Source organism: Lynx rufus, unplaced genomic scaffold, assembly GCF_022079265.1.
Source record: "Lynx rufus isolate CCGP_SWC_20201006 ecotype Redwood Valley unplaced genomic scaffold, mLynRuf1.p SCAF_52, whole genome shotgun sequence".
NCBI classification, from domain to species: domain Eukaryota; kingdom Metazoa; phylum Chordata; class Mammalia; order Carnivora; family Felidae; genus Lynx; species Lynx rufus.
Window position 1 is genome coordinate 1,201,040 of NW_025814870.1, and position 71,252 is coordinate 1,272,291.

At 53.6% G+C, this 71,252-nt stretch overlaps 2 protein-coding genes across 2 annotated transcripts; one reads left to right on the plus strand and one right to left on the minus strand.

The window, feature by feature from the left end:
* Positions 1–19,136: 19,136 nt before the first annotated feature.
* Positions 19,137–32,716, plus strand: LOC124527615 (putative GTP-binding protein 6). Its single transcript, XM_047100712.1, is given in 12 exon segments — positions 19,137–19,634; positions 19,697–20,039; positions 24,544–24,681; positions 25,254–25,324; positions 25,486–25,616; positions 25,959–26,026; positions 26,947–27,000; positions 27,003–27,104; positions 29,357–29,565; positions 31,190–31,338; positions 31,822–31,974; positions 32,345–32,716. Coding segments are annotated over 12 exon segments (2,052 nt in total). The 3' UTR covers positions 32,481–32,716.
* Positions 32,717–36,918: 4,202 nt separating this feature from the next.
* PLCXD1 (phosphatidylinositol specific phospholipase C X domain containing 1) lies at positions 36,919–56,043 on the minus strand. Its single transcript, XM_047100736.1, is given in 8 exon segments — positions 36,919–38,252; positions 44,865–45,048; positions 46,488–46,600; positions 46,603–46,642; positions 47,455–47,583; positions 51,748–51,822; positions 51,824–51,885; positions 55,926–56,043. Coding segments are annotated over 8 exon segments (960 nt in total). The 3' UTR covers positions 36,919–38,013.
* Between the last annotated feature and the right edge of the window lie 15,209 nt (positions 56,044–71,252).

The following is a 71,252-nucleotide window of genomic DNA, read 5'->3' on the forward strand; positions in this document are numbered from 1 at the left end:
GGAGGCATCACAGTTTTGGACTTCAAGTTATATTACAAAGCTGTATTGATCAAGACAGTATGGTACTGGAGCAAAAACGGACACAAAGATCAGTGGAACAGAAAAGCAAACCCAAAAGTGGACCCACAACCATATAATCAATGAATCTTCAACAAAACAGGAAAAAGTATCCAATGGAAAAAAGACAGTCTCTTTAACAAATGGCGTTGTGAAAGGACAGCAGCATGCGGAAGAATGAACCTGGACCACTTTCTTACACCATACACAACAATAAACTCAAAATGACTGAAAGACCTAAATTTGAGACAGGAAACCACCAAACATCAAAATACTCGAGGAGAGCCTCTTTTACATCAGCCATGACAACTTCTTACTAGACACATCTCCAGAGGCCAGGGAAACAAAAGCAATGAACTTTTTGAGCCTCGTCAAAATAAAAAGCTTCTGCACATTGAAGGAAATAATCAACAAAACGAAATGGCAACCTATGAAATTGGAGAAGATATTTGCAAATGACATATCTGATGAAGAGTTAGTATCCAAAATCAATAACTTATCAAACTCAACACCCAAAAAAAAAATAATCCAGTTAAGAATTGGGCAGAAGACATGAATAGACATTTTTTCCAAAGAAGACATCCAGATGGCTAACAGATACATGAAAGGATGTTCAACATCACTCATCATCAGAGAAATACAAATCAAAACCATGATGAGTTACTACTTCACACCTGGCAGATGGCTAAAATTAACAACACAGGAAACAACCGATTTGACAAGGATGCAGAGAAAGGGGAACTCTCTTGCACTGTTGGTGGGAATGCAAACTGGTGCAGCCAGTCTGAAAACAGTATGTAGGTTCCTCAAAAGTTAGAACTACCGTAAAACCCAGAAATTGCACTAGGTATTTGCCCAAAGGATAAAAAATACAGATGTGAAGGCACATGCCCCCCAATGTTTATAGCAGCATTATGTACAATAGGCAAACTATGAGAGAGCCCAAATGTCCATCAACTGATGAATGGATAAAGAAGATGTGGTGTGTGTGTGTGTGTGTGTGTGTGTATAACAGAATGTTACTCAGCCATCAAAAACTGAAATCTTGGGGCGCCTGGGTGGCTCAGTCGGTTGGGCGTCCGACTTCGGCTCAGGTCACGATCTCACGGTCCGTGAGTTCGAGCCCCGCATCGGGCTCTGGGTTGATGGCTCAGAGCCTGGAGCCTGCTTCCGATTCTGTGTCTCCCTCTCTCTCTGCCCCTCCCGCATTCGTGCTCTGTCTCTCTCAGTCTCAAAAATAAATAAACATTAAAAAAAAAATTAAAAAAAAAAAAAACAAAAAACTGAAATCTTGCCATTTGCAATGACACAGATGGAGCTAGAGTGTAGTATGCTAAGGGAAAGAAATAAGTTAGAGGAAGACAAATACCATATGATTTCACTCATATATGGAATTTAATAAACAAAGCAGATGAACATAGGGGAAGGGGGAGGGAAAAAAGAGGGAAAAATACCATAAGAAACTCTTAATTATAGAGAAGAAACTGAGGGTTAATCGAGGGAAGGTGGCAGGGAATGGGCTAAAGGGTTATGGGTATTAAGGAAGACAGTTGTGATGAGTATTGGGTGTCTGCTGTATGTAAGTGATGAATCACTAAATTCTACTTTTTTTTTTAATTTTTTTTAATGTTTATTTATTTTTGAGACAGAGAGAGACAGAGAATGAACAGGGGAGGGTCAGAGAGAGAGGAAGACACAGAATCCGAAGCAGGCTCCAGGCTCTGAGCTGTCAGCACAGAGCCCGACGCGGGGCTCGAACTCACGGACCGTGAGATCATGACCTGAGCCAAAGTCGGACGCTTAACCAACCGAGCCACCCAGGCGCCCCACTAAGTTCTACTTCTGAAACCAATATTACACTATATGTTAACTAACTAGAATTTAAATAAAAACTTGAAACAAAGAAGAAGAAGTGTGACCTGGAAACTTTCAATAAAGGGCATTGTCTCAGCTATGTTTTGTTTCTTCAAAATGAAAAGACACAGAAAAAGTTTTAAAAAATGTATATGTATACCATACTGAAACCAGTGAAAGATACTGAAATGACCACACAACCTCTGCAAATATCATCTTTAAACCATGGTTGAGACATAATCGAAAACAAAAACAAAAACAAAAACAGGGATTTTAATCTAATTCAACATAATTCTGAAAAAATCTTTCTATCTAAAGTTGCATGATTGGCTCTGAATGAGATGGCTCAAAGAAAGGCAAAAGGTGGTGGGAGACAATCATTCGTTATGACAGACAGGGATAGCTAAACAGAAAAAAAGAAGGGCCAAGATCAAATGTACAAGAAGTTTGGCCACAACAAAACAATAATCAGCTATTTGAACCTAGGTAACAAGTCAGGAATGGTAGAATGTTGTTTGTTTTTTTAGACTAAGGCAACTCTAAACAACCCATTTAACTTTTCCCCAGGCCTCCTCTAGGTTTCAACTGAAGTATTCCATCCCTAATCAGACATTTACAGAAAAAAATCAAAATAACTCTTTCTTTGTACTTCAAACCCTTGACTGTAAGGCCAAATGTTGCCACAATCCATATGTTTCCTTCTGAATTAGTGGATATGGCTTACATCAGATAATGGTTCCTCCTTGCTTAACTCTGCTAGTACCTATCTTTCCTAGCCTTGAGATAGATAAAGAAAATGGATTGCTTCTTAGAGTATCTTGAAGGTTGTAACAAAAATAATAGCAGCATTAGACTTTACTACAGTATTCTACATTAGAAGCAGGTCTGTTACTGACTGCTCCATCTTTTTTTTTTTAATTTTTTTTTCAACGTTTATTTATTTTTGGGACAGAGAGAGACAGAGCATGAATGGGGGAGGGGCAGAGAGAGAGGGAGACACAGAATCGGAAACAGGCTCCAGGCTCTGAGCCATCAGCCCAGAGCCCGACGCGGGGCTCGAACTCACGGACCGCGAGATCGTGACCTGGCTGAAGTCGGACGCTTAACCGAATGCGCCACCCAGGCGCCCCGCCATCTTTTTAAGAATAATAAATGAGGTGGGGTGGTGGTGGTGGTGGTGGTGGTGGTGGTGGTGATGGTTGATCTATGAGTCAATTTGAATTCAGTGAGAAAAACTGAATCAAGACAATTAAAGAAGCAGGGGGTTTAATACAGGATTTAAGCTTATACAAGTGTCTAAAAAACTGGGAAGGGAAGATCTGGAAGGGAGGCGCAAGGGAACCAGAGGAATAGTACTAAGCATTTCTACTTGAAGCATTAGCACTAGTGGGCAGGTTGAAGCTTGCTGGAAAACCTGAGAATCCCTACATATCTTTTTGACAAAGCAACTGTGTGAAGAGGATGGTGTGGAAAGATTTATGGAAGCTACAGCCTCAGGAAGCTTGATGTGAAGTACTTGGCTTGGGGTCCCATTTGGTCAGCAGGATCAGCAGACAGGAGGATGAAGTGGATATGGACTGGAAGAGAATGAGAAAAAGCTGGGGCACACCAGGCACTTTATCATCTTTGTGTCTGACTGCCCTGACCTTCAGAAAGTATTGGCCTCTACTTCCTTTCTGCTTTCCAAGTCTCACATGAGTTCATTTCACTGGCAAAATATAATCCTAAAAGTATATAGGTAAAGAAGTTTCTATAAAGTTCCCAGCTTCTGGGAAGATCAGTGGTTCCAGTTAGGACAGCCAATTTCCTCCTAGATTCATTTGTAATATCAATTCAACTGCTTTACCTTATGGAGAAAGACCTTTTGGGCAAGTTAAAACATTCTTTTGGTTAGGGTACATTGTGCAAAATTATGCTGGATTCATGCTGCTTATTAAACCAAAACATTACCTAAATCTGAGCTATGTTGTGATTTTTTACATCTCTTTTCCAAAAAGAAGGAAAACAATGGCAATACTCTATATGAGAAAATTCATATGCACAGGCTGACACCCTGATATAACTTTTTTATTCCCATTCCAATTTTGTAACAGCATAAAGAAAAAATTTAAAGGTCTCATGCACACAGAGAGAACATTAAATTCAGTACTGCCCCTTACAGATTTCACTTCTAGGCAAGATGGAGTAACAGGAGGACTGTAATTATCCTGTTTTGAAATAACCCCACAGAGGAAAATAATATATATATGAAACAACAGTTTTTAAGACACTGGACTCTAGGCAAGGTAAGGCAGTGATACTTCAAAGAGGTGAACACAGCAACTGCCCCAGCTTATGTTGAGAGGGTACCCAGACAATTATACAGTGAGGAGGAACCCAGGAAGAGCCTGGAAGATTCCCTAAGTAGAGACGTGACTGAGATTTTCATGGAGATCAAGACACATAGTCTTTGTAGACTTGGGTATTGGAGAGGAGAGCCCTGGAGAGAGGACTCTAGAGATCTTAGGAAACTACTCAAATGCCTGAGAAAGAATCCACAAAAGATTACAGTGAACAGTATCCTACACTCACACAGGGCAAGGGATTTTTCCTGTACCTACCAGACAGACTGGAAAATCTCATGATTCACAGGCGATTTGTAAGAATACTCAGAAGGGTCTTGCCTAGACCAGGATTTCTCACCCTTGGCACTGTTGGCATTTGAGGCTAAATATTCAGGATTAAGGTTTAGGTTTGGGCTGGGTGGGGTAGTGGGTTAGGGGTTAGGTTCTGGGTTTCCTTTCTATTTCCCCATTCTTTTACTGAGTTCCCCATAATAAATGTCACACAAATGTCACAATAGAGTATGCATTTCAAAGCCTTAGCAAAGAAATCAAATATTTCAAGAAACTTTGATATGAAAAGAGATATTTCTTCATTTTACTGTCAGAACCCCTCAGTGATTTCTTTTTTCCAGATCTCTCCCAGTTTATTTCCTATCACAGTTAAAGATCATAGCTACCTCCTGCTTCACTGCAATTTTAGTGCCAAAAAGTAGAATTTGTCTTTTCTTCACTTTCCCTTCCCTTCCCACTAACCTCCCCCAAATGCTTTGGGGACTCAAGATTTACTTATGTTAGGGATTAGGGTTAGAGGATCAGGATTGGTGGCCAGAAGTCTGGGTTAGAGGTATAGGTCAGGGGTTAGGGAGTTACATTTAGAGGTTAGAGGATTAGGGTCAGTGGGTTAGGGTTAGGATTATAGTTAGTCATAACTAGCCTTCTTCCCCCTTCTCTCTCTCCAACTCTCTGGGCCTCCGGGAGGGACAGAACTCACCCAGGGTCACACATGAGGCAGGGATTAGGCTGGGCCATTGGCTGTATTCTCCCCAGTACTGGGCTCTTTTAGAAGAAAAATGAAATGCCTGTCTGGACACTGCCTATTTCAAATATAACACAACCTCAAGTGTTGTAGAAGGGTCAAGGATTGTGGAAGGCCTCAAAAGTCATGCAGGGTTTCCTCCTACCCTCCCTCCAAGAAAGGGTGCTGCTGCCACACTCTGGGCATCTCCAGGTTCCAGTACAGCCTTAACACATGAGGGCACTCAGTAGACATGTTGATTTATACAGGACAGAGTGCAGCAAACTTCCAGCCCCCACATGCAGACTTCTTGAGGGCTGGTGGGGCCATCCTGGGACTGGCTGGGTCCTTCATCCCATATGAGTAGGCAGCAGTAGTCAGGTTTCAGACAGGACAGTATTTGGTCTCTGGCCATCCAGGCAGGCATCTGTGGTCCTCCAGCTTGGGCCAGCCAGGGTCTTGACAACCGCCATGGCCAATTACTGAGCGGCTGTGCTCCCGGCAATTTAACAGGCCCATGGGCAGTGTAGACAGCCCTTCAAGATATTTCCATTCCTAACATCTGTGTGGTTGAGAAAAACACCTCCTCTATCACAGCCTTCTAGCCTGCCAAGAGAGATAATAATCCTTCAAATGCTGAATGTGGCCCTGACCACAACAGCCATAAAGCAGAATGGCCCTGCAGTCCTTTGGCCTCCTGATTGTAATGTAAACCTTTAACATGCATACTCATTAAGAATCAAGGATATGGGAGCAATTGTGTCTCCCAGTGAGCAGTTTCTCACTGAAGCTGCATGGTCTCAGAGAACCACTTGCATGACCCAGGGCCTGTGGCCTGCCAAGTGTGGATTTGTGTTGTGGAATAGTCCTTGGGTTTCCCACTGCTTCACTGAGCAATAATTTCCTTACCATCCTCACATTTGGTCTCTGGTCTTAGTAAAGGAGAGAGAAGAGACTGTAAAATGGGCCACTTTGTTTTTTGAGGATGGGTGATTAATGTGGCTGGGGAGCAGTTGTGACTCCTGGGCTCCCTCCTCCCAGGGACACAACTGAGGTCTGTGTGCCTTCCAGTATCTGAGATGTGAGGACCCAATGCCCAAGGCAGGAGCCTTGAGTTTATCACCAACAGTAAAGTTGCTTTTTCAGCAAGTGGAAGAGTGTCTTGCCATTGTGGGAGGACAAGAGCACTGGATGGGCAGCTGCAGCCCCTGACTCTAAGTGAAACCCTTTCTTCCTTGGTCTTCAGATTCTACAACCGTGCAGTGGGCCCTTAAGGGTGTGGAATCTGTTGCTTTCCTTGCCCCAACATCTGTTCTCATGCCTAAGTCCAGCACTATGGCTTTCCTTTAGGAACTGTATCTCCCCCTGCCTCCCATCCAAGCAGCTCCAGAGGGCAGCCCCCAGATTCCACCCACCTTGAAGATGGGCATATTATCCAAATCTAGCCAAACCCATGCTCCAGCCTTTGGGTGCTCTGATAGCTTCAAGGATGAGAATGTGGCCAAAGACATTTAAAGCCATGACTTTTCATGGAACCCAAGGGAAAAAGAATCCCTTTCCAGTAGAATGGACAGTGAGTGAGTGTCAGCGTGGAGTTGCTGGAGGCCCCAGATGCAGTGAGAGAGACTGTGCCTGTGAATGGGGCCTCCCCAAAGGCACTTAGCAGGATGGAGAGTTTTGAGCCCCTGGGTCTGCCAGATCCAAATGAGATTGTGAGCCCCTGGATCTGCCAAATCCAAATCCACTCTTGCCACTTGCAAGCATTAATTTTTTCCACCATTTAAAAATATTAACTTATTTTACTGCAGTTAAGTGTGTCCAGTCCCTTGCAATCCAAAATCTTGACACATGGGGATCAACAGTCCCTGAGACTCCCTGTGCACAGTGGCCATAGCTGGGGAGAGGACAGTAGGTGGCATTAGGTCTCAAGGGGACCTCCAGAACATCTCTGTTCCTGTTCCTTCTCTGTCCCTGGAGAGGAAAACTCCAGAAAAGTGGAAGGAGACCAGCAGGAGGAAGAAAGAGGTCCTTGGATGGTTAATTGGTCTGCTTGTTTCTTCCTTATGTTAGGGTCCATTTTGTTAACATGTATATTTACTATGAATCCACCCATTTCCTCTAGGTGTCCAGTGTGATGCAATATATTTCTTTTATTTGACCTTTAATATCTACTCTCTTTATAGTTTTCTACAGAATTGTCACAATTAACGAATAAATGTTGATATGTTATTATTTACTAAAGTCCATACTTGATTCAGGTTCCCTCTGCTCTACATTTTCCTGCTCCAGGATCCCATGCAGGGAACCACATGACATGTGGTCATCATGTCTCTTTAGGCTCTTCTTGGCTGTGACAGTCCCTTAGACTTGTCTTGTTTCAGTGACCTTGGAAGTTTCTAGGAGATCTGCTCAGGTATTTGGTAGAAAGTCCCGCAGTGGGATTTAGATGGTGTTTTCCTCATGATTAGACTGGGGTTATGGGTTTTGAGGAAGCAGATCACAGAGGTAAAGTGCTCTGTCATCACTTTATATCAAGGGAATACACTCTAGAGGCCACTTACCACTGTGTTCACTATGGTCACCTGGCTGAGGCAGTGTTTTTCAGACTTCTTCACCATGAATTACTCTTTCCCATGTGTGTATGATGAGTCTTCTTGAGCAGGAATACACTATGTGGAGCCTATACTGTAGGAGAGGGGAGTTAGCTTTGCCTCCTTGATGGGTGGCTGAATGTCTACACCTATTACATGGAATTTTATAGGAGAGGTCTATTCAACCCATTTGTAAAACAAACCTGTGTAATCTGTTGATAAAAATGCAACTGAGTAATTTAAAAGATCCCATTGGCTTCATTGAACAATTAATGAAGCAGGCAGCATCCCATCTAGCAAACAAAAAGGAACTCCTTTGAGCTACAGGGAAGGAAAGGTTTTTAAAAGCAGTGGGAGAATTGAAAAAAGGAAATTATTAGCACAGGATGCATTGTTTTAGGCAAGGCCGCCATCCTAAGGGAACCAGAAGAGGCCATTCAGTACATTTTCCAGGTTACCTGGGGCATGTGTGTGAAACTGCAGTCAGTTTAGATAGTACATCTTGGTTTGCTGACCTGGGTCTCTGAACATAAGTGAGTCCACTTTGAGGCCTGTGGTTTGTTTTTTAACTAATCATTTATTTTTACCAGTGTGGACACCTGGATAGTCACTTTAAGCTGTTGTATACTCCAGCAGTATAGTGTTTGCTCCTTGGTTCATTCCTGCTTAGCCACTGAGATCACTTTCCATTGGCTCATGTTTTCATTTGACATATTTCCATCTTTGTGGGGTTTTCCTTGGTACTTCCTTACTTTCTAATATTCAAGATTATCATGGCTCCTATATTGTCTCAGTCTTGGTGTCAGCAATTTCTTCAAGGAGCCCTTGTTCCTTTCATTAGGGAATGGTATGAAAAAAACTTAAATGTGGGAACTAAATGTGCTCAGTGGACAATGCAAAGAAATGTATGCATGTATTCTAACCTATATATACACACCTAATTATAAAGGTTTCTATGTGGAACTGTCTGTACCTATATTAAATTAAAGATGAGTTTATACTGATGTCCCCAAACTCTCCATCATCACATGGACATTGTGATTTTCTGCCTTTGCTAGTCTGTAACTCCCCACTCCTGTGGTGAGATACCTGGCTCCCACCGCCTGCCATTTCTATAATTCATTGCTCCTTTCCAGATTACAGATGTGGGATTTTCAGACCCACCGAGATGGGAAAAAATCTTATAGAGTCCACTGTTTATGTTAAGTACATTTTTCCTTTAGTTTAGAGATTCCATTAATTTCTAAAGTTACTTAGGTCAGAACATTTTGCCACACAACCTATGTTACAGCAAATACTCAGCGCCCAGGAAGAGACAAGCAACAAGCACTCGGGCAATCAGAAAAGACTGTTCATTTCACACTGGTGCCAGCCCTGCAGAGTCACCTCGAAAGACTGAGCATCTGGCTCAGGTTTTACTGATCTTTTATACATATGTGCTTCTGGGTTGGATAGGACTAGTATAGTCAAACTTCTGGTTCCTGGATGCTGGCTGATGCAAAAGGCAAGTAAGACTGCAGAAGCTGAAAGCATGTAAGGGGAGTATCCGGCCTTGGACATCTGGCTGGCCCTTTTTATTTTGCGTTTATCAGCTTTCCTCCTCATTCCCCACTCTTGATTCTCAAGTTGTTGTAGTAGTCTTAGAGAAAATCAGTTTGTGAGGGCCAGGGAAACCTTTGCTGCCACGGGAGGTGGGGCGAAGACCGTTCTGTCTTCTTCCTGCTAGACAGGGATGTCGAAGGGAGGAATGTGACAACTAGGGTTTTTCACCATTTAAAGGACAATAGCTACAGCTAGAATGGTCCAACTGGAGCATCAGCTGGAGTATTATAGCTTCCAGGCTAGAGGAAACAAATCTGGTTAGCATATTAAGAATATAAGGACCAAACAGGAGGGCTATGAAAAGTATTAGGAGAGGACCAGCTAAAGGGAGGAGCCAGGATGCCCAGTTTTATATATTGCTCCAAGAGTTCCATAAGTCTGCTAATTTCTGCTTCCGTTTGTTGATTTGTTTTCTAACCCAGTGGTGTAAGGTGGTTAAGGTAGAGCCAAGGGCCCACAACTGTTGCCTTAGGGTTAGATTGTCTACTTTTATTTATATCCCACCCTTATGCCCTTGATAATGGGGGGAGCGTACCCATAAAGGATTTTATAAGGGGAGAACCCCATCTGCTGCTTTAGCTTCCCATTTGCAGCTGAAGCCTGCATTTCTGAAGGTCCCTTGTCTTTTCCTGCCTAATGTTAACTATTTCTCTATCCATATTTCCCCCTGGAAGAGGGCCCGTAATTGCTGTTAGGGAACAGGGATGATAACCGTTCTGGCTTCTTTAGGCTGATAAGGGATGGTGTTGGGGGGTACAGCAGTTAGAGTCTACCCAAGGGTCAGTCGAGAGGCCCACGGTATGGTTCTACAGGAAGGCTGGCAGGCATGAGGTGGCATAAACATTAGCAGACACAAAGAGAAAAATATAAAAATTATACTGACCAACAAGATGGCAACTTAAGATAATGTTCTTAGGGGCTCCTGGGTGGCTAAGTTGGTTGGGTGTCTGACTTTGGCTCAGGTCATGATATCATGGTTCATGAGTTTGAGCCCCACGTCAGACTCTGTGCTGACAGCCTAGAGCCTGGAGTCTGCTTCGGATTCTGTGTGTGTCTCTCTCTCTCTGCCCCTTCCCTGTTCATGTTTCTCTCTCTCTCTCTCTCTCTCTCTCTCTCTCTCAAATATAAATAAACATTTAAAAAAATTAAAAAAGATAATGTTCCTAGTTCCCAAACCAGTCAAACAATCTAGGAGGGACCCTAACTTTGTCCAATTATGCCCAAATGTCATCTATCAGTTCTAAGACTCTGTGAGAATTACTAGTTATATTAAAACAACATATGTCAGGGAATCTCTCATATCCCAGGTGATGGACAAGCAGTAAGTAATCAATGATGGCCCTATTCTCCAAGAGTTTGGCCCTAACTTTATTTAATTTTTTTAAAGCATCTAATGCTTGTGAGGTGTTATTTATAGCTTTGCTGAGTATAAGCAGACAGTTTGTTTTCTTTTGAGGTGTAAAACTTTTCCAGGAGCTGGGAGTCCTAATTAGAGAAAGAGTCAAGGCAGTCATTTATCATATCTTAGAGGTTGATACTATGTGGTGAACTGTCCTTGACAACTTTTTTAGTAAACATCCTTTGCGCTATTGGATAAGTTTTATCCCTCCCTAAATGAAGGGCCTGAGGCAGTGTTTTAATGATTTTTTTAGCTCTGTTAGCTCAGCAACAGTAATTACCCCTGCTCTGTTCATAAACATCCCAAGGGCTGGAGTCAGTATCCATTAGTTAGACCCCAGTTTATTTCCTTGGGAGAGTAGGTGGGATTGAGTCTCCTTTAATAGTTGATATAGTGGCACAAAAACAGACACATAGACCAATGGAATAGAATAGAAACCCCAGAACTAGACCCACAAACGTATGGTCAACTAATCTTTGACAAAGCAGGAAAGAACATCCAATGGAAAAAGACAGTCTCTTTAACAAATGGTGCTGGGAGAACTGGACAGCAACATGCAGAAGATTGAAACTAGACCACTTTCTCACACCATTCACAAAAATAAACTCAAAATGGATAAAGGACCTGAATGTGAGACAGGAAACCATCAAAACCCTAGAGGAGAAAGCAGAAAAAGACCTCTCTGACCTCAGCTGTAGCAATTTCTTACTTGACACATCCCCAAAGGCAAGGGAATTAAAAGCAAAAATGAACTACTGGGACCTTATGAAGATAAAAAGCTTCTGCACTGCAAAGAAAACAACCAATAAAACTAAAAGGCAACCAACGGGGGGCGCCTGGGTGGCTCAGTCAGTTAAGCGTCCGACTTCTGCTCAGGTCATGATCTCATGGTCTGTGAGTTCGGGTCCCGCGTCGGGCTCTGTGCTGACAGCTCAGAGCCTGGAGCCTGCTTTGGATTCTGTGTCTTCCTCTCTCTCTGACCCTCCCCTGTTCATTCTCTGTCTCTCTCTGTCTCAAAAATAAACGTTTAAAAAAAATAAAAATAAAAGGCAACCAACGGAATGGGAAAAGATATTTGCAAATGACATATCAGACAAAGGGCTAGTATCCAAAATCTATAAAGAGCTCACCAAACTCCACACCCGAAAAACAAATAACCCAGTGAAGAAATGGGCAGAAAACATGAATAGACACTTCTCTAAAGAAGACATCCAGAGGCCAACAGGCACATGAAAAGATGCTCAACATCACTCCTCATCAGGAAAATACAAATCAAAACCACACTCAGATATCACCTCATGCCAGTCAGGGTGGCCAAAATGAACAAATCAGGAGACTATAGATGCTGGCGAGGATGTGGAGAAACAGGAACCCTCTTGCACTGTTGGTGGGAATGCAAATTGGTGCAGCCACTCTGGAAAACAGTGTGGAGGTTCCTCAAAAAATTAAAAATAGACCTACCCTATGACCCAGCAATAGCACTGCTAGGAATTTACCCAAGGGATACAGGAGTACTGATGCATAGGGGCACTTGTACCCCAATGTTTACAGCAGCACTCTCAACAATAGCCAAATTATGGAAAGAGCCTAAATGTCCATCAACTGATGAATGGATAAAGAAATTGTGGCTTATATATACAATGGAGTACTATGTGGCAATGAGAAAGAATGAAATATGGCCCTTTGTAGCAACATGGATGGAACTGGAGAGTGTTATGCTAAGGGAAATAAGCCATACAAGGAAAGACAGATACCATATGTTTTCACTCTTATGTGGATCCTGAGAAACTTAACAGAAACCCATGGGGGAGGGGAAGGGAAAAAAAAAAAGAGGTTAGAGTGGGAGAGAGCCAAAGCATAAGAGACTCTTAAAAACTGAGAACAAACTGAGGGTTGATGGGGGTGGGAGGGAGGGGAGGGTGGGTGATGGGTATTGAGGAGGGCACCTTTTGGGATGAGCACTGGGTGTTGTATGGAAACCAATTTGACAATAAATTTCATATATTGAAAATAAATAAATAAATAAATAAATAATAAATGAAAAAAATAATAATAAAAAAATAAACGTCTGGTAGAACTCCCCTGGGGGGGGGCGGGTTGGAAATAGTTGATATAGCAGGAGAGCTATTTTCTGAACCCTGGTATCCACAGCCTACAATATCCAGTAATTTCCCAACTCACATAATTGTTTATCTGTCCTGGAGTTTGTAGCACTATAGTCTCTAATTTAGTTATAATGTCCTTTTTTGCAAGGGAGTAAGGCTCTCTGTCATTATGAGGAATGAATGAGAAAAAATTAGGTTTTCCCTCATACATCCCAGGGGCTGAGAAAAATACTTAGAAGTTTTCCAGAGATGCCTCTAATTGTAATGCTGGCATTTGGATAGTTGGCCTGGAGTGGAAAGGGGGTCAGAAAAGGTGGCTCCAGTATCAAGAAGAAACTGAACCGGCTTCCTAGTTACCTGAATTTTCCAGAGTTACCCGAGGCTCTGGGCTTCCAATAGACAATTGGTTCTGGGAGCCATCCCGAAGAGCCCAGACCCCATCAATCCCTTCCAGGGACTCTGGTTTTCTGAGCCCTTGCAGATAGAGGTCCCTAGGGGCATTCAGGCTTCCGGTGATTGTCTCCACACAAGGAGCATGGCTTACAGGGCTTTGACTTCGTTGTCTCTTCTGAGGGCAGTCTTATTTCCAGGGCCCTCTATGGCCACATACGTGGCATTTGGTGCCAGGACCTCTGGAAGTCTAGTATTACATAGTACTGACATGGTACATAAGGCCATGACCAAGGCCTCAAGATTTTTTTTTTTTTTAAATCTTGGTTGTAATATACCCAATTGGTAGCTCGTAAGAGCTCCTTCAGTGTCCCTTCCAGACCAACAGCCAATTTTTGCATTTCCTCTGAATATCTTGGGCTGACTGACAACTTTGTCCTTTAAAATCATCTCAGCCTTAGAGGTGTCAGGGGAGATACCCATATATTTAATGAGAGATTCCCTCAACGTCTCCAGGAAGGCCATCAGGCTCTCATTTTGTGTTTGTAAAATAGTGGCTAATTTAGCATAATTTAAGGGCTTAATCTTAGATTTCTTTAATTTTTCCAAAACATAAGCTTGGAGGTGGAGCAATATCATTCCCCATTGGGATGGTCATGGTCCCAATTAGGATATTGGGGTGGAACTGCCTGAGCTCCAGTAGTAGGGAGCTGAAAGTTCCCTATAGGACCTCCAGTCCCATGGTAATTAATGAGTTGCTCATCTCCATATCTCTTAGCTGCTACCTGAACCCCACATTTTTCTGTCTTAAGAGTCTGATTTAACAAAAGCATTATATTTTTCCAGGTCAACTTAAAAACATACTCAATATTCTGAAAAGCCTGTACATTTTTATCCGATCAGAAAATTTACCTAGATCTCTTTTTATCTGTCTTAAATCTTATAATGTAATGGTTTCCCCTTCTGGCATTCTAGCTTCTTGTAAGGGAAACATGCCTGGATAAGGTGGGTAGCAGGGAGCAGAGTTGAATTTTTTTATATAGATTGAGGACCCGAGGAGGAGGAGGTTGAGGTGGAAGACTTTCCGTCCTCCTTCTCTAGGTCTGCTTTGGATACAGGTAAGGGGCCCTTAATTGTTTCCCCTCTTGATTGCTGGGCTTTAGAAAGGTTTGCCATTAAATCAGGATCCACCTTACATTGCTTACATATATTTTGATTTAAGGCCCCAAAACAATGAACATAGGGAGATTCTCCCCATTTTTCTTTACATTTGCAAAACAAGTTCAATTGTAGGATAGTATTATCATTGATATTTTCCTTCTGAAGCCATGTTTTCTCCTCCAATTTGTATTGGGGCCAAGGCTTTGTGCAATAGGAAATGAATCATAATGCATTCCAAAGGAATAATGGCCTTGGTTGGGGAATTATCCATCTATAAGAAAAAGGAAGAAAGGCATCCCTTATCTCAATTTCCTATAGCTGGCCAGGAGAAACCTGATCTTCTGACCCCGTGTTTTGGCTGGCTATGTGACTGGCAGCCAAAAGCCCTGTCAGTCTTGTGAGGTGCTGGGAGTAGCCACTCTTACCCAGGCTTGACCTTACCCCTGAGAGCTGACCTTTTCTTCCCCAATTTCTCCTACCCCTCCGTTTCCTGCCTGCAGGACCTTGGGGGTATGGACTGTGACCACTCGAGACTTCCCTGGTTGTCATAGAATGCACTAATTTTATTTTTGCCCAACAGGAACTTACATATTGATCACCCACCATTGAGGGAGGGGATTAAAGGGCCAAAGTCAAGGTCTATTTCCCTGCCTTTTTTAGCAATGCCCACACACATATGTTCCAGCCATGTGGATATCAATTTCGGCATACAATGGGCTAAGTTTAGTAAGATGGCTCCCATATATCTCAGTAAAAGCCCTTTATATTTCATCCATTCCTCATATGGCAGAGGCATCCATTCTCTGCTAAACAGAAACAACACAAATGTGGAGAATTTGGAGGCCGACACCAAGGGTATTGCTATTATTTTCCAAGCCTTTGGATCAAAGGAGGAGGAATTGAATCTTAACACAGTGCAATTTACAATCCATTTATTTTTTAAAAATTTTTAATGTTTATTTATTTTTGAGAAGGGGAGGAGGGGAGGACATAGAGGGAGACACAGAATCCAAAGCAGGTTCCAGGCTCTGAGCTGTCAGCACAGAGCCCGATGCAGGGCTCGAACTCACGAACCGTGAGATCATGACTTGATCTGAAGTCGGATGCTCAACTGACTGAGCCACCCAGGTGCCCCTAAAATCCAATTATTTTAACCTTAGCCCATCCTGACCACACATAAAATTTCTTTCCAAAGATTTCCCCACATAGACCTTCTATGACTTTCCTTTCCATTTAGATTTTCTCCCAAGCCATTTCTTTTAAAATAACCAGTCTCATTTAGGACAAGATTACTTTCTTTTACCTTCAACAAAAATATATTTCAATTTTTTATATCTTTATTTCATATCTCCTACTTCTCTACAGAGTTCCTTTTCTTATTTCCATCAGTGTTAACTACATTTAGCAGAATTTTAACTCTTAGAAATCTTAGTCTCCACTGAAAACTAAGTAGTAACCAAATGTGAACTCTACGTTACAGCAGAATTTCTTTAGATGACAAACTTATGAATCTATTAAGCATGTTTCCTCACATATCCAAATATCCTTTGTTTCTCTGCAACAAGTCAGAAGCACAAACTTACATTTAGTAATTAGTAATTAGCCTCTTATCTCGCCTGATGTCCAATTAATTCAATCTCAATTCTCAATTTATCATGCAAGCAAAACTTTAACGTTTTAGGTTACCAAAAACTTTGAAAGCTATCGTAAAAATTACCCATGAAAACTTTGAGACAGACAAAATTAACCATCATTATAAGTCACCTTTTTTGCTGACAAATTGTAACAGAGATAACAAGACCTTATTTGACCTTCAGAAAACATTAGGTAGAAAAAAATTTTATGGGGGCGCCTGGGTGGCTCAGTCAGTTAAGCATCTGACTTCGGCTCAGGTTATGATCTCACAGCTTGTGGTTTTGAGCCCCATGTTGAGCTCTGTGCTGACAGCTCAGAGCCTGGAGCCTGCTTCAGATTTTGTGCCTCCCTCTTTCTCTCTGCCCCTCGCCCGCTCACACTCTGTCTCACTCTCAAAAAATAAACATTAAAAATTTTTTTAAATAAAAAAAGTTTTATTTACTTAATGATAACTTTAAAGACATGTCTATCTTAAACCAACAAACTTAATACGTTTAAATATCAAATCCCTTTCAATATCAAATATGTTCCATCTGTGTTCATTTAACACAGATGTTCATTTATTTTTTTTTTTTTATTTTTTTTTTATTTTTTTTATTTTTTTTAAAATTTTTTTTTTTCAACGTTTATTTTATTTTTGGGACAGAGAGAGACAGAGCATGAACGGGGGAGGGGCAGAGAGAGAGGGAGACACAGAATCGGAAACAGGCTCCAGGCTCCGAGCCATCAGCCCAGAGCCTGACGCGGGGCTCGAACTCACGGACCGTGAGATCGTGACCTGGCTGAAGTCGGACGCTTAACCAACTGCGCCACCCAGGCGCCCCCAGATGTTCATTTAAAACACAGATGTTCGGGGTGCCTGGGTGGCTCAGTCGGTTAAGGGTCTGACTTTAGCTCGGGTCATGATCTCACAGTCCATGAGTGCGAGCCCCATGTCGGGTTTTGTGCTGACAGCTCAGAGCCTGGAGCCTGCTTTGGATTCTGTGTCTCCCTCTCTCTCTGCCCCTCCTCTGCTCATGCTCTGTCTCTCTCTGTCTCAAAAATAAATAAAAACATTTAAAAACATTAAAAATAAATAAATAAAAATAAAACACAGATGTTCAATCTGTGTTCATTCATTAATTTGTTCCCAATTGTCTATTTCTACCTGGGGCACCAGTGCGGAAACTTGAAATGGGTTAGGGTTAAAGTTAGGGATAGGGGTAGGGGTTAGGGTAGGTGTAGGGTTAGGGTTAGGGTTAGGTATAGGTTAAGGCTGCCGGTCAGGCTTAGATTTTGGCTTCCAGAGCCAGCCTCTTGTGTGGGCCACTCTTCAGCAGGGCGTCAGGAGCCCCGTCGTGCAAATCCAATTGAGCTTTGGAAATGACATGGTGATTTTCCACATTCCCTCAGATTGATCATGCACCGCTACGGGGACCCATGTGCATGGTGTTTTCAGAGTTAGGAATGGGTCCTCATCAGGAGACAGCCTTAGCTTCAGTGAGGGTTCGGTCCAGAGACGTCACCAGGGATGAAGTGACTCCAGTCTGGTGATTTCCCTCGAGGGCTGAAGTGAGGGCCCATGAAGGGTGCAGGTCAAGTGTAGGTAAAGGATAGAGTTAGGGTTAGGGTGAGGGTTATGGTTAGGGTTACAGTTAGGGTTAGGTTTAGGTTCAAGGAGGTTCCAGGCTCTGAACCCAGAGCAGTGCAGTTGTCTCCCTGAAGGGCTGAGTGGACTGCACAAGGGACGGTTCCTGTCAGGATTAGTCCTTGTGTTCCAAAGCCAGACAAATGTATGTGCCACTCTTTGGGTAGGCTCAGGAATCCTCTCCTGCAGCTGCAGTCATGCTTGGGAAATGACATGATGTTCCACATTCCATGCCGAGTATTTCTACACTGATTCTGGAACCCGTGTGTTTGCTGTTGTCAGACTTTGGAATTGGGTCCCCATGGGGAGAGAGCCTTAGCTAGGGTTAGGGTTTGGTCCAGGGACATCGCCAGGGCCGAAGCGACACCAGTTTCATGATCTCTCTCGAGGGCTGAAGTGAGGGCATATGGGAGGGTACGGATCAAGTGTAGGGTTAGGGTTTGAGACAGGGTTAGGCTTAGGGTGAGGGTTATGGTTAGGGTTACAGTTAGGGTTAGGGTTAGGTCCCAGGAGGCTCCAGCTGCTGAACCCAGAGCAGTGCAGTTGTCTCCCCGATGGGCTGAGTGGAGTACACATGGGAAGGTGCCGGTCAGGATTAGTCTTTGGGTTCCAAGGCCACACAAATATATGGGCCACTGGTCGGGTTGGCAGCAGGAATCCTCCTGGGCAGCTTCTGCCGGGCCTTGGAAATGACATGTTGATGTTCCAGGTTCTGTGCCAAGTGATCCTGCACCGCTCTTGGACCCCATGTGCATGGTATTGTCAGACTTTGGTAATGGGTCCCCATGGGGAGAGAGCCTTAGCTAGGTTAGGGTTTGGTCCAGGAATGCCGCCAGGGCCGAAGCTACTCCAGGCTGGTGATCTCCCTGGAGGGCTGAAGTGAGGGCCCATGGGATGGTGCAGGTCAAGCATAGGGTTAGGTTTGGAGATAGGGTTAGGTTTCGGTTGAGGGTTAAGGTTAGGGTTTCAGTTATATTTAGGGTTAGGTCCCAGGAGGCTCCAGGGACTGAACCCACAACAGTGCAGTTGTTGACCAAAAGGGCTGTGGAGTGCATAAGGGAGGGTGCCGGTCCGAATTAGTTTTTGGGTTCCATGGCCAGACAAATGTATGGGCCACCCTCCAAGGCAGGATGTGGGATCCCCCAGGGCAGTACTAGACCTGCTAGGTAGAATTCCGGACCCCCGAAAAGGTCTCAGACCCCCAAGGCAACATGTGGGAAACCTGGAGGAGCACTCGGATCCCCCAAGGCAGTTTGTAGGATCCCCCAAGGGGTGCCTTCACACCCCTAAGCAGGGTGTGGGAACCCTGGGGGAGCACTCTGAGCCTCAAGTCATGATGTGTGTCCCCCGCGGCCTCACTCGGACCCCAAGGCAGGATGTGGAGACCCCCCCTCCGGGGCAGCACCCGGACCCCCAATACAGGATGTGGGACCGCTGAGGAAGCACTCCTATCTCCCAGGCTGGATGTGGGACCCCCGAGGGAGCTCCTCCAACCCCAAGGCTGGATGTGGACCCCCGCGGCCTCACTCGGACTCCCGTGGCAGGATTTGGAGGCACCCCCACCCCCGGGGCAGCCTCGTACCTCCTGGCAGTATGTGGGACCTCTGGGGGAGCAGTCAGGCCTCCAGGACCAAACCACCGGTCCCGCTCAGAAGCCGGATAGGGACGGGTGTGGGGAAGCGCCCGCCCAGGGTCGGATGCCCGCGCCTGCCCCGCTGGTGGCACTACCGATGCGGGCATACACCCCGAGCAGGATCCGCGGAAGCGAAGCTAATCCCCGGCGGCGGCGTAGTCCCAAATTTTGCCTGCCCAGGACCACTCGCGTCAATCAAGCGGCGACGAGCACGTTAAGTCCGGCGGCCAATGGGGAGTTCGCATGGGAACACGCCCCACCCGAAGCCCCGCCCCATAGCGTTCCGTTGAGCGCGGGAAGTAGGCCCTGCGGGCCGCCATCCGCCCGGGGGCCTGGCTGTCTCGCGTGGTTCTTTGCCACCGGGCTCCGAGACCCGCGCCGCCGCTGCTGTTCTGCCCTGAGCGCGCGCTCGCCACCTTCGGGCCCGGGGGCCTCAAGGGGCGAGGGGGCGGAGGACGGGGCCCACCGGCTGATGGCCCGAGAAGCCGAACGGGAGAGGTGGAGGAACCAGAAGATGCCGAGGACGAGGAAGAAGAGGAGGAGGAGCTGCTGAGGAGGGACCCTTTGCTGCCGGTGGGGACCCAGTGTGTGTGCCTGGTTCACCCTGAGGTCAAGTGGGGACCCGGGAAGCCGCAGCGGACCCGAGGTGCGCAGGAACTGCGCCGCGGGCGGAGCCGGGGACTCAGAGGCGGGGCTTCCAGGGGGCGGAGACTCGGGAGAATCGGGCTGGAGCTCAGTGGGGGGTCGGGGCTTGGGGGGCGTGGTTGTAGGCGCTTGAACTCCGGAGTGGAGGCTGGGGGCGGGGCTTTCAGGTCTGGCGCTGGGGGCGGAGATTCGGATGGGCGGGGCTTCCAATGCCAGCGCTCAGGGCTGGCGCTCTGGGGGCGGAGATTGGGAGGGGCGGGGCATCGGGGGGCGGAGACTTGGAGGGCTTGGGCTGAGGGGGCGGGGCGCCAAGCGCAGCACTGAAATGCCAGCACCCATCCCCCTTAAACCTGCTGGCGGCAGCACCAGCTCTCTGCTGCCTGGCCCTATCCCCTCTCTGCCTGCTTCCTGGTTAATCCCTCCTCTCCCCTGCATTGTGTGTTGTGTCCTACCCGTTCTTTTGTAAAGAATCTAACAAAAGTCTAGAGCCAGTGTGCCCCGTCTGTGTGTGTTTGTGAGTGTGTGTGTGTGAGACGGACCCTTAAGTACCTTACTGTGCAGCATTTTCATTTATGTAACCACTGAATACTAAAGATTGCGCAAGAAGACGGTTATAGTACATGCACTTTATACCCGGAACCGCAAACCCTTGTCTGCCTGCCCTCTCCAGGGCAGCTGCCTGGGACCACCACCGTTCCCCCCAGTAGCTAACAGCCAGTGCTGTGCCTGTGCTGATGGAGGCTCGGGGCACAGCATGCACTCACGGCAGAGAGCCACCTCCTGGGCCCACGTGCTTCGGGTGGGCGAAAACGTGGTTCGAGGGTCTCAGCAGGGCGATCCTGAATGGCTTGGGAAGACCAGACCCCACAGTGGAAAGGGGCAGGCACAGAGATGTGAGGACAGTCTCCAGAGAGGGGTCCTCCAGGGAGCACGGCCTGTGACCCCCGGCAGGCTGGCTGGGTGGCTTTGGGGAGGCGGGGGCACTTACAGTGGAGTCCCTGGGTGTCTAACACACACTGATGTGGGCTGTAAGTGCTGGGGTTGTCACGAGTACTCTGCATTGAGCAGGAGGGTGACCTGATACAGTGGGTTCTTTTAATTCCCCTCTTCCCCTTAGACCTTTATTAACATGTCATTCGTACAATTAGCCTTCTGCTGGGCACAGTTCAGTAGCATTTAGCACATTGCAGCCAGCCCCTCTGTGTGGTTCATATCACCACAGGAGGCCCTGTCCCCTTAATACCAGCCACTTTGCATCGCATCCCCATCCAGTCCCTCACAGCCACGAATCTGCGCTCTGTTCCTGTGAACTTTCCTGTTCAAGAACATTCCATCTCAGTGCTATGTTCCTTGTTTTCTCTTTTAAATCCTTTTAGAGTAGTGTTAGTTGCACAGGAAACTTGAGAAGACAGTACAGAGGGCTCCCTATACCTCCTGTCCCACCTGGTTAGCCTCGTGTGTTACCAGCATCCCCATCAGAGCAGGACACGTATTACGATCCAGGAACCTACGTGAACATGGAATCACCCAGAGTCCATGGTTTACAGTATGATTCACTCTCAGTGTTTCCCGCTCTGTGGGTCTAGACAATGTACAATGTTACGGATCCATCATTACAGGATTCTGCAGAGGGTTTCACTGCCCCTCCTGTTCATGCTTCACCCCACCCCCTTCCTGGCAACTGCAGATATTTTTACTATGTGCCTCGTTCTGCCTTTTCCAGAACATCATAGGGTTAGAACCATCCACTACGCAGCCTTTTCAGACCGGCTCCTGTCGCTCAATCGCATGCATCTAAGGCTCCTGTGTGAGTTTCTGTGGCCATACAGCTCATTTGTTTCTGGTGGTGCTAAGACCCTATTGTCTGGATGGCCCCCAGTGTATTTATTCATCCACCTGCTGAGGGACATCAAGGTTGCTTCCAAGCTGCTGTAAACATCCACGTGCAGCTTTGTGTGGACCTAAGTTTCTGTTCACTTGGGTAAATACCAGGGAGCATTCTGCTGGACCCTCTGGTAAGAGCACATTTGGTTTTATAAGAAAGCACCAAACTGCTTTGCCAGCGGCTGCACCACTTTGGGTTCCCATCAGTGACAAAGGAGGGTTCTTGCTGCACCCGTGTCACCAGTGTCAGGTGTTGTCCGCGTTCTGTGTCTGGGCCAGCCTCACAGGTGTGCGTGGCTCTCGAGGTAACGTGCATTCATTTCCCCGACCACATATGGTGTAGAGCGTCTCTCCCCAGCTTCTGTGGTCAAGTGTGTGTTAGGTCTTCAGCCCAGCTTTTGTTTTTTTATATTTTTATTATAAATTTTTTTAAAGTTTATTTCTCAGAGAGCGGGAGCGGGAGAGGTGAAGAGAGAGGGGGCAGAGGGTCCCAAGCCAACTCCCACTGACAGCCCCGCGCAGAGCTCGATCTCACAAACCATAAGATTGTGACCTGAGCCAAAGTCAGACCCTCAACCGACCGAGCCACTGAGGCGTCCTGTTTGACCCAGCTTTTGATCAAGTTTTTTTTTTTTTTAATTTTTTTTAAACGTTTATTCATCTTTGAGAGACAGAGACAAAGCATGAGCAGGGAAGGGGCAGAGAGAGAGAGACACAGAATCCAAAGCAGGCTCCAGGCTCTGAGCTCTCAGCACAGAGCCTGATGCGGGACTCGAACTCATGAGCTGTGAGATCATGCCATGAGCCGAAGTTGGACACTCGAGCCACTGAGCCACCCAGGGGCCCCTTAAAATACATTTTTTAATGTTTATTCACTTTTTGAGAGACAGAGACAGAGTGCCAGCAGGGCAAGGGCAGAAAGAGAGAGACACACAGAATCTGAAGCAGGCTCCGGGCTCTGAGCTGTCAGCACAGAGCCCGACGTGGGGCTCGAACTCACGAACCACGAGATCATGACCTGAGCCAAGGTCAGACGCTCGACCAACTGAGCCCTCAGGCGCCCCTCAAGTTCTTCTTTTATTGCTAAGTTTTAAGAGTTCTTCTGGATAATAGCCCTTTCTCAGATGTTTTTTACAAATGTTTTCTTCTTTTTGTGGCTTGACTTTTCAGTTTCTCTACGTCATTCACAGTCGGAATTTCTTCATCACGACTCTTGTCCTGTCTTCAAGCTTAGAGATTCATTCCTTGGCCTTGCCCAGCCCACTCATAAGCCTATTAGCGGATTCTTCCTTTCCGTTGGAGTGTTTGTGACAGCCAGCATTTCTGTTTGGCTCTTTCTTCAAATTTCCATCTGTCTGCTTACGTTGCCCATCTGTCCTTGCGTGCCGGCTCCTTTATCTGTCAGAGCCCTTAGCATATGAATCATAGTGGTCCGATAATTCCAGCATTCCTGCCATATTCCACTGGCTCTGACGCTGCTCTGTGTCTTTACATCACGTTTGTCACCTGTCAGTATACCCTGTAATTTTCTCCTAATGGCCCGATGTGATAGATGGGGTACAAGGAAGTGGTGTCAACTGGTCTTCAGTGGTGTGGTGCCAAGGTGTGAGGCAGGGGAGGGGAGGTGTGGGGCGGGGAGGGGAGGTGTGGGGCAGGGGTGGGGAGCTGTGGTGCAGGGGTGGGGAGGTGAGGGGTGGGGGAAGCCTCTGTAGTCCTGCGAGCAGGGCCCAGTTGTGAGTGAGCCCGTGCATGTGAACTGTGAATACACAAGTGTCCTGAGGTTTCATCCCCACCTGGTGGATCCCCGAGCATTAGCATTGGGGGTCCCACGTGGCACTTCGACCAGACCCCCAGGCCCGTGGCTGTGGGAGTGGCCACAGGAGCAGGACCGCCAGGGGGGTTGTGGGAAGCTGCAGGTGATCCACGGTTGAGTGGGGATGTGGCCCCCCACGGAGGTCAGGAAAGACCGCGTCTGTGGGGTTTGCTGATGCCCCATGTGTGACGGTTAAGGAGGGAAGTCAGGGGACCCCACCCAGAGGGGCGGAAGTGAGGAGGACCAGCGAGGTCCCTCAGGAGAACCTGAGGACACTGTGCTCCAAGGCGGCCGCCGGGAGAGGGCGGACCGCACTGGGGCACAGAGGGCGCTTAGTACAAGTTTCACAGGGGTGTTACCCAGAACGCTGGCCTCCGTGTCACAGAGCCCTGAGCCCCCCTCAGCCCTGTCGGCAGCAGTCAGGACTCAAAGCCCCAGGACCCACCGGCACCAGCGCCCCACTCCCTGCCTAAGCAGGGGCTCACAGCCCACCCTACGGGCAATGAATGTAGCCAGTTCTTGGGCTCCGTCACAAGACCCGCTGTGCACTGGGTCACGACAGACCGCGGGGGCCTCACCGAGCACACGTCCCGTTATCTGCCCAGCCCTCGGCGTCCAGCGTGAGCGGAGGCTGCAACGGTCTGGGCCTGGAGGCACACAGCTGTGTTTCGGACCAGGTGCCTACCTGGGTGCTGCGTCCGGACCTCTGTGCCGCCGTGCGGGCAGCCATCCGAGCTGGGGAGCACGGGGCCCCGGGGCCGACCTCGCAGGGGTGTGTCCCTCACCCTGGCCCTGTGTCTCCCCGAAGCTGACCGGCAGGTGGCGGAGGCGGAATCTCTGGTCCACACGCTGGACCGCTGGTCAGTGGTGGAAAGGATGGTGGTGCCCGCCAGAACACCCGACGGGAAGGTCGCGTTCGGCAGAGGGACCTTGCGGCACCTGACAGGTGGGCCCTGCTGCTTGGCTCTCTTCCTCCTGAAGCAGGAACGGTGGGGCTCGCCGTCTGGGCCGAGTAGAGGCGTCCTTACGGGAACTTGGATCAGACGTCAAAAACGCCTCCGTGCCCCGATCGCAACCTGAACTGTGCCCAGTGGGGCCGTGGGGCAATTCAGAGTCCGGTGGAAACCGGCCCCGGGACCCCAGCCCGGCCCTCCCCGCAGACAGGGTGCTGTGTGTGAACCCTGCCTTCCAGGGACCCCCGGGGGTGTCACACTTCAGAGCGGCGAGCCCTGCGGATACGCTGAGGGGGTGCTCACCGCCCGGCTCTGTCACCGCAGGTCATGGAGCCATTCAGACCCCGTGGGGTCGTGTCACCTGCGTGTGCAAGACCCACGACCCCCGAAGGACCCCGAAGGGACCCCGGTCCTCCCTTCCCCTGCCTCACACACCCGACTTCCCAAATATGCACTCAGGGAGTCGAGGGGTACCCGGTGACCACAGCCAGCCTGAGCCCAGGGTCGGCCCCACGACAGACCCCATGGAGCCCTGACGTCCGACCGAACCTTCTCTTTTCCTCAGAGAAAATCAGAGCGTTGCCAGAAATCACCGCGGTCTTTCTGAATGTGGAGAGGATGGCCCCGCTCACCAAGGTACGCGGGAGTCTCTGGACGCTTCCCATGCTTTCCCACGCTCCGGGGCGGAGGGAGTCGGGTCAGACGGAGGAGGCCCTGGGATCGCGGACGCCTTCCCGGCGGCCCCCTTCACCCGAGACACCGCTGCAGATGCCCTCACTCCCTCCCTCCGTTTGCAGAAAGAACTGGAGGCCGCCTGGGGCGTGCAGGTGTTTGACCGGTTCACCGTTGTTCTTTCCATTTTCCGCTGCAACGCCCGGACGAAGGAGGCCCGGCTGCAGGTGGCGCTGGCTGAGCTCCCCCTTCTCAGGTTCGGGGCACACCCCAGCTCTCGCGGCTCGCGTAGTCGCGTGTCCGACCCGTTGCCTGGGGTGCGGTGAAGACGGAAGGCAGGGCTGGCCGTGCCCTCCCGGACGAGGCCTGTCAGGCTCCTGTCCAAGCAGCGTGCCTACCCGGACAGGTCACCCCGCCGTGGGGCCCCCCCCTTCCGTGACGGTGAAGATCCAGGCAGGAGGAAAGACGCCCTGCCTCGCTCTCTCCACCCAGAGTTCTCATCTCACCCTCGCGTCTGTGTGCTGTCACCTGGTGTGCTCCCCCTAGATGGGCACGGACGTCTCACCCTCTCTACTGAGACGCCCCCTTTCCACGGCAGGTCCCACCTGAGCGGCACCACCCGCCTGGATGGACGGGGAGGAGGCTCACGCTACATCATGGGGTCAGGTAACGTGAGGTCTTGTCACCGCGTGCTCAGAAGGGGGTATGTCACGGCAGCCACCCTTAGGAAGGGGACAGCAGCGCTGAAAGATCCCAGTGGGGCTGCATGTGACCTCATACATGGTCCCATTCACACAAACTAGAATATCTACGTGGTCTGCTGGGGTGGCTGCAATGAAGGACCACAAGCCAGAGCCTTAAAACCTCAGGAATCTACTCTGTCAGCTCTGGAGACCAGAAGTCTGAGATCTGGGGGGTGGGGTGGGGGCAGGGCCACTGAGATCGGGTCGGGGGGGTGGGCAGGGCCACTGAGATCCAGGTGGGCAGGGCTGTGCTCCCTCCAGAGGCTCCAGGGGAGGGTCCTTCCTGCCTCTTGCAGCTTCTGGGGCCCCAGGCGTCCCTGGGCTCGTGGCTGCGTCCCTCCCACATGGGTCTTCACATCTTCACACGGCTTCTCCTCTGTCTTCTCTTATGTTATGCAGACATTTGTCTTTGGATTTAGGGCCACACTGATCCAGGATGACCCCTCAGATCTCTCACCAGTTATATGCGCCCAGACCATATTCCAAAATGAGTTTCCGTTCACAGGTCCCAGGGGTCAGGATGTAGATGTGTCTTTGGGGCACCGCTCAGGTGGCTCTGGATATCATGGGGGCTGTCCTTCTGAGGCTCTCCCTTACTCCCAAATAAAGGGGAGCCCAGGTGACCTCAGAGGGCAGAAGTCCGGAGGCAAGGCCACCCTCCACTGGGTGAAGCCATCTGTCAGACAGGAAGGTGCTGGGGCAGTATAGAAGAGCAGATCGGCGGGGCGGGGGGCGGGTCCCAGGGGCAGAATGCCTGTCCACAACGCACACAGGGACCCGCGTGGCTCACTCTGCTCTTACGTCTTTGTGAGTGTGCTGACTCGCCGTGTTGGGTGTTTGTAGGAGAATCGCTCATGCAGGTGCAACGGCACCTGCTGAAGGACAAGGAGCTGAAGATTCGAAGGCCCTGGACAGACTTCGGGACAAAAGGCATCTCCTGGGAAGGCAGCACAGACGGCAGGAGTTTCCTGTGGTCTCCATGGTGGGATACACAAACTGCGGTGAGAGAAGTTCTGGGGGCTTCTGGGGGGTCCACCGTCCCCCCACCACCCTGCTAGTGCATTTGGGGAGAAACCGCTCACAAATGCAACAAGGCCCTGGGATTCAGAGGGCCGATGGATGATGAGAACAGGTGGAAAGCATGGCTCATGTCCCCAGGGCATTTGCAGGGCCCACGGCGGGTGCCCCATCAGGTCACTAGCGTGGTCATCGAGTGCTGGACAGCGGACTGCACTCCCTTCTCTTACAGGTGTGTTGAGACTGAGAGAGAGACAGAAGGGTGACGGTGTTAAGACCATTCATGGTGGGCAGGCCCGTAGAAGGATAAAAGTGGTTCAGACTGTGCGCAGTAGGACCTCACCACAGGGCTCGTGGTTTAGCTTAATGTGTGCGCTCAGCGCGATCGTCTGCAGGACACGGAACCTCGGGTCTCCTTCATCCCGAAGCCCTGAGCTCACGGCTGTGCTCGGTAAAGGGAGACAACAGCAGGTGCGACTTCCTCACCGTCGGGGTCCGGTCCGCCAGCGGGTGCCGGGCTGCACGAGGTCCACTCCCCTGCCAGCGTGAGGTCCCCACCAGCCTCACGCCACCGGCTCCCTGTCCTCAAGGAGGGAGGGAACTTCCCACAAAACCTGGAACAGAAAGTGCGGGGGCACCGCAGCTGCAGAGAATCCCGCTTGGGTAGATACAGGCTCTCACCCTGTGGGAAACGGCGAGTGCGTCCGCACGGCGGCGTCAGCACCGAGCTTCTGGAGCTCCGCCGAGGCTACCGAACTCAGTACTACTAGGTTATGCCCACGGCCCGTGGCTCACCAGCACAGAGGAGTCTGTGCCCTGGGACCTGTGTGGTGAGGGCACCTGTGTGTCCAGGTGGGGCTGCCCTACCGGGTCATCTCCTCATTCACCTGTGGGGCGGGCTGAAGCCAGTGGCCACCAGTAATGTCCACGAGCTGGCGTGGTGCTGGCGTGGCCCCGGCGTGGCCCTGAACACGGGGGCCAGGCGCACACACGGGTGCATTCTTGCAGGAAGGCTGAGTGGAGGGGACGTCCTCTGGGGCCATTGCAGACACATACAGCTCCTGCCTGTCTACACCGCCACACTCCATTAACGCTGTCACCCCCATCTACCCCCCCCACACCGATTTCACCACCACCCCGTCTACACAGATGTCCAGTCCAACTTATACAACTCCAACTCCGCCAACACCCCCATCTACACAGATGCCCAGCCTACCTCACAGTGTACCTGCCCCACTCCATCATCACTCCATCTACACAGACGCCCAGTCCACGTTATACACATACCCCAACTCCAACAACACCCCTGTCTACGCAGACGCCCAGCCTACCTCATACACAGTGTACCTGACCCACTCCATCATCACTCCATCTACACCGACATCTGGTCCGCCTTATACACATACCCTAACTCCACCAACACCCCCATCTACACAGAGGCCCAGACACACTATGTGTGTCACTCCATCTACACCGACATCTGGTCCGCCTTATACACATACCCTAACTCCACCAACACCCCCATCTACACAGAGGCCCTGAGTCCCCGCGGCCACAGCTGTGCACACAGGTGACCTGAGGGCTGAGGGGCAGGCGCCTCACACATAGTGTACCTGCCCCACTCCATCATCACTCTGTCTACACAGACGCCCAGCCTACCTCACACACAGTGTACCCACCCCACTCCATCATCACTCCGTCTACACAGATGTCCGGTGCACCTTATACACATACCTCAATTCTACCACCAGCACTCTGTCTACACAGACACCCAGCCCACCTCACAGACAACACACATGCCCCATAGGCACCACGGCCCCTGTCTACACCATCACCTTTCTGCCATGCAGATACCTACTGCATCTCAGACATGCGGAGAACCTGCCTCGTCTATGTGGACGCCAATCACGTGTCACCCACACGTGTACAAATGTGACCGCTGTGTCTATACTATCCTCATGTGCACGGGTGCCCTCACCCCCTCAGCCATCACCACCTTGTCCGCACCACCGCTGTCCTGCATACAGGCACTCGTACCCTGGGCCCTGGCCCTCTGGGCCGCAAGCGTGACGGAGAACAGCAGGTTCTTTGACCACACAGGGCAGACACTAGGAGCTCAGAGACCTTACAATGCATGGCCGCCCCTCGGCCAGATGCACGTGGGTTCGACGGCTACCGAGGTGGGACACGTGTGAGGGGGCCTCACACAGTGCGTCCACTGTGACCCACCTTCCAGGAAAAACCACGCTGATCAAGGCCCTGACGGGTGATAACACCATCCGGCCCCAGGATCGGCTGTTTGCGACACTGGACGTCACAGCCCACGCGGGGTGGCTGCCCTCCCGCGTGGCTGTCATCTACATGGACATCATCAGCTTCCTCTCCCAGCTGCCCCACAGCCTGATCGAGTCCTTCTCTGCCACCCTGGAAGATGTGGCTCATTCAGTGAGTGTGGGATGATCCCAGAGGCCAAATTACCTAAAACACCTGTGTAACCTGGGGCCCGGTCCCTTTACACGACACAGCCTTGGGGACCGGGTCCCCTCACATGTGACACAACATAGGGATCTGGGACCTTCACACACGACATAACCCTGGGTTGCAGGTCCCTTCATACATGACACAACTTGGGGGGCAGGATTCCCTCATGCACAATACAACATGGGGGCGAAGTCCCTCAAGCATGACACAACTTGGGGGCCAGATCCCCTCACATGTGACACAACCTTGGGACTGGGTGCCCTCACACACAACACAACGTGGGGGCTGGGTCCCCTCACACACGACACAACCCGGGGGCCGGGTCTCTGGACACACACACCCTCAGGAAGGTGGTGCCTAAGCCACCCTGAGACTGAGTCCTGTCCGGTGACCCCTTTGAAGACTAATTCACAGAAGGAGGTGGAACCGCTGTCCAGGGCGACCAGGCGCCTGCCCCTCAGCCCTCAGGTCACCTGTGTGCACAGCTGTGGCCGCGGGGACTCAGGGCATGCTCTCTGTGGTCTTGCCCCCAAACCCCGAACCGTGGTGTAAACAGGAGAATGAACCAGGCCGACCTCAGCTACAGGGCGTCCCACAGAATGCCTGCACGGTGCTTAACGTGGTCAGGGCTCAGAGGGGCTAAGGACAGGTGACCGGCAATGTGACAAGTGTCCTGGGTGGTGTCCAGAATGGAAAGGGAGAGGCCAGTGACTCGGGACAGAGCCTGGAATGTCGTCACAAGTGCACCCCGGGGTCACCCCCGGCTTGTGGCACATGCCATGACTAATGTTGGCTGTGGCAGCAAGGTGAGGGCCACGTGTCCACTCTGCCATATTTCCAGAAAATCTAGAACATTTCTGAAGTAAAACATTTTTTTTTTGTAATTTTAAGCGCATCTAAAACCTGGAAGTGAACATTCTGGAATGTGGGTGGTGCCTGTTCCCAGGGGCAGAATTACAGGCAGCTCTTTCTTCTTGCTGCATTTTCCAAATTCTTTTTCATTTATCTTGGGAGAAAGGGAGAGAGAGGATCCCAAGCGGGCTCCACGCTGTCGGCCCCGAGCCCGAGGTGGGGCTTGAACCCACCAACCGTGAGGTCATGACCCCAGCCAAAACGGCTGCACCAGTCAGATGCCCGCGTTTTCCCAATTGTGCATCGGTCACCTACCTGTAAAGATACTTAAACGTAGGAAGAGGCGTCCTTTAAAATTTGGAGTAACGCAGACTCAGGCTTCCGCGGATGATGAACAAGGCACCCGGTGGGGGGTCGGGGGCCTACCTGAGCCCGCAGGTAGGTGCCTGCAGTCTTCGTGCGGGAGCCGCCCAGGGCCCCCGATCACATGGAGGGCGGTGGCCTGGCCACGGCTGGACCCCTGATCAAAGGACGCTGCGTGGGTCCCGGGCCAGCTCTGGTCTCAGGGAGCCCCCGCCCCCTTCCACCGCGACCAGGGCAGGGGACAGCGAGGGGGCCGGGCCGGCTCCCACTCCCACCCCACCGTGCGGTGCCCGTGAGAGCCCCCGGCCAGCGCGGGTCCTCCTGTGTGACCCCCGGAACCCCGTCCCCAGCACGGGGCCCGTCTGCTCCCCAGGATCTGGTCGTGCACGTGAGAGACGTGAGCCGCCCCGAGACGGAGCTGCAGAAAGCCAGCGTCCCGGCCGCCCTGCGGGGCCTGCGCCTGCCCGCCTCGCTGCTGGACTCCGTGCTGGAAGTTCATAACAAGGTCGACCTGGTGCCCGGGTGAGTGGACCCCAGCCTGCCCCCCTCCCCCCGGACCTCATTCCCGCAGGTACTGGTGACGCGGCCCGGTAACCTGTGGCGTCCGCCGCCCCTCACCGACCCCGCCTCTCACCGCCCCCCGCCCCTCCCCGACGGCTTTCCACGGAGCGCCCCCTGCTGGTCCCGGGAGGGAAAGGGGCGGTCCCAGCGCCTTTGTCCCGGCTGCCTTCCCTCAGGTGCCTGAACTCAAGACAATCGCGATGCCATCGGAGGGGCGGCGTGTTCTGAACCCCTCACCCCCACAGCCCCCCCCCCCCCCGTGTCACCGCAGCCTTATGGTTTTCTCCGTCCCTGTGTCCCTGTCCAGTGGGGTCGCGCCCTCTCCTGGGACCGTCTGACACAGTCACAGTTCAGGCCCCGTGAGCGGGGGGGGGGGGGGGGTTCTTGGGGACCCCCGCTGGTGTTCCCCGGGCTGAGTGGGGTCTGCCCGCCGCCCCGACGCAGGTACAGCCCGGCAGGATCCCAGGCCGTGGCCATGTCCGCCCTCCTGGGACACGGGCTCCCGGAGCTGAGAGCCCGGCTGGAGGACGCTGTCCTGAGAGCCACAGGGAGACAGGTCCTCACGCTCCGAGTCCGGCTGGCGGGGGCACAGCTGAGGTGCGTGAGGCTGGCCAAGCAGGTGTAGGAAGGGCCGGGCAGAGCACCAGCACACGGGGCAGGTGCCGGGTGTCTGACGCGCCTGCAGCAAATCTGGGTTAATGACTTGGCCTGCGGGGCAAGCGGCCTCCTTGAGCTGACAGGCATGCAGGGGGGTGGTTCGTTGCAGTAAGTCCCCCACCAGTGACAGCAAGGCGGTGTGCGGTTGGGGGAGAGGGCTCTGCGGGGACAGGACTCTTCGGGGACAGGGGACGGGGCTTCAGGGGTAGCGTTCTGTGGGACAGCGCTCTGCCTGGGACCAGTTCCTGGGAACATAGCCCTTTGGGGTCCTCGCCCGCCTCACAGACGTGTCCCTTGCTCACTTCCTCAGCTGGCTGCACCAGGAGGCGACGGTGCAGGACGTGGATGTGATCCCCGAGGCCGGGGCGGCCGACGTCAGGGTCGTCATCAGCAGCTCTGCCTACAGCAGGTTCTGGAAGCTCTTCCCGGAGTCAGCCAGCCAGTGAGGTGAGGGAGCGGAGGCTGTGTGGCCTTGGCACTGCCGCGGGGCGTCCTGCCCGCCCCCTCAGGTGCCTTGCTCCCTGCTGGGCCCGAAAGGCTGGTGGCCGCCCCCTTGCGGCCAGAAGTCAAAGGTCAGGTCTCAGGGTGACTCCGCGGGGATGTGCTTGTGACCCGAGTGTGGGTTCCCTTCCACGCTGTTCCAGCTACAGGATATTAAAAGCTCTGCTATTGTGTCTGTAAACCAGCCTTTCTGAGTCTTCCAAGGGCCGGCCGCCAGGCACACGGTCCTGCCAGTGTGGCGGGTGTGGGAGGAGCCACTTGGGGCTTTCCGGGTGCTGGTCCCCATAAACTCAGGGCTGCCAGACCTCCCTGTTCCCCACCGCAGTGTCCCGGCAACGAGGACTGTCTCCCGACGACCCTGAGGCCTCTGCGGGCACACACAGGTCAAGGAGAAACAAGGGGACGGGGCAGTGTGGATGATGGGGCAGTGTAGACAGGACAAGGTGTGGACAGGGCAGCCCAGCCCATCCTGAAACCAGGAGACTGGCCAACCCCGGGGATTCGCTCGTACGGGGACCCCGAAAAGACCACAGTGGGCAGGGGAGTGTGCTGCGTGGGCCACCCCCAGCCCCCAAGGTCCCACCCGGTCTGCCTGCCCCTGGTGTGTGCCCACTCTTCCCTGAGACCCCGCAGCCTGGCTCTCTGTATGGGACCCACACCAGGGCCACCCTCTTTCAACCCCCGACTCTGTTCTCACCACTGCAGCACCTCCCCGTGCAGGAGACACAAGGAAGGGGTGCGGGTGGGTCAGACCTCTGGTCCCTCACTCCTCCTCACAGCCACCCACCCCAGTGTCCACACCCCAGTGTCCCAGAGGCCCCACCCCAAGGCCCAGAGCCACAGGGTCCTGACGCCCAACTGCTTACAAGCATGATGAGGAGGTGGCTGGCACTCAGGGGGGCCTGCATGGGAGGGTCGGGGGAGGGGTTCGGGGGCCCAGGAAGGAGGATCAGGGACATGGGGGGAGGGACCCCGGACAGAGGGTGTCGGTCTTCCCACTGAGGGGACCAGGTACAAGACAGCCCCCCCCCACGAGCACCCAGGCTTCCCCAGGACCCCTCTGTCCACAGATGGGCCTCTCCCCTCCCAAGGCCCGGTCCACTGTGCCGCGAGCAGCTGGGCCCTGAGAACATGCCCATGTGCTGGGAGGCAGGCAGTCACCCCAAGAAGGGGGCCCAGGCACGGCCGACCCCCGAGGTGCCCACACCCCGATTCTGACATAGGAAGGGCCAAGTATGGGTTTGAGTGACCCAGAGACACTGTCACCTGATGGTACTTCACTCCGCCAACGTTTATTCAGCAGCCACAGGGCAGTGCGCACACCCGAACCACGCGGCCTCCTTTCCCATGGGTTCGTGGTCCACACACGGAGCCACCACAGCACCTGCCAGGCACATCCTTCTGACAGAGTGCGTCCCTCAAATACACAAGGCTCAGACACTCATCTTTAAGTATGGGCAGGGGACACCTCCGTGGCTCAGTCACATGTCCGACTTCAGCTTAGGTCATGATCTCACGACTCGTGGGTTCGAGCCCCAGGTCAGCTCTGCTGACAGCTCGGAGCCTGGAGCCTGCTTCAGATAAATAAGCATTTTAAAAAATTTAAATAAATTAGGGGTGCCTGGGTGGCTCATTCGGTTCAGTGTCCAACTTTGGCTCAGGTCATGATCTTGTGGTTTTTGAGTTCGAGCCCCACGTCGGGCTCTGTGCTGGCAGCTCAGAGCCTGGAGCCTGTTTCAGATTCTGTGACTCCCTCTCTCTCTGCCCCTCCCCCGCTTGCACTCTGTCTCTCACTCAAAACAAACATTAAAAATTTTAAATGAATTTAAATAAACTAAATAAAATTAAGTATGGGTGGGGAGGGGGGCATCTGGCTGGCTGTGGATGGACCATGCAACTATTGATCTTGGGTTCCTAGGTTCAAGCCCCATGTGGTCTGTAGAGATCATTCAAAAATAACATCTTTTTTATTTTTTAAATTTATTTTAAGTTTATTTATTCATTTTGAGACAGAAAGCAAGCAGGGGAGGGGCAGAGAGAGAGAAAGAATCCAAACCAGGCTTCGAGTCTCAGTGCAAGATCATGACCTGAGCGAAAATCAAGAGTCGGACGCTTAACCGACTGAGCCACCCAGGCGCCCCTTTTGTTTGTTATTTATAGAGACCCACCAGCTTTCTTTGGGTTAGTATTTTCTATTTACTTTCACCCTTCTGTGTCTTTCTCTCTCTCTCTCTCTCTTTCTTTCTTTCTTTCTTCTTTCTTTCTCTCTCTCTCTCTTTCTTCCTTTCTTTCTGAGAGAGAGGGAGAGAGAGAGAGGGAGAACACAAGCTGAGGAGGGGGCAGAGAGAGAATCTCAAGCAGGGTCCACTCTCCATGCAGAGACCAACACAAGGTCAGTCCCACAACCCTGGGATCATGACCTGAGCCAAAATCAAAAGTCTGATGCTTAACTGAGCCACCCAGGAACCCCAAAATAACATCTTTAAAAAAAAATAAAGTATGAGGGGTGCCTGGGTGGCTTAGTCTGTTGAGCGTCCGACTTTGGCTCAGGTCATGATCTCATGGTTCCTGAGTTGGAGCCCCTCGTCGGGTTCTGTGCTGACAGCTCTCAGAGCCTGAAGCCTGCTTGGGATTCTGTGTCTCCCTCTCTCTCTGCCTCTCCCCCGCTCATGCTCTCTCTCTCTCTCTCTCTCTCTCAAAAATAAATAAATGTAAAGAAAAAAAATTTTTTTAAGACTGTAGAACAAAATAAATAAAATAAAAAATAACAAAATGAAGTAAAATAAAATTAAATGAAGTTAAATTAAGTTAAAATTAAATAGGGACGCCTGGGTGGCTCAGTCGGTTAAGCAGCTGACTTCAGCTGGGGTCATGATCTCACGGTTCGTGGGTTCGAGCCCCACGTCAGGCTCTGTGCTGACAGCTCAGAGCCTGGAGCCTGCTTCGGATTCTGTGTCTCCCTCTGCCTCTGCCCCTCCCCTGCTGGCACTGTGTCTCTTGCTGTCTCTCTGAAAAATAAATAAAACATTAAAAAAAATGAATAAAGTACAGAACCTTTGCTTCATATCCACATTAAGAGACTTAAAATACCAGAAAACTGAAAGGTTTGACCCAGGATTTTAAGTTATAAGGCAACAATAAAGTGCGGCCCAGCGAGGCAGGTGAAGAAACCTCCCCATGACCCGGGGAACCTGCTCCTTCAACACCGGGCCCTCCACACCGTGTTGCCCAGATGTGTCCGTCACTTGAATGACAGAAACAGAAATCCACGAACGAGGCGGATTTCGTGGGATTGAGCAGTCGTGAGGAGCGTTCCGGACACAAATGGAAGGTACTTGTGGGCCGGACGTGGCCAGGAACTACGGCCACGGGGCGTTCAGAGGACGCAGCATCTTGTCCGGCGCCGTCCCCTGCGGGCTTCGAGCTTCCAGCTCCTGGGGCTCGGGCCGCTCCTGGAATGATGGCATCCGCATACCGAAAACATAAGTGGATGTTCTGGAAAATGACCCCTTGGACCTGAAGAGAACACACTCCAACACGGAGGAAAGCGTCGTCTTCAAGACTACCCTGAGAAAGCCTAATGTCCTCCTCCATCGGAGGCAGAATGCTCCGGAACACAAGACACACAGGAACCCCAGGGAGCCCTTCGTAGGGGAGAGGAACACCCACACACCATCGGGGTTCACCGTTGGGCTGAGAAGCTGAAAGGGCCAGCACCGTCAAGGTCGTGTGCGCAATGCGGGACTTGTGACGTTGCGTCCACGCGGCTGGATCCCTGGGTACCGGGGAAGAGGAGCAATGCTGTCCTGCCCCTCACGGGGGGCACGGCCTCGTGCACACCCTCAGGGTTTTCACTCCCAGAGGCGGCCAGCTGCCAGGAGAATTTACTAAGTATGTTGCCCCAGGGGGTGGGGTGTGCTGCCCCTGGGCCGCAAGGAAAACCCGTTTGGGGCAGAAATTTGCATGAGGCCACGCAGTTTCCGTGGGAAAGGCAGACGTGACAGCGGGACACCGGCGCCCCCCCCCCCCCACCCCGTGGTTCTTCCTAGACACCGCATGTTGCACAAACCTAAAGTGCCCTGCCAGGCTGCCGGCCCCACTTTTCCAACCACATCCCCTCACTTCCTGTGTCTGCGCCCCAGGTTGGTCATTCTCGCTGTTTCCCACGTTTTCGTTATGACCGTGTCCAAGGTGATCTCTGCCCGGTGGCGGGGACTCACCGACAGCTCAAGGGATGGTTAGCATTTTTTGTTTTTTTTGAGCGATACGGTATGTTTCAGTGAAGGCACGAGCACTGTTTTTCTGGACACCACGCGATCGGTGCGTGGTTAATAGACTACTCCGTCAACACACAACTTGTGTATGTCCCGGGAAACCAAACAATTCGTCTGACGCACTTTATTGCGGTTTCGCTGGACCGAAACCCACAGTATCTCCAGCGCGTGCCCGTGTCGGCTCAGGGGTCAGCTCGAAGCCTATGCATGTGGGCTTGGCGAGCGCAGGCTGGATGATGGCGTTGCTTTGCTCGCATATAGCGTGTGCTCCCGAGCCCGTGGTTGCCGTCTCTGATTAGGAATCCGCTAGCCCTGAGGGGGGGAGCCGCAAGGCCCCCAGACGCCAGAGCACCACGAACAGAGAAAAGAACAAAATAGAGTTCGCATCTTGGGCAAATAGAGACAGACAGACGGACAGACAGACCCTAAGAAACCACAGAACAAGGATGTTGGAAAACTGACCACTGCCCAACGTGGTCCTGGGAGAAGAATGGCACATGTGCCAGAGAGGGGAAACCCCAGCACCACTTGGCCTAATTTCCGGGGATGCCTGAGGGTGGCCTCCCGGCGGGCCCCAGGATGCCATGGCAGCGCCCAGGGTGGACACCCAGCTGCCCGTCACGCGTGTGGGCCCACACTGGCTCGAAGAGAGCGCCAGGGAGGCGTCTGGAAAGTGAGGGAGTGAGTGCCAAACACCTCCTTCGAGGGCCCTCTGCTCCTTCCATCCCTGTCGGAAAAGCCAGAGTAGAAGCAGCCCCAGGAACCGTGGCCTGGGGACAAGCAAACGTGCGGTGGTTTCATCGGAAACAACAGTATCTCTTCCCCATTTTAGTGGTTTTCTCCGTGGATCGGACATGCCCAGTCCTACCCCACAGACGCGGTACTTTCGGGTTTTATGCAGCTCCGGGAAAGTGTCATATGTCATCCTGCTGCCGCCACAGCCCCAGGCGAGGGGATGCCCCACGGCAGCCACGGCACCCACCAACGGCAGCCACGCTGCAGCTAAACCTGAAGAAACAGATCCCAGGTTCCGGGTCCTTCTTCCTCTGAGGATTCGAGCACACGTCTCTGATCACCAGCGTGTTCTTTCCACTCCCGCCCCCAGGAGCCGTGAGGCTGGGTGTCACCCGCAGGGGGCGCTCCGTGGATGGGGGAAGGTGGACCCTGCCCCGCATGCCCCCCCCACCTGCGCCCGTGCTCCGTGTCAGCATCGCAGCAGCTTGTCATTGAGCCTGATGACGTCGCTGACAAACGTGTCCACCCCGATGAAGTCCCCCGCGATGATGTTGGTGCACCGCACGCCCGGTCCAGGGCACTGCTCACGCACCCACGCGCGCAGGTACGGCAGGTTGGGGAGCGTCATCTTCTCCAAGGACTCGGACGGGTGCGCCAGGATGTACGTCAGGTTCTCTGTCAGGTTGATGCCCGCCACGAACAGCCCGCCTGGAACAGGAAGGAGAGGAAGCTGGTGCCACGGCAGTCAGGCTCCCCCGGCCCTCGTGTCCACACACTTCTGAGCACAGACTCTCAGAGCTGCGTGCAGATTAGGGTTCCGACAGCAGGGACACACATGTCCACATCAGTGCCAGACTCCTGCCACCCAGCATGGGGACAGATAATGTCCGCAGGGACGTGCATGTCTTAATTCCCGTGAGGTGGACGGAATAACGTCCCCAGAGATGAACATGCCCCGACCCCCCACATGACGGACACACTAGTGTCCCCACAGACGTCCACCCCTTGACCCTGAGCGGCGGACACACTAATGTCCCCAGAGATGTCCCACGTGCTGGATGGAATAATGTCCCCAGCGACGTGCACGTCCCACCCGTGTGGTGGACACAATAACCACTATTTGTCACAGCGGCAAATGGACACTCACACACCGCGTGTCAGCCAGTAGATTTCGGGGGGGGGTGGCCTAGAATCCTCAGACACATCGCAGAATCTCTGGGAGGGGCTCAGCACCTGTGTGGTTGGGAACCCCTGGACAAAGGTCTGAGAGCCCCCCACCCCCACCACAGGCGAGTTGGCAGGCGGCCACGGTCAGACGTTCGGTGTCTCCGCCGACGGTTTTCCTTCTAACCCTCAGAGTGCACGCTTGTCAACCGGAGAAACACGAGAGCGCGAGATACCACGTCCCAACCTGCTTCTCGGGTGGCCTTGGGGCCGGGCCTTATGTCCGTCTCTCGGGTTACAACATGGCTTCTGAAACAGGTTTGTGAGCACACAGAGGCGTGACAGTGCGAGCAGGAGGCATGCTCGGAGCGCGTGTGGGTATGTGTGGAGCCTGTGTGTGTGTAGAGCGCGTGTGGGTGCATGTAGACGTGTGGGTGAGTCTAGAGCGTCTGTGGGTGTGTGTAGAGGACATGTGGGTGTGTGTGAAGCGCGTGTAGGTGCGTGTGGAGAGCGTGTGGGTGCGTGGTGTGTGTAGAGTGCGTCTGGGTGTGTGCAGAGCGCGTGTGGGTGCATTTAGACGTGTGGGTGCGTGTAGACTGCGTGTGGAGCGCATGGGTGCGTCTAGAGCGTGTGTGGGTGCGTGTGGTGCGCGTGTGGGTGCGTGTAGACCTCGTGGGGTGCATGTAGAGCGTGTGAGTGCATGTGGATGCTTGTGGAGCGCATGTGGGTCGGGCATCGCCCGCGTGGGCGCGTGTGCAGCACGTGTGGGAGTCTGTACCGCGCGTGTGGGCGCGAGCACAGCACACTGCCCACGACGCGTGTCGCACACCTGCAGAGCAGAGCTGGGGCAGGCTGTAGACCCGAGTCTCCGCACCTCGCTACCGATACCACAGGTGTGTGTACACGTACGTACACACACATAGATGTCTCGTGGATGTGCGTACGTGCGTGTGTATGTGATGTGGGGAATTAAAGCAAAAAGGAAACGCAGACACAATGGAATTTCTTACAACCTGCAGCCCACTGACGATCACTGGACAGCGCTCGCTGAGTCCGGGATTTCTCTGGGAACTTCCTCTGTCCTAACGTTCAGGCTTCGCTAGAGGGAAAAACACCGGTAGCCTGACGCCAGCCGCCAGCTGGGCCTCCAGGATCCCTGAGGATCCCTGATCTTCCTTAGCATACGAAGGTCCTTCTGGGCGCTTCCCTTGACCTCACCTCCCCCAGCTCACGAGTGTATAACCAGCCTCTCCTCAATCCCAAAGCAGCACTTCCCACCCACGGCCCGGTCCCTGCGCTTTAATAAAGCCACCTGTTGCACCAAAAACGTCTCGAGAATGCTTGCTGGGCTGCCGTCTCCGAACCCCAACATTTTCCACATCAGCCCGGACCTAAGCGGCTCTGGCAGGATGTGTCTGGCCCAGGCCGGCAAACTCCCTTGCGATAGTTATGTAGACAGGTGTCCTCTTGATGGCACCCAGGCCGTCCTAGCAAAGGGGACGCTGACCCTGTCTGTTCCTCATCAAATAGATGCAGGGGCTTCTCCTGAAGTCATTTCCTGGCCTAACGGCCGCGATCGTCGGAGCCAGCTGTGGTTAGTCTGCCTCAGGACGGGGACTTTCTGGAATGTTCCCAAGCAGCTGTGAAAACAGCACGCATCCACTGTGGTGAAAAACCCCACGGTGTCTGCTCATCTGTCCGAGGCTATGAAGCTTAGAATCCATCGGGAACCCCTTTCTCTGCCTTCTGGGGTGTCTCTCCTCTTTTGCCTCTCCTCCTTATTTTGCACCACCTTGGGTGGTCCAGTTCCTGGCCCACCACCAGTTCCTGGCCCAGCTCGGAGCCCGGGCTCCCCCTCCCCTCCCGCAAGGAGCAAACTAACCCTAACCCTAACCCTAACCCTAACCCTCACAGCGCCCACTTCAGAGATCCCTGCCCGCGTCCTGGAAAAACTGACAGTGGGGAACAAGCTGATTGACTTTCAAATGGATACAAACGGAATATAATTCGGTATTTAAACTAATTTAAATTTGTCGGTTTACTTAAGATGCACCTGTCTTTAGACTCATGAGCCTTAAATACCACGCTGCTATTCTATTCGGGCTCACTAAAGGTGAGGTCAGGTCGAGTTCTCTCTGTCGCAACTGGTCAGCAAAAAGACGACTTAAAATGATGCTTGATTTTTGTCTCAGTTTTCACGCGTGCTTGTTAAGATAGCTTTCAAAGTCTGTAGTGACCTGAGACCTTTAAAGCTTTGCTGCGATGACAAATTGGACTGAATTCCTTGGACATCCAGACCTTTCCCTAATAGGACGTGGCACTGAAGCATGGATTGATTACTGAACGTAGGTTTGTGGTTTTTCGGCTTTTTATTGCAGAGGAACTAAGGGCATTTAAATCTGCTGGAAAACATGCTTTGTGCTTACATTTTTTCATTTAATTTGTGCTTTAAATTTTAGATTCATAAATCTGCCATCTAGAGACTTCTGGCTTAACAGTTTACAAATGGTTACCAGTTAATTTCCACTGGAGACTAAGGTTTCTAACACGAAAAATTCTGCTAAATGGGGCACCCGGGTGGCTTAGTCGGTTAAGCGTCTGGCTTCCGCTCAGGTCATGATCGCGTGGTTCGTGGGTTCAAGCCCCACATTGGGCTCACTGCTCTCAGCACAGAGCCTGGAGCCGGCTTCACATCCTCTATCTTCCTCTCTCTCTGTCCCTCCCCCCACTCACAGTCCTTCTCAAAAATAAATAAACATTTTTGAAAATGCTGCTAAATGTAATTAACCTTGATGGAAATAAGGGAAACAACACTGGATGAAAAAAAAGGTGTAGAAGGTTTATGAAGGGAAATCTTTGGAAAGGAATTTTGTATGTGGTCAGGACTAAAGTTGAAATGAATGGATTTTTTTATGTTTATCTATTTTGAGAGAGAGAGAGAGACGCTCCACACTGTCAGCGCAGAGCCCGATGTGGGGCTCAAACTCACAAACTGTGAGATCATGACCTGAGTTGAAACCAAGAGTTGGATTCTCAACCAACTGAGCCACCCCGGTGCCCCATGAGTGGATTTTAAAAGTACACTGGTATAAGTTTGAAATTCTGATTTCTCTGTTATAAAAAAGGACTTTTTTTTTATTGTTAGCCTGCTTTTGATAAGAACATGTAAACAAAGGTTTTTTTTTTTTTTTTTTTTCTGTGTTACCTGCTAAGAAAGCCAGTTTCTACATTTTCTGTTTATCAGGTCTTTTTTTTTTTTTTTTTTGTTTATCAGGTCTTTGACTACTTAAAGCTCAGTGTTAAAAGAGCTAAGTTTTGCTAATAACTGTATAACCCTACACACTTGCCTTTGGAATCTTTTATTGCCTCCTTGGTTAAATAAATAACTTTGTGATGGTAGGTAATCCTATTAAGGCGTGTGCTTTGTAACTTCTTTAAGGCTTTTTAAACAAACTTCCCCAAGATTTAAATTGTAAATAAAGTCTTTTTGACCAATTAGATTTGCTTCTTTGGTACATTAGGTGACTCAGGAAGCATCATTAAACAAATAATAGGTCTTAGGGCAAATGCTAGAACTATTCTGGAGACTATGAAATTCCTAAAGTGTTTTTTTTTTAAGTTTATTTTCTTTTTGCACCAGCGAGCTTGAGCAGGGGAGGGTCGAAATCAAGAGTTGACACTCATCCGACCCAAATGACTTAGCCACCTAGGCGCCCCAAAATTCCTAAAGTTTTAACATTTTGTTATGAGGCCATCGCTTGATATTCTGATTACTGACGTGTTCTGTGTCACAGAAATAGCCGAATTTCCCTGCCAGCTACGTTGTAATCTCTCACCAGATCTTTAACCGTGTCCATTTCTGAGTCTTTCCTCATTTATCATTATTCTCTTGTGACGATGGGTTTCATCTGCAAGGGAATTCGTAAAAAGGCTTTTGACAAATACAGGTTTTTGACATGGGTAAAATCCTAAAACTGAAATTGGTAAAAATTCCCACAACTAACCAAAAATGTTTGCTTTTCCAGATTAAGGAAACTGTCTCTTGAGAGATCTATGAGTTACAGGAATATGATAAAGTTTTAATTTGTGAACAGACTAAAGCTTCTAACTTTTCTCTCTCCCTGAACCCTCTGAAATTCACAAACCCTCAGTGAGTCTTCTTTCTTTCCTGGCAATTAGAATCATTTACATAAGTTCGATAAGAACCCGTTCTTGTCACAGGACGCCATTGGGACCATTGGTTATTTTACCAAGGCTTTGACCGGAATGTCGTATTTGCGAGTGACCTGTGTAGACTCACATATGACCAGACAGCTCTAAGGAACTAAGGTTGACTTTACGAAACACGGAGCCATCAAGCCCCTTGGAAACGTTGGCCAGGTACCTGCTCACAGAGCTCCCAGCAGCCTCACCAGGCGAGTACAGGTCACTTCCTGGCAGGTGCAGGAACCTCAGGATATTTGGGGACCTCGTGACGAGGAGTTGGCCCCATTCTACAGGTACAGCAGGCAGGTCTGACGGAAGTACTTGGCTTGGCTTCTGGCCTGGAGAGGCTATGCATGGTTCAGTTGAGAGATTCCTTACGAAAAGTTCCAGCAAAGCAAATTTTGAAAAATCTGTATGGCTTATCACTATTCCTGCTGAGGTTATGTAAATAATTAGGCCAAGTTTATTAGCACTGGATTCGGTTTACAAACAGATGAGTCTTGACGTGGCTACTTCTCCAAATGAGGGTAATTGTAGGGAAAAATTATGTTTCAACAACACGTCTTTGTAGATACTATTTTTTATTTTTTTAGTTTTTTGGGGGTTTTGTTTGTTTTTATTTTTACCTCTAGATTGAGAGAGAGAGTTGGGGGAGGGGACACAGGGAGAGAGACTGAGAATCCCAACACGGGTCTCAATCTTACAAACCTGAGCTGAAATCAAGAGTTGGACGCTCGACTGAGCCACCCAGGCACCCCTCGAAGGCTGTTTTTCTCATAATAAGAGTAAAGTATTTTGTTGTCTTTTCCGCTGGCTCCCTGCCTGGTGCCAAGACTCCATCACTGCCGTAACTTCCAGCCAACAGACGATCCCCTTGTACTCAAGGAGGTTCGCCTATGTTGTCTGCCGTGGACCGGCTGCCCTGCCTTTGTAACTCCTAACATAAATACCCCAGCTGACCAATGCGGACCCACAAGTGGGGACATCTCTATGCCCCTACCCAGCAGGAAGAAGTTACAGAAAGGAGACCTTCCTGCCTCAGCGACCTTAAAGATTTAAGTGTCAGGGCCCCTGGGTGGCTCAGTCGGTTAAGCATCAGACTTCGGTTCAGGTCATGATCTCGCGGTCCGTGAGTTTGAGCCCCGCGTCGGGCTCCGTGCTGACAGCTCAGAGCCTGGAGTCTGTTTTGGATTCTGTGTCTCCCTCCTTCTGACCCTCCCCCATTCATGTTCTGTCTCTCTCGGTCTCAAAAATAAATAAACGTTTAAAAAAATTTTTAAAAAACCCAAAGATTTAAATGTCAACATTGTTCAGGGGGGAAAGATGTGGGAAACAAAGGCAGAGATGCGTATTAAATGTCCTTATAACCTGCGGCCATTGGCGAACTCTTGACACCCTCAGAGTGAAACATCTTTCCAGCAACTCCCTACCCTCTTAAAGTTCATGCGTTGCTAGAGGGGAAATGACCTTAGCTTGACAATAGCCAGGCCTCCAGCCTCCGGAGTCCTCGTTAGCATATGAAAGTCCTTCTGGAACTTCCTTCCTTTCACCTCCCCCACCTCCCAAGTATCAGTCACTCCTCACAACCTTGTTCTGCCCACAGTCCTGTCCCCGCGCTGTAATAAAAGCACCTGTTTGCACCCAAGACAGCGCAACAATCCTTTCTTTCTTGGCCGTCGGCTCAGAACCCCAACACCTCATACCGCGTCGTGTGTATGGACTCATCTGTACCTCTGTGCATCTGTGCATCTGTGCACACATGTACACGTACCCACGTACAGACACATGCGCACACAGCTACACACGTGTCCATATATGTTACGCGCACACACACACACACACGCTACATGACTTCTAAAGTTCTTCCCTGAGAGCCGAAAGCAAACCTGTGAGCGATAACGTGTGTGTGAGCCCTGCAGGTGCCATGTGTGACCGACCCACACTGCTCACCTGGGCGGCCACACCTCTTCATGTGCTCCAGGTAGTGGATGAGCTCCTGGGGTTTCACCTGGTCCCCCCACCAGTAGGGGATCCCAGGCCACAGCTCCCTGTGCCGGCTCACGACACTCGCCTCCTCGTAGGACAGAATGACCTGCTGGCCGCGTGTCCACAGCTGGTTCAATGTCGGCACCTCCTGGAGAGGAAGAAGGAGTAGCGGGTACCTGAGAGAGACTGGTCGGGGAGTGTGAGAGACTGATGGTGGAGGATGGGGGTGAGAGACTGATGGTGGAGGATCGGGTGTGTGAGAGAGACCTGATGGTGGAGAGTGGGGTGAGAGAGACTGATGGTGAAGGATGAGGGTGAGAGACTGATGGTGGAGGATCGGGGAGTGTGAGAGACACTGATGGTGGAGGATCAGGGTGTCTGAGAGCAACGGTGGTCGGTTATCAGGGTGTCTGAGAGACGCAGGGATGTGGCATCATTGGGGTGCCTGTAGTAGGGACATGAGGGGTGGGGCAGGCAGCATCTACAACTGCTCCTTGGCCTCTGGAATATCGGGGACCCAGACAGAAGTGTTACCAACAGCACCCTGAGCTCACGCTGACCCCCCAGAGGCCACGCCCCTCGAATAGCCAGGTGTGTCAGGAAGGTCAAGCACGTGTTACTACAAGGACCAGTGCTCGAAGGACCAGTGATTTTGTACGTGGACCTCCCACCCTCTTCCGTCTCCCCTCTGTGACGTTCCCTCTGGAGACTCAGCCTGGCGGTCTGTCCCCTAACAGCTGCTCCTGCCACCTTCCTTCAGAAGCCCCGAGCACCTGGGTGCCCTGGGTCACAGCAGCCCCACTGTCTTGTTTTGGCCTCAGACCAGGCTCATAGGACGAACTTGGAGAAACGCCCAACAAAGTGATGTAAAATGGACCCCAAATGGATGTGGAGTTAACTTTTCAGCTTCCCGGAGACCCAGGGAGGGTCACTCCAGCCGTCGCCAGCAAATGGCACCAATTATCTGGATCACAAAGACCAGGTGTGTTGTGGGCTCGACTGTGTCCCCTCTGAATTCTTAAGCTGAAGTCCTCATCCTGATACCCCAGAACATGACTGTATTTGGAGGTGGGGTCTTGAAGTAGATAATGAAGGTAAAATCAGATCATTAGGATGATCCCTGATCCAAAAGGACTGGAGAAGGGCGGATAAAGACACAGACATGCACAGAGGGACGACCACGTGAGGACACAGCGGGAAGACGGGTCTACACGCCCAGGAGACAGGCCTCGGCCCTGCCTGGACCTCAGACTCCCAGCCTCGTCCCCGCCTGGATCTCGCACTCCCAGGTTGTGTATGTGGCACAGTGGTGCGCGGGGCACACTGTGGGCGGGGGGTGGGCAGTGGTCTTTCTCCTTGGGCGCATCACAGAGAGCACTCCAGCAGCGCCCCCACCCCCAGCACCGGAATTATCTCACCATCATGCACAGCAGAACCAAGCAGGCAGGGGAGAATACAATCATACTCCTGCCCCCCACCTGCGCCAAAGGGGCCCTTCCTACCCCTCGGGGACACAGCGTGTCCCCAAGGATGTTGTTGATGAATCGTACTCCTGCCCCCCACCTGCGCCAAAGGGGCCCTTCCTACCCCTCGGGGACACAGCATGTCCCCAAAGATGTTGTTGATACAGGCCACTAGGTACTCATGCAGGTTGTCCGTCAGGCCATCGAAGTCCCTGCAGGCCAGGATGACCACCTCCTGGGGTGGCTCTCCAGCCACTCTGAGATCTCCTTGAGGGTGTCCTGTGCAGGAGAGAGAGGAGCTCAGTCGGACCGTCCTGAGAGGGGCCAGGAAGCTGAGGACACTCCCACAGGCCCAAGGGCCTTCTGCAAACAGAACCCACTGGGCAAACGGGCCTGGGTCCTGGGCCAACAAATAGCCAATGCAGCCTCACCAACAACCGCCGGGCCGCCAGCCATTATGCTCGGGGAGAAGCATACGCCTGTGTATGTGTGTGTGTGGCCACGTGTGTGCATGCTCACTGAACAGGGAGGGGTGTGTGTGTGTGTGTGTGACCACCTGTGTGCACCCTCACTGCACAGGGCACCGTGTGTGCAAAGGTGTGAAGTCTGCAAGTGCAGGGAACATGCAAAGCCCGGCAAGTGGCATGTGGAGTGAGGTCCCGGAATGGTGTCACCCGGCCCCAGGCGTCCTGGATGGCAGGGGGGAGTCAGGCTGAGCGGGACGGTGACTCCTCATATTCGGACTTCAGAGCCACTCAGGTTGTGGCGGAGGAGACAGTGCAAGATGCCCCAGGCCCCAACCAAAGGCAGGAAGACAAGCGGCCCCAGGTTTGCAAAACCCAGGAGGTCAAGAGTCGTAACCTCTGGACTGCTGGACCCCACAAGGATGCGCATCACCGCGTGCAGTCCTCCCTGCCACAGCCCTCCAGCACCCCAGCCCCTCCCTGCACCAGCCGCCCCGCCGCCCCTTGGCGACCTTGCATTCCTCCTCCTCCCCCTTCCCCCGCGCCCCCCCTCCTCAACCCCGTGACCCCCTGCACCCCCCACACCTCCACCAGCGCAGTCGAGTACACCATTCCCCCCCCCCGCACCTCCACCAGCGCAGTCGTGTACACCATGTGCACGAAGTGCAGGTTCTTCTCCGAACCCTCCGGCATGTGCGCGACCCGCAGGTCCAGGTACCGCACCCCGGCGTCCGGCTGCTCCGTGACACCCAGCACCTGTGGACAGAGCTCCGTTGTCGCTGCTGGGGGCCGTGGGGCTCCCACCTCGGCTCACTGCCCCCGTCCAGGGCTCACGGTCCGGCCGGAGATGCCCCCCTCTGGGCCACCCTGTCTGAGGTCGAATCAAGAGCTGTTCTAGGTGCCGGCTGCGGTCCGGAAGCCGCGCACGCCTGGCACTCGGGCACATGCTTTGGGGTGACACTGGCCACGGTGAGCCACAGACAGAGCCTGGGGAGGCCCTGTCCTGCCGTCCACGCCCCCTCGGCGCTGCCCTGCAGGGTCCCGCCTCCCCCTCGCCCGGGGCGGGCACTGGGAAGGAACGCTCTCTGGGCCTCAGCAGCCCTGAGCCAGGCCCCCAGGGCCACACCTGCACCCTTGGCGGTCAGGACGTGCAGAGGAGGGTCAGCGGAGGTGGGCACCGTCCCCACGCCACAAACAGCAGGAGGACAGGCAGGAAGGAATCCAATCCAGAGAGGGTAAAGGAGGGAAAGGCCGTACCCTCCCATACAACGTGACAATGGAAAAAGCGAGAGTTAAGTAATTTGTACATCCTTGCGGCCCTGCAGGGAGCCAGGGTCCCTCCTGTGAGCCCCCCTGTGGAAACATGCAGCACTCGGGTTCAGGAGGCTACCTAGAGACTTTCGTGTCCCCTACTATGTGTGTGTGGGGCGAGGTCCAGCCAGGTGCGCCCCCCTCTCCCCCCACCGTGCAGAACCACCTGCAAGGGGCCTTGACGCCCAGATCGGCCCTCGCTCAGGGACCCCAAGCTCTCTGCAAGAGAGGACTCCGGGGACAGGAAAGCACCCAGCTGGCTACTCCCGGGGGCACAGGCTTGTGCCTCAGGTGGGCTGAGGCCGTGGACGGACAGGACTGAGAAGTGCACATTTTCTCCCGTAAAACACCCCTTCAGACGCGTATGGTGTCTTTTCAGAACGTAAACTAGGTGCTCGCGGTGTCAGTAAAGCCGCGGGATCTGAGGAGGTCTTCACAGGACGCATGCGCGGTCTGACCGCCCAGGGCGGATCCCTGCCTACACCTGGGGACGCAACACGGCGGCTGCGGCCGAGAACCTCCCTGGAGCTGGATGGGGCGTTCCTGCCCCTTCCCCTCGGTGTGTGAGCTACAAACTTAACATGATGCCCTCCCTGGTGCTTCTTCCCTGAACGGTGTGCATTAGCGATGACACCGTGTGACATGCGGCGTTCTGCAGCAAACTCAGGGTGTGCACACCTTCCCGGCTGTGGATGCACCCCATATGCTTTCCTGTGGCCGGTGCTTATGAACCAGCGGTTCTGGTTATTTCCTCAACCGATTCCCTGGAGGCACCCAGACTTTACAACAGCATACCCCCACCCAGACCTCCTCATGGCCCCCAGCACCGTGAGACCCCAGCACCACGGGGACCCAGCACCATGAGACCCCAGCACTGTAGGGCCCAGCACAAGGAGACCCCAGCACTGAGAGACCCAGCACTGTCCAGGACCCCAGCACTGCTGGGACCAATCACCACTCAGGACCCTAGCACCACGGGACCCCACCACCATGTAGGACCCAGCTCTGTGGAGACCCAGCACCATGAAACCCCAGCACCGCAGGACCCAGCACCATTCAGGACCCCAGCATCACAGGCCCCCAGCACAATGAGACACAAGCACTGAGAGACCCAACACTGTGGGGACCCCAGAACCGTGGGGACCCAGCACCGTAGGGACCCAGCACCCAGGACCCCAGCACTGTGGGGACCCAGCACCCAGGACCCCAGCACTGTGTGCCCCCAGCACCGTGGGACCCCAGCACCGTCGGGACCCATCAACCACTCAGGACTCCAGCATCACAGGCCCCCAGCACCATGAGACTGCAGCACCAGAGACCCCAGCAATGGGACCCATAACCACCCAGGACCCCAGCAGCATCCAGGACCCCAGCACTGCTGGGACCCATCACCACTCAGGACCCTAGCACCACGGGACCCCACCACCACATAGGACGCAGCACCACGGGACCCAGCACCATGAGACCCCAGCATTGAGAGACCCAACACTGTGGGGTCCCCAGAACCGTGGGGACCCAGCACCCAGGATGCTAGCACTGTGGGGACCCAGCACCCAGGACCCCAGCACTGCGGGACCCCATCACCTCCTAGGACCCCAGCACTGCGTGCCCCCAGCACTGTGGGACCCCAGCACCGTCCGGGACCCCAGCACTGCTGGGACCCATCACCACTCAGGACCCTAGCACCATGGGACCCCACCACCATGTAGGACTCAGCACCACGGGGACCCAGCTCTGTGGGGACCCAGCACCATGAGACCCCAGCACTGAGAGACCCAACACTGTGGGGACCCCAGAACCATGGGAACCCAGCACCGTGGGGACCCAGCACCCAGGATGCTAGCACTATGGGGACCCAGCACCCAGGACCCCAGCACTGCGTGCCCCCAGCACCGTGGGACCCCAGCACCGTCCGGGACCCCACCACTACTGGGACCCATCACCACTCAGGACCCCAGCAGCACAGGCCCCCAGCACCATGAGACTGCAGCACCACGGAGACCCCAGCAATGGGACCCATAACCACCCAGGACCCCAGTACTGCTGGGACCCATCACTACTCAGGACCCTAGCACCACGGGACCCCACCACCATGTAGGACTCAGCACCATGAGGACCCAGCTCTGTGGGGACCCAGCACCATGAAACCCCAGCACCGCAGGACCCATCACCACTCAGGACCCCAGCATCACAGGCCCCCAGCACCATGGGACCCAGAACCACCCAGGACCCCAGCACCGCGGGGACCCAGCTCAGTGGGACCCCAGCATCTTGGGACCCCAGCACCGGGACGGCAGCGAACCCGCTGACCCCTCCCGCAGGGCTCTGTGGTGACATTTCAGGCTGGCCAGTGCAAGCACCTCACACAAGTAGGGAATCTGGTTTCTCCACATTCCAGACAGGCAGGTCTCCAGAAGGATTCCTGCTGCCCTCGTGACTTGAATTCCTGCTGCGCAGCGATTACAAAGCACAGAGCCCGGGACTGGGGCCTCCAGGAACCCGGAGTTTCCAATGCACATGTCCAGGGAGCAGAGAATTCGGACCCCTGAGCCCCCCACAAGCGGCGGTGGGGGGCTGGGCTGCTCCCCAGGTGGGTCCTGCGTTGCTGCCAGAACCTGGAACCATCACGTGCCTCTCCTCCCTCACTGACACTGTGCGGTGATGGCCATACTGCCAGCTGCCTGCCCCCAACCCTGAGTCTGCTGTCCACACCCCCCCCCACTGGGATGCCCCAGGTCACCCTGGGTCTGCTCTCCCCACCCCCCACCGGGACCCTCCGGGTCACCCCACCCCCCACCAGGATGCCCTGGGTCTCCCTGAGTCTGCTTTCCCCATCCCCCACCAGGACACCCCAGGTCACCCTGGGTCTGCCCTCCCCACCCCCCACCGGGACCCTCCGGGTCACCCCACCCCCCACCAGGATGCCCTGGGTCTCCCTGAGTCTGCTTTCCCCATCCCCCACCAGGATGCCACAAGTCACCCTGGGTCTGCTCTCCCCATCCCCCACCAGGATGCCACGGGTCACCCTGGGTCTGCTCTCCCCACCCTCCACCGGGTCCCTGTGGGTCACCCCACCCCCCACCGGGATGCCCAGGTCACCCTCAGACTGCACGCCACCCGGACCTTCCTCTCCATGTACACCCTACCCCAGGACGACCCCCTCACCCCAGTGCTCACAATGCCCTCAGACCCCCAGGAGCAGAGGCCTGCAGGGAGTTTGAGCAAACCCCAATCAGACAGGAGACTGACCCCTCCCAGGATGTGGGGACCCGGCCCCTCCCTGTCCCTCCCTGAGCATTCAGGGCAGAAACCTGTCATTGTGGGTTCTTTCTCCTCCTTTTCAAACGTGTGCCCGTCTCTAAACAGGCCTCTGGACAACGGCACGGCCCAGAGGAGGTTCCCCAGGACTGGGGGCTCTGAAGTGGGATCCCGTGAGGGCCTGCCTCCAGCCAGCAAAACACCTCACAAAGACATGGGGACGTGCGTTGTTTATGGCTGCTGGGCTGGGTTGGCCGGACGTCTGTTTTCAATAGTGTTTGCCCTGCCAGGGAGGGCACCCACCCGGCAGATGGCACTGATCAGCCGGCCCCAGGGCCCCGCGCCTCTCACCTGGGTGGTGGACCACTTGAGCACGATGGGGCGTGTGATGCAGGGAAGGACCTTGCCCAGCAGCTGCAGCAGCCGGGGACTGGCTCTGTGCAATGGGCGACTTCTTGTCCAAGCAGTACGTCATGGTGTCGTGACTCCCTGCAAGCAAACCCGAGGGGACTTTGCACCCGGGAGCCCCCTCCGCCGGGCGCCCCGTGCCCGGCGGTGGGTACTGCCCCAAACTCATGCCCACCATGCCGATGGGACAGGGTCGTCCAGGACCAGGGTGGCCCTAAACCTGGGTGTCCTTTTAAGGGACACAAGAGGAGAGACACAGACACAGAGGAGACGCCACATGACACCACGCGGTTCCTCGCGGGGAACACTGCCCCTGGTTTCGGGGACCTTCCCGTGCCAAGTGATCCTCATCCAGCACAGCCACCAACGTGCCCCCCTGACCTGGAGAAACACCCCCATGTCCGTCCGCACTGACGTCCGTGAAGGTTTTCCAGAAACTCTTGAAGAAGAAAGGGGCACGTTTACTGGGTGCGAACGTTCGCATGTTGTACAGGGACGTCCGTGTAAATAAGCACAAATACGTATAAATAAGTGAAGCTGCTGGAATCGCTGAGACCCGATGCTGCCGATTCCACAGATCAACGCATCAGAGCGCGGACTTCAAAGACGGACGCAGTTTTACGCATCTAAGGTGTTATAACGGGGGCGTTCTGCTCGCTGGACAAAATCAGTGAGCACCGAGATCAGGAGAGATTCCTGGGCCCTTTGTCCCATCCAGCGGAACCCACGATGTTTACAGGCTTAGCTGGAAAAATGAAGCTGTCCTGCTTTGTCGGAATGTGCCAGGAAATCTCTCTGAGGACAATCCCGAACGCAAACGTATGAAAGGAGAAGACGGAGGCTGGAGGCAGCAGAGAAAAGAGAAAGGGATTCTCCCTGGGGCTTCCGGAAGGAGCCAGGCCTGTGGGCACTGAAAGGTCACACCCGTGCAGATTTCTGGCCCCAGAGCTGTGAGTTCACACAGCTGTTTGGAACCACACAGATTGTGGCCCTTTGTTACAGCGGCCCCAGGACACTTTCACAGCTACCTGGACACGGTGCCTTGGGGACTAGGGGCCCTTTCCCCTGAGGTGCTGGGGCGTCCCCTACCGCCCACAGCTGCCCCCGCTCCCCGGATCTGACCTCTAAGGGAGCTAAACTCCCACACGCTCCCCAGAGGCCACCTGCTTCTGTGGGGCACGGAGGGGAGGGGACGGGCCTGAAGAAGGGCATGCCCTGGGCCCTTGGTGGCTCTTCGTCCCAGAAGAGTTCCCTGCAGATCCCCTGAAACCACCCGGAAACCGCCTCCCACAAGGAAAATGGCCCCAGGGCAAACTGGAAACCCTGTGATGTGATCACCAGGGAGTGAGAGCACAGTGACACCTCTCTCCTAGAGCACGTGGGTGTGGCCAGGGGTTCCTGACACTGATGACTGGGGCGTGGCCATAGGGCATGACATGAAGGCAGAGGGCAGTGGGAGGGCTCCCCTCCCACCACCTGGTCAAGCGTCCAAGACTCAGGATGCGCCTGGAGAAGCTTGCGATGGGGAAGTGGACGGTCCCCACGCCCAGGGACAGTCCTCACTTACATACACTCCTATACGAATGTCAGCGGAGGGCACACAGCCAGTAAGACGATACTGCGGCTCCATATTTGCTGATACAGAAAATGCAGACAATATTATGCTAAGTGAAAACGTAGATCAAAAATAGTACAGTTGGGCCTTCTTTTCGTTTATAGTATATATCTTTATATATAAAAATGGATTATCCCTATATGTAAATGGATTCACATATATATTATAATATAGAACTATAAACTGCAGGCAAATCTATATACGTCACAGAGAATGTAATTTTTTTTAACTTAGACGTTTGCATTTGTCTGCAATTATTATGTATTGGCTCTATGAGTTTTTTGTGGCTCCCTTACAAAGTGGGAGGCTTCAAAGAACAAAAATTAATTGTATCCCAGCTCTGGCGGCCAGAAGTCTGATATCCAGGCAGGGCAGGACCACTGAGATCCAAGGGGGCGGGACCAAAGTCCCTCCAGAGGCTCCAGCAGACGGTCCTTCCTGCCTCTTCCAGCTTCTGGGGCTCCAGGGGTCCCTGGGCTGGTGGGCCCGTCCTCCTCATCTCTGCCTCTGTCTTCACGTGGCTTCTCCTCTGTGTCTGTGTCTCCCCTTCTGTCTCCTACAAGGACACCTACCATTGGATTCAGGGCCACCCTGACCCAGGATGGGCTCATCTCAGATCCTTCACTTACTCACATCGGCAAACACCCTATTTCCACATAAGGCCCCGTTCTGAGGCTATGCGGGATGTGAATTTGTAGGCACTGGTCAGTGCCTAGCATCGGGTTTGTGTGGTCACCCCTCGGGCCCAGCGGGGACACAGCCTGACCCCCAGGGACTCTCTCTCGTCTGTGAAGTCATTCGGGTGTTGGGACTCGGGCCACTGTGGGAGTCCAGCTGACAAACAACAGACAGCCATCTGGGAAATAACCAGACTGGGTCCTGCCCCATCAAGAGAAACTGCATTCGAATCAAGGATTTAAACGTTTTTGAGAAGTCTTCGTAAAATCCCAAAGGAAAGCGCTAGGACAGGGTGAAAACGTGGCTCAATCTGAAAAACTACAAAAATGTACCCAGGTGAGAAACCTGCTTATTTTTGAGGGAGGATCTCCAGATACCGCACGTGCACGGACGTGGAGACATGGAGTGGGTCCACTACAGCCCTTCGTTTTTGCAAAAACAAAAGGCTGGTAATGCCCACATGCTCATCAGTGGGGAGCGGCGGCCACTGGTTCTGGGGCCACTGGAGCCGCAAGGGCCCAGACAGAGCCCAGCAGGACTCAGGGTCACCAGGTCGTGCCCCGCGCAGGCCTGGCAGGCATCCCGGAGAGAGGGGTTCTGTCCCCAGGAGGGGGGGTTCTGTCCCCAGAGGGGGGGTTCTGTTCCCAGAGGGGTGGTTCTGTCCCCAGAGGGAGGGTTCTGTTCCCAGAGGGGTGGTTCTGTCCCCAGAGGGAGGGTTCTGTTCCTAAAGGGGAGGGTTCTGTCCCCAGGGAGGGGGTTCTGTGCCCAGAGAGGGGATTCTGTTCTCAGAGGGGAGGGTTCTGTCTCTGCTGCTCCTCTGCCTTCAGCCCCTCTCACCCTCCCCTGCAATCCCAGCCCTCTTCGACTGGGCCTGACCTGCCAGCCAGCTGCGCTGGCCGCACCAGACCTAGGGTCCCACAGGTCCTGTGATAGGGATGGCTCACGGCCAGCTGGCAGCTCAAGGTGCCCCGCAGGAATGTAGTGCTCAGTCCTTACAGTTGAAGGGCTAGTGAGTTCCCTACACAGAGGGACAGACTGGCGGGGGAGCAGTACCCCAAATCCCTATGCCATCACATCTCCCCTCAGCCACACTCCCTGGGACTGTGCACGTGCCTGCTGGGCCACATCAGAATGAAGGAGATGGAGAAGGGAAGACGGTCATTTGGTGCATGTGTGTGCATATGGTGTGTGTGTGCATGTGTGTCTGTGTGTACATGTGTGTGTATGTGTATGTGTGCTTGTATCATGTGTACATGGGTGTGTCTGTATCACATCCATGCGTGTGTGTGTCTGTATTGTGTGCACGTGTGTGTATATGTGTGACTGCATTGTGTGCGTGTGTGCACACATGCGTGTCTGTATTGTGTGCGTGTGTGTGCCTATATTGTGTGCACGTGTGTGCCTGTATTGTGTGCATGCATGTGTGTCCATATTGTGTGCATATGTGTGTGCCTGTACTGTGTGCATGCATGTGTACACATGTGTCTGTCTTATGTGCATGTGTGTACGCATGTGTGTCCGTATTGTGTGCATGCGTGTATGTCTGTGTACATGCGTGTGCATGTGTGCACACGCGTGCCTGTTTCTGTGTGCGTGTGTATGTGTGTCTATCTTGTGTCCATACGTGTGTGCGTGCATGTGTGCTGTATTGTGTGCATGCGTGTGTGCCTGTACTGTGTGCATGTGTGTTCATGCATGAGTGTCTGTGTTGTGTGCGTGCATGTGTGTGCCTATATTGCGTGCATGTGTGCATGGTTCCTGAGGTTTCCGTGCACTCAGGCCCCACCCCATGACCGGCCGTGCCCCTGGGGGACGCAGAAGCCCTCACCTGGGATGGACAGGTGGTGCAGAGGCACATCCCAGAGCAGGGGGCACAGCGCTGACATCCAGTCTGCATTTGTGCCGCAGCTCTGGAAGTTGCCAGAAGCGCTTACCTGTCCGCCCATCAGGGGCCACTCGGTGCGACCTGAGGAAGGAAACAAAGTTTTGCTGACATAAACCAAAGGGCCCAGAGCCACTCTCCTGGGGGGCGCTGGCGAAGCGTGCATCCTACCCCCTGCTGGTGCCCCCTGCTCCAGTCTTGCACTAATCCCTCCACCACCACCACCCCCCCTCGCCGCGCAGAGGGGCTCACACGCCAGTCGGCCAGGTCTGTGGGTGTAGGGCTTCAATCCTGGGGGTGGTGGTGCCTTGGGGGCCCAGGTCAGCACCCTGCCCTCTGCCTCCCTGGGTTGGGGTGCTGGGCTGTGGTGCAGGGAATCTGAGATCTGTTTCCACGGAAGCCAGCGTTCCCTTAGAAGCAATGGGGAGACGTCTGGGGCTAGGGGAGAGGAGGGAAGGTCTCCTGGTCCTTAACCTACGGCCCTGGCCACTGTCTTCCCAGCATCTGCCAGGTGATGAATACGCATGGGGTGTAATTTACTCTCAAGATAAGCCGACGAGGTGGGCACAGGACATTGCCTGCCCAAAAAGGAGCCCCAAAGACAGGAGCCCATCCTGGGTTGAGCTGTGACCTGCCACCAGATTCCCACGTGGCCCCTTCCCCCAGCACGTCCCCAGCCGTGGAAACTCTGTATGTACAGTGAGGGGGTCAGACTTGGCTTCCCTGGAAATAAGCCATTTCACCCTAAGGGTTATTTTGAGCGGAAGGAGACTGAAGAAAAGCAGAAACAAGAAAAACTCTCTTCCCTCCTCGTCTAACCCTAACCCTAACCCTAACCCTAACCTTCGCCTGCAAGCAGGTATAAATTTCCCTCTGTGCAGCCGTCCCCTTCCATCCCCTGTACCCGGAGGGGAGGGCACCCCCCTTAGGTCTGCACAACTAGCCTCAAGGAGTAACACTGACCCTGCCCTTAGCCTCCCCCAGCCAGCTACTTTCTCAGGATTTAGGGTCCCTATCACCCCCAGCCCTTTCACTCTGGCTTGTCAATTCCACACAAATTCATCAACCTTTGGTGAAATGGCAGATAAGGCCTAACATCCAACTATCTCCCTGGGTCCACTCCTCTTCTGGGAAGGCCTCTACAAACATTCAGAATAAACCCTGTCCCCTGTCCATCTGTCTTCTGTCATTTCACTTATTTATTTATTTATAACGTAAGCTGTGCACCCGACATGGGGCTTGAACCAACGACTCCGGGGTCCAGAGGGCATGCTCCAACGACTGAGCCAGCCCGATGCTCCCCTCTGTTGTCATCTTATCTAATTTTATTTTTAACTTAATTTAATTTATTTATTTTGAGAGAGAGAGAGAGAGAGAGAATCACAAGCAGGATTCACACTGTTAGCGCAGAGCCTGATGCAAGGCTCAAACTCACAAACCAGGAAATTGCTATATAAGCTGATGCTCAATTGACTGAGCCACACAGGGGTCCCTCTTTGCCATTTTAAAATATATTTTTTAAAGTTTTTATTTATTTTTGATACAGAGAGAGACAGAGCATGAGCAGGGGAGGGGCAGAGAGAGAGGGAGACACAGAATCTGAAGCAAGCTCCAGGCTCTGAGCTGTCAGCACAGAGCCTGACGGGGGGGGGGGGGGGGGGGGGCTTGAACTCACAGACTGTGAGATCATGACCTGAGCTGAAGTCGGATGCTTAACCGACTGAGCCACCCAGGCACCCCCCTCTTTGTCATTTTAATTTGCAGGTCTTGGTCCCAGAATCTAAGAGGTTAGAAAAAATTTGTTCCTTGTCTACACTGTGTCGAGTGCACCAACAGCCAACAGTACAGTATTGATTCTCATTCTGCCTCGGCAGACAAAAGCCCGATCCCTAACCCTAACCCTACCCCCCGTCCATAAGAGGGTCCTAGAGCTAGCACCCCTGCCATCCATCTTCCCTCATGGTGTGTCCCAGGGCTCTCCCAGCTCACACCCAGTCCATCAGTGTCCCTGCAGGAGTGAGTGTGGGACCCCGGCCCTCCTGCGGGGGCAGCAAGCATCCAGGTGGTCTGGGGCTGGCCTATGCACACAGGAGACATTCCTCAAGGCACTGTGCCAACCAGGGGCAGATGGGCCACCGCCTGCCCTCCGGCCATGCAGGTGTCTGGAAAGTGGGCAGATCAGGGACCGTGTAGCCCCAGCCTCAGGAACCCCTATATGTGTCAGCTGGACCTCATCTGGGAGTGTGGTCAGCCCCAGCTAGGACACACAGGGCAGGGGCTGTGGCTATGCCTCTCCCAGCTGCCACCCAGGGGGCCTCATCACACCCAACTGAGCCCTCCCCAGTCCCATCCCAGCAGGGCCCACGTCTCAATGGCCCCAGGAAGAGGCGCCTTGGGTGAACCCTGAGATCTGCCAGGGGCTCACCAATTTGTTTCCAAGGAAAACCACTCTGTGAGTTTCAGCTGACAGGTAATGAAACACACCCCCAGAATGTGCCCCTGGGGCATTAGGGTTCCTACCAGCTGGTGGGAGCAGCAGACCCCAGAGAAACTGCCCAACGGGGCACTAGTTTGTCTGCGTGAAGGCAGTTTCCATGTAGACGTGAAATGTCCACCTGAAGAGATGCCTCTGCCTCCGCACCTGGGAGAGCTCCTCAGTGCCCCAGCCCCCCAAGTCCCCTCCTCTGAGCCCAGCCCCTGGGGAAGGTCGTGGGAGCACCAGCACCCCGAGTCCTCTCTGGAGCCCAGCCCCAGGGGAAGGTCCTGGGAGCACCAGAACTCCCAGTCCCCTCTGCCAAGCCTAGCCCCTGCGAGAGGTCCTGGGAGCACCAGCACCCCGAGTCCCCTCCACCGACCCCAGCCCCTGGGAGAAGTCTGGGAGCATCAGCACCCCAAGTCCCCTCCGCCGAGCCCAGCCCCTGGGAGAGGTCTGGGAGCCCCAGCACCCTGAGTCCCCTCTGCCGAGCCCAGCCCCTGGGAGAGATCTTGGGCACCCCGGCACCCCGAGTCTTCTCCAGAGCCCAGCCCCTGGGAGAGCTCCTGGATGCCCCAGCACCCCGAGTCCCCTCTGCTGAGCCCAGTCCCTGGGAGAGGTCTTGGATCCCCAGCACCCCGAGTCCCTTCCAGTGAGCCCAGCCCCTGGGAAGGTCCTGGGAGTACCAGCACTCCGAGTCCCCTCTGCCGAGCCCAGCCCCTGGGAGAGGTCTGGGAGCACCAACACCCCAGGTCCCCTCCTCTGAGCCCAGCCCCTGGGAGAGGTCCTGGGAGCACCAGCACCCCGTGTCCTCTCCCGAGCCCAGCCCCTCGACAGCTGGACGGCCTCCACCCTCTCTGATCACATCAAGGCACGGCTCAGGGGTGCCCTGGGAAGGAGGGGGGTGATTATACAAAACCCGGGTGAGGGCAGGTTTGCAGGCTCCCGGCCCAAGCAGGTGAGACACAGCAGCCTCCCACTCGTGAGCCTTCGGGGAGGTGGCTCCGTGTCCACGCGGCGCATCCGGAAGTGGTGGCTGGCGACAGTCACACTCAGGAAATAGCTCTTAGGTGAATAAAAGGACGGACGTGCCGCCGGCAAACCCGCGTGACATTCTGTCCCGTTCACGGGCCCCCAACGCTCCCCGACCCGCCTGCGCGCACGCAGGCTCTGCCCCAGCCCCAAGGACCCGCGATGACACCTGGGGCGCTAAGTCCTGAGCCAGCGGCAGAGCAGGGTCTGAGGACGCACGGGCATCTGCCGCCCTCACCATCCCAGAGCGGGTCAGCGCTGACCACGGCGAGTTCCCGCGGCCGCGGAGCCCGGAGTCGAGCCTGTGGCGGCCCCTCCTGCTAACCCTTCCCGTCCGGTCCGGAGGACGTGCCGTGCCCCTCCCCCGCCCCAGCCCGGGACCCCCCCGCTGTCCCCACCTGTCCCCACTGTCCCCGCAGGAACCGCGACCCGCCCGGAGGCGCTCACCGCGCGCCGCAGACTCTCCAGCGGACTTTCCGGCGAGGCCTGAGCCCAGGACGCGCCCCGCCCGAGCCCCAGGCCGGGACCCCCCACCCCGTCCCCACCTGCCCCCTCTGTCCCCGCAGGGACCCGCGACTCGCCCGGAGGCACTCACCGCGCTCCGCAGACTCGCCAGCGGACTTTCCGGCGAGGCGCCCTCCCCCAGCCGCGGAGTCAAGCACTTCCTAAAATGCTCTGGCCTCGCCATTGGACGCCGGGAACCCCCGCCCCCGCGAGGAGGAGGGGCCGCCTCCAGACAGTCACTCCCAACCCCACACGGGTCGCAGGCTGCAGCCCCCACGTCCTAGCAGGACCCGTGCGGGGAGAGCACGGCGTGGTGGGAGGGGGGAGTGCCCCACACGTCCTGGGCAGCCCCACCTGCAGGGTCCAGACCCTCCCAGAGGACGGGAAGGTGTCCTGAGGGGACCCGCGGGGTCAGCGGTCAGGGACAGGAGGGTGTCCTGAGTATGACCACCGGGTCAGTACTAGGAGGGAGGGCGCCCTGAAGGCATCCTGAGTGTGACCACGGGGTCAGGGTCAGGGGACAGGATGGGAGGACATCCTGAGAGTCTGGCCGTGCTTTGGCTGCGGTCTGTTCCTGTCACTCTGGACCCCAGGCCCAGAGCAAACAGGACTTTCATCAGAGCTTGAATGGCCTCATGTCCTCGGCGCCTGTGATCTCTGAGGACGTTGGTCTGCAAACCGACCGCGTCCTTTACTGAAGTGTGTGGCCCTCTGGCCTGAGTGGCTCTTGCCCCGGTCCCGGCCGGGCCAGGGCGTGTGGCCTCCGTCCGCGTCGGCGGAGGCGCATTCCAGGGCACGTGCACACCTGCAGACCCACCCACCCTGACGCTGACCCCGGTGACCCGGAGCCTCGTCCCGTCGGCTCCTGGGCGCGGGGCGCTCCGCACGTGCGCCTGGTGCGGGCTCTGCCCTGCCTGCCCGAGGCCAGCCGGGACCCAGAGCGCGCACAGGACAGCCCAACGTGTGCGGCGGAACCCCGCGCGACTGCCCCCTGCGCCCTCCGCCCGCAGCGCAGTCCGGCTACTGGGGCCGGGAGACAGGGCGCTGCCTCAGGGGCTCTCCGCCCAGCAGCCCAGCGGCGTCTCTTTCCGCGCCCTCTCCCCGCGGTCCCTGCCTCCTCCTCCTGCCCCCCTCCCCCTTCTTTCCCCTCCTCCCTCCGCCCTCTCTTCTCCCCTCCCCTCCCTCCCCCCTCCCTTCGCCTCCCTCATCTTCCCCTCCCCCCTCCTCGCTTCTCCTCTCCCCCTCCTTCTCGTCCCTCCTCCTTTCTTCCCCCCTTCCCTCCTCTCCCTCCTCTCCCCTCCCCCTCCCTTCCCCTCCTCCACTTTCTCCCTTCCTCCCTCCTTGGAGACCCAGCTCCCGGCCGGCGGCTCCCTGACTGGCCCCCTGTGCCCCGCCCTCCACAGCCCGGGGCCCCACGTACCGCCTGTGAAATGGGGCTCTGAGCTCCTGGGGCCTGGGCAGCGGCCGCCACTGGGGTTCCCCGCTGCCTGCGGAACAGACCCTTCCTCCCCGTCTGTCCGGGCTTCCTGAGGCTGGCCTCCACTCGCCTTCCTGCCTCAGGTGGGGAGACCCAGGGCCTCGAAGTTGTCCAGATCCCCAGAACCTGTGACTGTCAGGCTCCACTGCGGACGGGACTCCAGGTCTCTGCACAGCTGAGCTCAAAGCAGGGGGCGGGTGTGCGTGCAGTCCCAGGGGCTGTGCTGGGCCCGCGGGCCCAGGACTGGGCGGGACCCTCGACAAGCACTCCAGCCTGGCTGGCTTTGCCGAAGTGGGGGGGGGGAGGGGCGCAAGGGAACCCAACATCGGCGCATTCGCACCCCAGTGTGGACGTGCCTACTATCTGAGCCTGGACCCCACAGTGGACTTCCCTGCACCCGGGTCCCCTCCCGGACCCCACTGTGGACATCCCTGCGCCCTGGGTCCCCTCCCGGACCCCACTGTGGACATCCCTGCGCCCCGGTCCCGAGTCCGCCCCCCCACCCCCGACCCCACTTGGACATCCCTGCGCCCGGGTCCCCCACCCCCACCCCAAGTGGACGTCCCTGCACCTTGATGTCCTATAGCCAGACAGGCCAGGGGGACATTCATCACTGAAATAGGCGCCCCCCTCCCCACGTCCCTATGTCCAAAAAGATCCCTTCCACAGACTCTGGGGGTCAGGATACGGCCATGTCTCTGTGGGGACACTGCCAGCAAGAGGCGTACTAGAGGAGGGTGTGCTCGCAACACAAGAGCAGAGGTGAGTGATGCTGGGCTGGGTCTCAGCCAACACTATGGGTAGATGCACCAAGGCCCCTTGGAGGGGACACAGGCAGGGCCACCCCAAGAGTGCTGCCCATTGGGGATGCAGCACCTTGTGCTCTGTCAAGTTGGGGTCACCCCCTCCCCCAGAGGCCACCCCCACCCTCACACCTGTGCTCAGCCAGGTTGGGGTCACCCCCTCCCCCAGAGGCCAGGCCCACCCTCACACCTGTGCTCAGCCAGGTTGGGGTCACCCCCTCCCCCAGAGGCCACCCCCCCACACACCTGTGCTCAGCCAGGTTGGGGTCACCCCCTCCCCCAGAGGCCACCCCCCACACACACCTGTGCTCAGCCAGGTTGGGGTCACCCCCTCCCCCAGAGGCCACCCCCACCCTCACACCTGTGCTCAGCCAGGACCCGCAGTCCCCGTCCCCTGTGTCTGCACCCTCCCTAAGACCCTCAAACAATGTCTGGGACCCACACCTGCCGCGAGGTGAAGAACAGAGTATGTGCTGGGGCAGCTGCTGTGGGCTGGTGGCCACAGGGTCCTCGTGTGCAGCCCTGTCCACCTCCAGACACAGAGGACGGCAGCGTGGGCCACACCCCGTGTCTACAGTGGCCTTGTGTGCACGGTGGGGGGGGGGCTCAGGTGTTCCTTGCGGGGAGCTCCTGCTGGACAGCCTCTGGGACACCAGCACTGACCACCTGTCCCCACAGGAAACACCAGAACACCTGAAAGTGACAGTATCAGAACCTGTCCGGACTCCCTTCTCCCACTGTTGTGCACACACACGTGTTCAAATGCGCGTGCGCACACACATGCGTTCACGCCCATTTCAGTTTCTACCTCCTGTTGGACCACAACTGGAAGTTTCACACAGTTAGCAAAATACACACAACCTAAAATTTACCATCAGTGACATTTACACATTCATTGTTGTGCAGTGACCACCTGTGCAGTTCCAGAACGTTCTCAGTCACCAGAGGACACCCCACGCATCAGTGTCCCTGCCCACTTCCCCCAGCCCTGTGACCCCCAGCCCTTTGTGACCCAGCCCTGTGACACCCACCCTGTGACCCCCAGCCCATGACATCACCCCCAGCCCTGTGACACCTACCATGTGACCTCCACCCTGCAACCCCCAGCCCTATGACCCCCAGCCCTTTGTGACCCAGCCCTGTGACACCCACCCTGTGACCCCCAGCCCATGACATCACCCCCAGCCCCGTGACACCCACCATGTGACCCCCAGCCCATGACATCACCCCCAACCCTGTGACACCCACCATGTGACCTCCACCCTGTAACCCCCAGCCCATGACATCCACCATGTGACCTCTACCCCCTAACCCCCACTGAATGACCCCCAGCCTCATGACACTCCCAGCCCTGTGCCCCTGACCTTGTGACATCCCCCCAGCCCTGTGCCCCCCACCTTGTAATATCACCTCCATACTGAGACCCTCACCCAGTGACCCCACCCCATGACATCACCCCCAGCCCCATGACATTCACCATGTGACCTCTGCCCCATAACCCCCACTCAATGACCCCCAGCCTCATGATACCTCCGGCCCGATGCGCCCCATCGTGGGACATCTCTCCCCATCCCGAGACCCCAGCCCCCAGCGCTGTAACCCCTCTCCCCTTCCGTCTGCTCTGTGTGTATGATTTTCATAAAGACCATGTTGTGCACACAGCCAACCCTCCCAGGGGTTAAACCCGTGGATATAAGATGCGTCTCTGGCGCCAGGTCACTGTGATCTTTTTCCTCGGGTACTTTTCCTGACGCGCACACACTTTCTAGCAAGAACATACGGTAAAGACACAAGTTACAACACTTGTAAACCAGTGTTTGCTCATTTGACAGATTTCTCGGCATTCTTTCGTACTAATCCTTCAGGTAACAACTTATTCTTGAATCCCTGCAAACGACACTCACGGGCTGTGTTCCAGGACGTCTGCCCAATGGCAGGGGCCCCGTTCCAAGTATTTCAGGAATTCCAGACTGTCCACTGGGAGGTACAGGAAGTTCCTCATGACCTCCTCACCCTGCCTCCTGTCCCCTGTCCCCCCCACCCCAATGCTCTCTGGGGTCTGTCCCCTTTCCTCCCCCCTATGGGGTCTGTCCCTTGTCCTCCCCGCTCTGGGGTCTGTCTCCTGTCCTCCCCACTCTGGGGTCTGTCTCTGTCCCCCTCTCTCTGGGGTCTGTCCCCTGTCCTCCCACTATGGGGTCTGTCTCCTATCCTCCCCACTCTTGGGTCTGTCCCTGTCCCCCTCTCTTTGGGGTGTGTCCCCTCTCCTTCCCACTCTGGGGTCTGTCCCTGTCTCCCTCTCTCTGGGGTCTGTCCCCTATCCCCCTCTCTCCAGGCTCTGTCCCCTGTCCTTCCCCCTATGGGGTCTGTCCCCTGTGCTCCCCCCTGTGGGGTCTCTCCCCTGGCCCCCATCTCTTTGGGGTCTGTCCCCTGTCCTCCCCCCATGGGGTCTGTCCCTTGTCCTCCCCGCTCTGGGGTCTGTCCCTGTGCCCCTCTCTTTGGGGTGTGTCCCCTCTCCTTCCCACTCTGGGGTCTGTCCTTGTCCCCCTCTCTCTGGGGTCTGTCCCCTGGCCCCCTTCTCTTTGGGGTCTTGTCCCCTGTCCTCCCCCCTATGGGGTCTGTCCCCTGTCCTCCCCGCTCTGGTGTCTGTCCCTCTCCCCCTCTCTCTGGGGTCTGTCCCCTGTCCTCCCCGTTCTGGTTCTGGGGTCTGTCCCTGTCCCCTTCTCTTTGGGATCTGTCCCCTATCCTCCCCCCTATGGGGTCTGTCCCCTGTCCTTCCCGCTCTGGGGTCTGTCCCTGTCCCCCTGTCTCCAGGGTCTGTCCCCTGGTGCCCCTCTCTTTGGGCTCTGTCCCCCTGCTCTCTGGGATCTGTCCCCTTGCCCTCCTGTGTCTCCTAGTCACTGTCCCATATTGCTACCTTTCCTCCACACCTTTTCAGTGTGTCATCTGTCTGTCATATTAAAGCCTCCTGCTCAGGTCACTTCTTCCGACCATCAATGTCTTTTGTCTGCCTGTGCAGTGAGAACTTCAGTCACCCCGTGCTTGTGCTCCTGTCCCGGGTCTGGGTCCTCATCATTTGTGTCTTGGGCTCAGCAGAGACACCGAGACCGAGAGCTGAGTCCCCTAGGAGCCTGATGAGAGAGTGTATCACTGTCCATCCTGGGGCTTGTTGTGGTTGCTGTTCTCCCATGTGTGGATCTCACACAGCGACCCCCAACCAGTGCTGCTGGGGCCAGGCTGCTGTGGTTCCCACACCTGGACGGGCTCCCCCGTTCTGGACAAAGAACAGTGAGATCAGTTTGCTTGGTTTCGAAATGGCTTCTTGCAAAATATCTGAGATCCAATCATTATTTTATTTTTTTAGTATTTATTTTTTACTTTTGAGAGAGACAGAGAGGGAGAGAGAATGAGTGGGGGAGGGGCAGAGAGAGAGGGAGACACAGAATCTGAAGCAGGCTCCAGACTCCAAGCTGTCAGCACAGAGCCCCACGCGGGGCTCGAACCCATGAATCGTGAGATCATGCCCTGAGCCAAAGTCAGACGTTTCACCGACTGAGCCAACCAGACGCCCCGTTTATTTATTTATTTGTTTGTTTGTTTATTTATTTTCATCATTTTTTTTAAGAGAGAGAGAGGTCCTGAGTGGGGGAGGGACAGAGAGAGAGAATTCCAAGCAGGCTCCACAGTGAGCTCAAAGCCTGCACTCATGAACCTTGAGATTATGACTTGAGCAGAAATCAAGAGTCAGACACTTAACCCATTGAGCAATTCAGGTGCACCAGTATTTTTTATTTTTTTAGAAACCAATTAGTTTATTTTTTTTTAATTTTTTAATGTTTGTTTCTTTTTGAGAGAGACAGAGCATGAGCGGGGGAGGGGCAGAGAGCGAGGGAGACACAGAATCCGAAGCAGGCTCCGGGCTCTGAGCTGTCAGCACAGAGACTGATGCAGGGGTTGACCCCACGAACCTTGAGATCGTGACTGGAACTGAAGTCGGACACTCCAGTGGCTGAGTCCCCAGGCGCCCCGAGACCAGTTACTTTAACCCCTCCTCACAGAGCATGTGGGGGCTCCAGGTATGCATATTTCAGACTCTGCAGCACAACCTTGTCTCCCCTTGTGTTCGAGACTGGTCCAACTCCAGCCACCTGCCCCAGGAATTGCCCTCCCCGAGGGCAGAGCCTGCCTCATCCTGTCTCCTCACTGCCCGGATGGATGGGTGCCCACAGGTCTCTCCCTGTTGGTGTCTGTCTCTGTCTCTCTTCTCTCTGTGTGTCTCTGTCTCAACTGTATCTCTCTGTCTCTGGCACATGCTCCTACAGGTGCACAACCAGGAACAGGACTCACACCCCATCCCCCACTCCTGGGTCATGATCCCGGGTCTTCAGATCCAGACGGACCCCAGTGTGCAGGGATGGCAGCCCTCCAGCACCACCTGTGATCCAAACCCAGAGCTCTGGGACTGCAAGAGTTGAGCAGAGAGGGAACAGGCTTGGGGCAGAAGCCACGAGCACCCCAGCAGTGTGGGATGTCACCTCAGCCTGTGCTCCTGGGAAACCACAGTGATTAAACAAATCTGCAGATGAAAGACCTGAATGGAGACAGGAAACCATCCAAACCCTAGAGGAGAAAGCAGGAAAAAACCTCTTTGACCTCAGCTGCAGCAATTTCTTACTCGACACATCCCCAAAGGCAAGGGAATTAGAAGCAAAAATGAACTATTGGGACCTCATGAAGAGAAAAAGCTTCTGCACTGCAAAGGAAACAATCAACAAAACTCAAAGGCAACCAACGGAATGGGAAAAGATATTTGCTAATGACATATCAGACAAAGGGCTAGTATCCAAAATCTATAAAGAGCTCACCAAACTCCACACCCAAAAAACAAATAACCCAGTGAAGAAATGGGCAGAAAACATGAATAGACACTTCTCTAAAGAAGACATCCAGATGGCCATCAGGCACATGAAAAGATGCTCAACGTCGCTCCTCATCAGGGAAATGCAAATCAAAACCACACTGAGATACTACCTCACGCCAGTCAGAGTGGCTAAAAAGAACAAATCAGGAGACTATAGAAGCTGGAGAGGATGTGGAGAAACGGGAACCCTCTTGCACTGTTGGTGGGAGTGCAAACTGGTGCAGTAGCTCTGGAAGACAGTGTGGTGGTCCCTCAAAAAATTAAAAATAGATCTACCCTATGACCCAGCCATAGCACTGCTATGAATTCACCCAAGGGATACAGGAGTGCTGATGCATAGGGGCACTTGTACCCCAGTGTTTATAGAAGCACTTTCAACAATAGCCAAACTGTGGAAGGAGCCTAAATGTCCATTAACTGATGAATGAATAAAGAAATTGTGGTTTATATACACAATGGAATACTACTTGGCAATGAGAAAGAATGAAATACGGCCTTTTGTAGCAACGTGGATGGAACTGGACAGTGTGATGCTAAGTGAAATAAGTCATACAGAGAAAGACAGATACCATATGTTTTCACTCTTATGTGGATCCTGAGAAACTTAACAGAAGACCATGGGGGAGGGAAAGAAAAAAAAAGGTTAGAGAGGGAGGGAGCCAAACATTAAGAGATTCTTAAAGACTGAGAATAAACTGAGGGTTGATGGGGGGTTAGAGGAGAGGGTAGGTGATGGGCATGGAAGAGGGCACCTGCTGGGATGAGCCCTGGGTGTTGTATGGAAACCAATTTGACAATAAATTATATTCATAAAAGAAAAAAAAAAGGAATCTCCAGAAAACATCTTTACTGTGGGTGGAAAGGACGCTGGAGTCTGAAAACCCAGGACTTTGCACTGTGACCTTATGTGGAGACAGGGTCTGCACAGAGGCAATCACGTGAAGTGAGGTCATTAGGTTGGACCATAATTCAACAGCACTGGTGTCCCTATAGAAAGGGAATTCGCATGCGCACACACACTCAGACACACATAGAACGTCGTGTGAAGATTTGACTGAACCCACAGCAGTGCAGTTGTCTCCCCGAAGGGAGGACACCAGTGACTGGAATTGCCACAAGCCAAGTTCCAGAAGCTGGGACAGACGCCTGGAGCCAACCGTTCAAAGGGGACCCAGACTTGCAACCCCAGAACAGGCCATCACTTGGGCATAAGTTCTCCGCCCTCCTAATCTGCCTAAAAGCAGGGTACACATTTCCCTTTGTGAGGTTGGTGTGGACGTCCACACCCTGTCCTGTGCTGGGACGAGGAGAGAGACCCTTATCACACAGAGGGGCTGCTGACACCGAGAGGACACTGCATGAAGGGACCTCACTAGAATAACCTGTACCTGCCATTGAGTTCCCCATTTCCTAGTCACGACCCCACAATCTATCTCTCCTTAAAGCCCAAACCCTGTTTTCTTTGTTAAAAGGATATATAAACCCCTGAGTGTAACTACTTCTTTGAGTATCAGTTCTCGTCTGTGGAGACCTCTCTGCATGTCAGTATTCATACAAATTGCGTTGTTTTTTTCCTCTTAATCTATTTTTTTTACTTTAATTCACAGGCCTCCATGACAGAACATAACAGGGTAGAAGGAAAGTCTTTCCTCTCCAATATGTCCACAAAGCGTTGAGAGGGAGTCAGGCCCTGCCGACGACTTGATGTGGGACTCCTGGCCCCTGGAACTGAGGGACGACAGACACAGTTCTGATGTTTCAGCTACCTGTTTGTGTTTATTAATTTTGGCAGCCTCAGTGAAGTCACGCCACTGTCCTCAAAGACTCAGATGAGACCCCTGAAGACGCTGTTTCCTCGGACAATGCTGCTGGGCCCTCCGCTTCTCTCCTCCATCCCATCGGTGGCCCGCTGAAGTGTCCGTCCCCAGTGATCCTTCAGGATAAGTGCTAGTCAACTTGCCTCCTGTCATTGGGCCTCTGGACTTTGCCTGCATCCACCTGAGCCCCCAGACGGCCCTCCTGTGGGCCCATCTGGAGAGCCGGCTATAGGCAAGGACAGACGTTCCTTGGCCGGCTGTCGGGCGCACGGCACACTCTCCCCACCCAGGCGGTCCAGCCCTTTTGCTCCTAATGCTGGAGACGCCTGCAGACCAGTGGCCCCAGCGTGCTGCCTGTCCCTCCGTTCTGCGTGTACTGGATGGACCTTCACACGTCAAACCTCACCGCACTGATCTCATCCCTGTGTCATCCATTCAAACACCCAGGAAATCACAGCGAGGCTCTGTGGCTCGTTCTGAGGGACCACGGGTGCACAGTCGGATGGTCACCTGCTTGGGTCACGTCACCTGCCTGGGTCACGTCACCTGCCTGGATCATGGTCACTCACCTGGAACTTAATCCAATCTGCAAAGACCCTTTTCCAAATAAGGTCCTGAACCACAGCTTCCAGAATTAGCAGGTGCACACATATTTCGGGGTGTGGGGTCACTGTTCAAGACACTTCAACACCTAAAAAGGTGTGTATTTTACTCTCTGCACCTTGTGAAAGGATTTATGGTTTATGTAATCTTTTGGAACTTACTTTTCCCTTGAAGTTGCCTTCCTAAGATTCATCTTTTTTTTTTTAAGTTTATTTATTTTGAGAGAGAGAGAGAACAAGGAGGGGAGGGGCAGAGAGAGAAGGAAGCAGAGAATCCCAAGCAGACTCCACACTGTCATCACAGAGCTCGACGAAGGGCTTGATCGCATGAACTGTGAGATCATGACCTGACTCAAAATCTAGAGTCAGATGCTTAACCAGCCGAGCCCCCCAGGTGCCCCCTCAGATTCGTCCTTATTGTGAGGCATCAGCAGGGCATTTGCTCTGGCTGGGGCACACTCGCCATGCGACCCGCCTGCCAGGTCTCCACATTACCAAAAAAAAAAAAAAAAAAAAAAAATTCCTGGGCTCTTGGGTAGTTAAGTCTGTCAAGTGACTGACTCTTGATTTTGGCTCAGGTCATGATGTCATGGTTCGTGAGGTCGAGCCCCACATCAAGCTCTGCACTGGCAGCACAGAACCTGCTTGGGATTGTCTCTCTGCCCTTTCCCTGCTTGTGCATGCACCCCCCCCTAAAATACATAAATAAACTTAAAACACAACTGATTAAAAAAAAATTCTCCACTCAACGTATAAAATATAGAGATCTGTATTTTCTTCATTTTTGTATTATATATATATTTCTGTATTGTACGTGTGTGTATATACAATATACAATGTATGTGTATACTATATATATATTTCTGCATTGTATGTGTGTATTTACAATATACAATGCATGTATACATATATATTTCTGTATTGTACATGTGTGTATATACAATATACAATGCATGTATATATATATATATTTCTATGTTGTACTTATGTGCATATACAATATACAATGTATGTATACATATATATATTTCTGAATTATATGTGTGTGTATATACAATATACAATGCATGTATATATATATATTTCTGTATTGTACGTGTGTGTATATACAATATACAATGCATGTATACATATATATATATATACACACATATATATTTCTGTATTGTACGTGTGTATACCCAATCTCTACATGGTCAGCACTTAATTCCTGTGGAGCTGATTTCTCCGTAGAGGGAGCTGGAGAAGTCCACTTTGATCCTCTTTTTTATGAATAATATGCTGCCTCTCCCTCCCCCTGTTATACAATTAACACCTTTATAGTTTGTAGCAGTTTTAGGTTTGAAGAAAAATTGGACAGGAAGCCCACAGAGTTCCTGTGACGTCCCCAACCGTCCCAGTGACCTCCCAACCTCCCCCTTCTCAGTCCCGGGATCCCAAACATCACATCTGGCAGAGCCTTTGTTACACCCTATAAGGTGATGTTGCTACAATGTTATTAACTGGACTCCACCCAGTGTAGGCGGGCTCACCCTGATGGGTTTACACACATTTACACAGACGGGACTCTGCCACCACAGGACAGAGCAGAGCAGGGTCTCGGTTCTGCCTCCCCTCTGCCTCCCACCCTGGCCCCACCATGACAGT